Source organism: Artibeus jamaicensis, unplaced genomic scaffold (genome assembly GCF_021234435.1).
Source record: "Artibeus jamaicensis isolate MK-2021 breed Jamaican fruit bat unplaced genomic scaffold, CSHL_Jam_final scaffold_833, whole genome shotgun sequence".
NCBI lineage: Eukaryota > Metazoa > Chordata > Mammalia > Chiroptera > Phyllostomidae > Artibeus > Artibeus jamaicensis.
In genome coordinates this window covers 16,584,262-16,656,350 of record NW_026522056.1, presented here as the reverse complement: position 1 = coordinate 16,656,350, position 72,089 = coordinate 16,584,262, and the positions used below count along the sequence as shown (strand labels likewise).

General features: G+C 36.5%; 1 pseudogene; it reads right to left on the bottom strand.

Annotated features, from left to right (window-relative positions):
- Positions 1-43,608: 43,608 nt before the first annotated feature.
- Positions 43,609-47,310, bottom strand: LOC119036905 (tigger transposable element-derived protein 1-like; annotated as a pseudogene).
- Positions 47,311-72,089: the final 24,779 nt, after the last annotated feature.

The following is a 72,089-nucleotide window of genomic DNA, read 5'->3' as shown; positions in this document are numbered from 1 at the left end:
TCCCCAGGAAGCATGGCCTTTAGTTACAGCAGAGGTTCTGATGCTTGACTAAATTCAGTGCATCTGGTTTCAACTCAGTGATGGTGCCTAGTCTCCTGAATTATACAATAATGGGGTTAAATACAAAATATTTTGAAATCCATCAGGGTTACCTTGTTCTTTTAAAATTTTAGTGTTTAATTCTATTGTATATAGAATTTACTTTTCCTCTAATGTAGAAGTATAACATATAGAGCAATGTACTGAAATGAAGAAATCAGGAATAAAGGTGGAAAGTCACAGTCCATTATGAAATTAAAAACACATAATGGAATTATCTGAGTTATGTAATTCTCTGAGCTCTGGATAACAGTTTAGCTTGATGTCTGCTGGTAAATGAAGTAACATGGGGTTAACCATATATTGTTAATTCTGTACTGAATTAAGACACTTTATATTACTTTTTAAATTATTATCTCAACTCTCTTTTGGATCAAATGTAATTAGTTCCTGTTTTATAAATAAGAAAGCTGTGTTTGGAAAGCTTCAGTAAATCAACTTACTATGCCTTTTTTATTAGACTTTAATGAATTCATTTGCTCCTTTATTTAATAAATGGTAGCGAGCATCGCTGTACATCAGCTACTATTCCACTATTCTAGTCACTCTTAGCAAACTGTGTTCAGCCAATTGGAGGCTCTGACTCTCGGGAGCTTCTGGGCTGGCTGGGGAGTGCAGACCAGTCATAATGTAAAAATAAGTAAATTAGATAATGTAGTGTGAAAAGTTCTCTGACGAAAACAAAAAATGAGATAGTGACAGAGTGAGTTTTCCTTGTGACAAACACTTTAGAAAGAAAGTCTTATAATTTCAAGTCACAAAGTCTTTGTCCAGTATATTTTCTGGCTTTGCACAGTAGGATGTGCAAAAAACATACACATTTCTTCTGAGAATTAACATATAAGTGTTACTCGAGAATTCATTTTGAGCTAAAGTCTTTTGTTAAGTGACCCAGGGTAATTACCTGTTCATATTCTGATCATAATCACAAGGTTGAAAGATTTCCATTCCTGAGCATCAGGAAGTAAAAATAAAACTATTTCAACTGTGTTCCCCACTTTATCTTTCTCTATTTTTGTTATTTATATTCAAAATGTTACTTCTCATTAAGCAAAGACATGGTTGTATACATGGTATATGGTTGTATTCTACTTTTCATGCTCCTGAGAGTTGAAGTGAATTTGAAATCTAACTGGATCAATATAATTGTGTGATAATGGCAAAAACTGTTAAAAGTTTTTCCCAGTATAAAGTAGTTATTGGAATAAACTATACAAGATGATATACAGGTGAGGAGGGATGTTTTTTTCTTTTCCCCTTTGTTAATAATAAAATATTTAAAAAAAAAAAAGATGATATACAGGTAAATGAGAGCAGTATTTGAATGTGGTGGCTACTATGTCTAAAATCTGTGCTTCTTCTTATATAGTTTAGCCACCTATTTTTCAAATATAAGAAGCTGCAATAAAAATATAAAGAAAATTGGCATTTTAATCTGCAAAATTATATTCAATTGTTCTGCTAGGGTGGGAAAATATACTTAATTCACTCTCTGCAATGGCAAAGACTTGATCTGAGTTATAGCTTTCGTTTATGCCTTTCGTCCTACTATGCCTTTAAGTTCTGTAATTGTGCGCAAATGGATAGTCAGAGGGAGTTCAAATGACTACTTACCTCAGAACAGTGATCAGTCATTGTAAAACACAATTGGTGTTCAAAGATGGGAATACATTATAGGAACTACATTATATTTTGGACATTAAAGGGAAACAAATTACCAAAAAAATGTCAAGGATTAAAAGCAATTATTTTCACTAAAATGCATAATTTGCTTTTAACTCAAAGCCATTATTTGCAAATATGCCTTCTATGATGCTCTCAACAAATTGAATAATATCTAAGAGGCAGATGAAATGCTTCTAAGTAATACCATTTCCACAGGCTTACCTTCTCATTCCACAGTGTCCAAATTAGTCTGGTTGTTCATGACCTCAGAAAAGAATCATCTCAAAAAACAGCAAACAGAAAACTAATGGGCCAAGAGTTTAGTCATCCACTGTTGGAACGAGTTGGCATTTCTGAATCTGAAGATGTATTTAAACTAACAATAATCTGGTACCTAAAAGTGTTCATTCAGTTCTCTGTATTTTTCCTCAAATACAATTATCAAATTAATTAAGTTAAAATTGGGATGTTTTTGTTTACCCAGGGAATCCAACAACATGGTCTTAACCCACAGTTACTCTTTGCAAATACTAACAACCACAACAAAACAAAGCTGCTCTCAAAAAGGAAATACTGGATGTTCCTGAATAGTTTTGGTATAAATTTTAAGTAGAATGTCCTCAGTAATTGTTTAAGTATAGAAAATTCAATTAGTTATATCTTATTTCTATCTTGCACTAATAAAGAGATGCTCTATTTTCACTTGAAAATTGGACCACTCATATGAACTCATATGGTTTTTCACAGAAATTACTTTGTGAGTATTCAAAAATATATAGGAAACTCTTTAGAATATAATTATGCTTATCCAAAGTTTACATGAGCTACCACACACCCTTAGATTCCTTTGGGAAATTTAGGAGCAGTGTGTTAACTCTTCACAAAGGTCAATGAAAGTCTATGAATTTCATGATTACAAGCCTGGTTTGCAGAAAAACACTTTGCCTATATTAAATGTGTACTGGAATCACACCATATGTTTTTTCTTGGTTAGTGTTTTTGTTTTCTCTTTAACCTCCTACTTAAAAACCTTACATATTTTTTAAGCATGATGCATTGTAAATTTACCAACATACTGAGTACCTTTAACAAACTGGAATTTTTATATCTAAATAAAATCTTAATAGTTGTCATATATTTTGGATGATAAAAAAATAAATTTTGACCACACAACTCCACTTTCTGAGACAATATAGTTTTTATCTGTTTAGTTAATGTCCCTATATAATTTTAAGGTGTATAAGCATATCTTCCAAAAATGTATAGTATGATTTTAAATGTTGCTGTAGTTCAGTTATTGTTACAATAAAACGTACATTCTATTTACATTTATAAATAGTGTATTCCTTTTAGTAATATGTTTTATTGGGCTTATTAGAGAAATATATACTGTAATATATTGTAAAATTTTAAAATGTACATTACACTGAAATTTTTTAAGTAAATGTAAATAAAACTGTTTAGTACAAATTATAGTCAAATGTGAAACTTTGTCTCTCACATTAGGTAGAAGGCTTTTGCCATTGTAATAATACCATTTGTTTTAGGAAGAAAAATATTCCCTGGGAAACTAGTGGTAAAAAATCATATTTTAAAGCATCAAAACATCTACCAAAGTGAATGCCAAATTGAAGTAGCCACTCAGATGGTGAACTGGCCCTTTATTTCTTCTATGATAGTATACCTTTTCTTTTTCATAAGCGGGAATGATCTGCAAATACACATTTTCTTCCATTAATTTTTCTGTGAGGAACCAGCCTGCAAAAGAAGATAATATTTATTCACTTCTAACCAGACTGGGGTATCTCTTAATGCAAATATATAGTACATTGAACCAGTGTTTCCAAATGTATGTTACATTGAACACTGTTTCCACAAAATATAACCAAGAGTGTGAAAAAACATCATATGGACAAAAAACAAAATTGGATAATAACAAAAAGAAAACCAGACAAGACTGTATAAGGAGAGTCATACAAATTTCTTCACTTGTTATAAAGCTTTTAACATCTATTGAACAACTTCAAGGTGGAGATAGATTTTCCAGCGCCTCCCAGTTATTTAACCAGAGAAACGTTTCCTTGCAGAAAACATGGTACTGAAGACTCTGAGCAGCTGCGGCCGCAGATTGTCAGCAGAGTATAATACTGTGTAGACGTTGCTTGCATAAATCACTCACACTGTGCAAAAAAAGGAATGCTCTTAAGCTACCGGTCTAGAGCATACTCACGTAACTTCATATTTTTTAAATAAAAGACTTCCTTATTTACCCTAAGAATTCTTTTATTTCTTTCACTTACCCTGCCAGTTTAAATTCTGATTCTCTCATCATACTGCCTTTCTGATAGTCACAGAGCCTTCTATGTCTGCTTGTAAATGTTTGACAGATGTTATGTATGACAAGTATATAAAATTATGTGTCACCTAAAAATTGTTTTAAAATTGGATCATCATTTCCCTACTGCAAGAGCTCAGCCTGCAACTGGGCTAAGGCTGTAGAACTGGAGACTCAGAAGTGTGACTTTTTTCATGTTTAGTAATAACATATAGAACAAGCAGTGCTATCTTCCCATTGTTATTATTTTTTTTTTAATCTTTAGAGGGGAAGCGAAGGAGAGAGGGAGAGAAGTATCAATGTATGGTTGCCTCTCGTGCGTCCCCTGCTGGGAACTGGCCTGAAACCTGGGCATGTGCCCTGACTGGGAATAGAACCACAGTTGTTTGGTTCGAAGGCTCGTACTCAATCCACTGAGCTACACCAGCCAGGGTCCCATTTGTTATTGCATACTATACTTTCTTTATACATTTAAAATATTTTTCCAGAGCATCTTTTATTTTATTTTTCTTTAATTTAAATCTTGAAAGACTTTTGTTACAGATATGTAAGAATAAAAATGCAGTCTTTGATAAAAATATTCTGTTAAAATGTAAATTAAGATAAACCCAACTTTGAAGATAAGGAGGGCCAGTAGTCAGATAATCTGTTATCCACTGATTCAAATCTCTATGCCTCTTTTTTTCATTATTTGTAAACATTAAAAACATGATCTTATTACTTCTAGACCATACCTGGTCTGATGAATCGGTGTCTGATGCCCTTGCAGAAGGGTACATATATGTTTTGTTTTAAAACAAGTTCCTATATTTTTATTTTATATTTTTAAATATTTTTATTTACTTTAATTTGAGAGAGAGGCGAAAGGAGGGAGAGAAAAACATCAGTGTGTGGTTGCCTCTCTTGTGCCCCCTCCTGGGGACCTGGCCTGCAACCCAGGGATGTGCCCTGACTGGGAATCGAATGGGTGAGCCTTTGGTTCGCAGGCCAGCATTCAATCCACTGGACCACACCAGTCAGGACCAATTTCCTGTATTTTTAAAAACCAGTCACTTACCTTATGATGACATCCAAGAAGCACTACTTCAAGCACAAGATACATAACAGCCACAATTTCAAATACTATGAAAAACCCAACACACTCATAAAATATTAAATAAATTTTTAATCTTCATTTTGGTGATTGTATATACTCCCTCAGATTACATTTAGGAGGGAGGAAAATTCAATAATACACGCAGAAAAATTACTGATGAAGGATTTAAAAGGACCAGCCTTCTGCATCAAATTGAAATAGCTCCAAATGGCCTTTCCAGTTTCAGGGCTCTCCAAAGAATCTGCTGAGACCTTTGCTGTGACCACACGACAGCCATACTACTCACTGTCCCACGCCCTGCCTCCTTTATCATGCACGCTGAAAGCAATGCTAATATTTCATGCATGCTCATCTTTCTATCAAAGCCTGCTTCCCAGGGAATTCAACTGGCAAGAATCAACAGCCCTTTCCTGAAAACCAATCAAAGAGTAGACTAAGTAATTGGGACAGGGGACAGAGGTAGGGTACTTGCAGGAATATCTGAAGTGTGAACAGTACTGCAGTGTGTCTGTTTTCTCTCCACAGAAGAAGGGAGAAGCATTGTTTTTTTCTAATATCCTTAAACCAAGCAAGAAGAACCCAAGATAAAGAACACATATAAAAAGATAAAATATAAAACTGGTTGGCAGCATTATTTGCAATTGCCAAGATATGGAAGCAGCCCAAGTGTCCATCAGTAGATGAGTGGATAAAAATAAACTATGGGGCATTTACACCATGGAATACTACTAGGCCATAAAAAATAAACTTTTACCTTTTGTGGCATCATGAATGGACCTGGAGAACATTATGCTAAGTGAAGTAAGCCAGTCAGAGAAAGACAACTACTATATGATTTCACTCGTATGTGGAAGCTAATGAACAAAATAAAGCAAAATAAAGACAGACTCGTAGGTGGAGAGCAGGATGACAGTTAAGGGGTGAGGGATTAGGGGGTGAAGGGATTGGGCAAGAAGGAAAAAAGACTCATGGACATGGACAACCGTGTTGTGATTGTGGGGGTGGGGGGTGTAAGGGAGTTAACTGATAATGCAAAAATTATAATAAAAAAATTTTAAAGACTTGGAAAATTGTGTAAGCCTGCAAGAACAGCATAAGGATAAAGCTCTCTTCCTGGTCCATGCCTGTCTGGAGGTTTTCTGAACAGCAGAATGAGAAAAGAGAGTAAGAGTGATAGCCAGCTGTCACTTGCCCTCTGGTGGGTCAAGGGTGGGTGAATTCCCATGGGCCACAAGGTCGATGTCAGATGTGGCTAAGTCAGTCATCTGGAAAAAGAACTCACCACAAAGGGCTTCCCGCTGGTGCAAGTAGGTGCTGGAAAAGGAAATGTTAGAACATTAAAGAAAGAAATGTAAAATCATAACTCACAAAATACATTTATCAAAGATTTTAGCTCATTTGCTAATGAGGGAATCACACTTTTATTAACAAGTATCCAAAGAACAAATGTGTAAGCTCATCAGGCATTTTAAAATTAATTTGCTTAATAGATGCAAAACTGGCAACAATCCAAGGACAATAATCAGTCGTGTTGTGCTGGACACAGTTGGCATTTCTATGAACACAAATCATTTGCATTGCCATCAGCTTTCTATAACTTACAGTTGTAAAGTAGGTGAGTGATGTCTGTAGAAAGCCATCACTCAACAATGATGAGTGATGTCTGTAGAAAGCCACTGATATCCTGACATCACCAAAAGACAAAAGCTGAGGGACATCTTCAAATAGCAACAAAAGAGCACACAGTGCATGTAAATGGAAACAGTTCCTGACATGAAGGTCCCCAACCATTCCACAAATAACCCTAAATGAGCCATCATTTTGGATGTTTTGCCATGACAGAGAGCATTTGTCGGTGAAGCAAAGGCATGAAACAAACTGATTTTTTTTAAGTTTGTGTCTTCTTTACTTCCATTCATATCCCTCAGGACCTTCTCCAACCCCCAATGAAACAGAGGTAACGAAATGGATAAGGAAGAGCAAAGAAAAGGCCGGTACAATCCGATGGAAAATAAACTGATTCTGCTGCTGGGATCATACCCTAAAAATCCTGAAATACCAATTCAAAACAACCTATGCACCCCAATGTTCATAGCAGCACAATTTACAATAGCCAAGTGCTGGAAACAACCTAAGTGCCCATCAGTAAATGAGTGGGTCAAAAAACTATGGTATATTTACAGGATGGAATACTACGAGGAGAAAGAAAGAAGGAGCTCCTACCCTTTGTGACAGTATGGATGGATTATGCTAAGTGAAATAAGCCAGGTGGTGAAAGACAAATACCATATGATCTCACCTATAAGTGGAACCTAATCAAAACAAACAAGCAAGCAAAGTATAACCAGAGACATTGTAATTAAAACAAACTGACAGTAACCAAAGAGGAGGTGGGAGGGGATAATCATGGGGAGGGAGAACAGTTTTCAGGAACATGTATACAGGACACATGGACGAAACCAAAGTGGGGTAGAGTCAAGTGTGGGAAGTGGGGATGGCTACGGTCGGGGTGGGGGAGTAGTGGGAGGAAAATGGAGACAACTGTACCTCAACAACAATTAAAAAGATATTTAAAAAAGAAACAAATTCACATACAGGAAACAAACTGGTGGCTGGCTACCATAGATGGGAGGGGTTAGGGGGTTGGTGAAATAGATGAAGGAGATTAAGATTCCAATATGCAAAGTTTTAAAAATATCCCTTCTATCTGGATTTCCACACAGATTGCTCAAGAAAGGACATTTATCTTCTCTTATAGCTAATTCCTACTTATTGTTGAAAGCTCAGTTCATATGGTACTTTTTCTGAGAAACCTTCCTCGATCATAAAATTAGTGATCCTCTTTTAGGTCCCATATACCAACATACATATTTTTATAATGCATATCATTTCTCCAGTTACTGAATTTTCTTGTTTCAATTCACAAAAGCTAAGATGTCTTACTCATTTCTATATCTTGATAGTGCCTGGCAGAATTTCTAATACATAGTGGCCATTCAATAAATACCCTTGGAATAAATAAATGTATGGAGAAAAGTGACATTAGATCCATTCCCTTCATGAAATTTATACTAGTCTTATTTTGAAAATAATTACGTTTAATCTAAGTCTGCTAATACTTGCAGTTACTGTTTTATATTTTTAAGAGTAAATGTGTGGGTTAAAGGTGGTAGCTGAGATATTAAATTAGTATAACTTGGTTTTGCTCAATTGTGGCATGCTATATTATAAAAAAAAGTTCACATAAAGGCAAGAGCACTTATCCATGAATATACATTATTTTATTTATAAAGTCTTACAACATCTGAAAATTAAACATATCTTAACATCACATGTCTTCCATATTCACATAAGAAAACATAAAAAGCAAAGCTGAACAGGATAGTGATCAAATAGATGAAAATATAAGGACCAAGACACGAAAACCAAAGTTCAATATATTGTAAACACACCGCAGTTAACATTATAACTATTGTACTTTATTCTTTTCAAATATTGAAATCTTAGTATAATTTATATTTATCAAATGCCAGTACCCAAGAATAAATTCTGTCAGGAAATACATTGTTTTTTTAATTCAGATACAAGACATATTTATGGATACAGAAAATCAGGAGTACAAGCTTGCTAAACAGAAATCATTAATGAGGTGTGCCAATAATCCTGTTGTTTGCCTTTGGAATAGTCATAAAAAGCAGCTACTCATGTAAAGAAAATACAGCCATCATAAAATACATCAGCCATGTCTTCAACCTTTTTTCCATTAAAAAGGTACAGTATCTTTTGATGGAATGCCAATGTGAAATATTTCAGGTAATTTATGCTACTTGGTGCACTTTATTTCCCCTAGAAAAAAATTTGTCGCTCATTTACAAATGTAAACCTTTCTCCAATAGGTGTGACTGCTGAGACAGTTCCTAGTTGCTGACGAATGAGATGATCAACACAATTATAATTTAACCTATTCGATTTTGCCAGTGTTTTACGTTAGTTTTATTCTGTGACCAGCATGCCTTGCTTTGAAAGCCTTCCTCAGGGCTGCAGAACACGCAATGTGACGCAGAGAGAAAGCACTGGTTCATCCTCCTTCTTGCCATTGTGAAGGGAGAGAAAAGAGGCCCAATTCCAGCAGTTAGGACAGCTCAGCTTGGTGCCTCCCACACCAGGCATCAGCACTGGGTTGCTTTCTGGCAATCCTCAAACGGACGGAAGCCTTCTTTGGACACAAAAGTGGCCTTTGGCAGTTTGGAAAAGAGTCCTCACAAGGTACTTGTATGTGATGTTGGTGCTAGTTCTTAGCACAAGGCCTACTGACTTAAAGATCAGACTGGGTAACTTTCCTTTTTCACGAAAATTGAAAAATCAATAGGAGATAAGCCCAAAGTGCAGGTAAGTGGGTTCTCAGTCATGTTGCTTGAAAGCTAGTGGGTGGATTCTAGCAGGAACTAAGATCCATTCCAACTGGGCAACTGGAATGTGGACCCTGTTCTAGTGGGCAAACTCACCTGCAACTTCCTAGATGTGAGGGGGTGAAGAGAGTGAGCTTCTAGAACAAGTAAGTGCCTTGAACCAGATGCAAAAGCTCTGGGGTCCCTTCCAAAAGCCTCTAGGTTCTCAGCTATGAAAACTTGCAACTTACCACAGATTGTAATTGAACATAGTGAGGTCACTCACTATATTCTACCCAAGCCCTGGCCATTACCAAAAACAATCAAATAAACAAAAAACTCTGAAGAGGGAAGAGTCACTCTCCAAACTCTTCCTTGAAATATTTGGAATTATGATGGTGCATTTTGCTTGGGTATTTATGAGGATCTTGAGGGTTGCGAAGAATTGATTTTCTGTATAAACCAGATTGAGCACCTGAGTATTCATTTGCAACAATAGACAATTCTTTAGATCCTTCTATGAGCCTGGCAACATCATTTTTCTAGGGGCCTTATGAAATAGGTAATGACCTTATCATTATTATTAACCACAGTGTAATGTCATGGTAAATCATGCTTACATATACTTTAACTGAAGTTCAGTGAGAGCAAATGATTCATTTAGGCTCATAGATTCAGTAAACGGCAGTTCATGGACTTAGTTAAGCCCTATTTGAGTATAAAGATGATGTTCTTAACCACTTTGCAAACTTTCCTTTTCCATCTTTGTAGATATTCAAATGTAGATATGGGCATAACATTTCTGTAAAGGGCTAGAGAGTAAATAATTTAAGCTTGAGACCAACAGGCAAAATAGTCTTCTTTAAAATGCATTTCTGGAAAGCATTATGCTGAGTGAAATAAGCCAGGTGTTGAAAGACAAATACCATATGATCTCACCTTTAACAGGAAACTAAACAACAAAACAAACAAGAAGCAAAATAAAAACAAAGACACTGAAATAGAGAACTGGGGACAGCAACCAGAGGGGAGAGGGGAGGGAATTTCAGGGGATAAAGGGGAGGAATTTAGAGGAACAAGTATAAAGGACACATGGACAACAACTAAGGGGGGTGGAAATGGGAGGGAGGTGGGGAGCATGGGGGTGGTGGGCTGGGAAGGGAGTAAAAGACAGAAAACTGTACTTGAAAAATAATTAAATAAAAATAATTTTTTTAAAAAGCAGGGTGGAATCGGGAGGGGGTGGGGATGGCTAGTGGGGGACAATGGTGGGGGTAAAGGCAGACAACTATAGTTGAACAGCAATAAAATAATTTTAAAATATAAAAAATAAAATGCATTTCTTATATGAAAAATGTAATGCTCAAGTTTCAGGTTCATTGTTCTTAATTTAAGCTGATTGTTTTAAAAGAGCACTATGATGTCAATGATGCAATTAGAGATTCTTAAGAAGCCTTTTAACACTATTTTCTTAACCCCAGGACCTGAGTTTGATTTGCTTCTCATGTAGTAGCATGCTGATAGGGGTGTTTGTTTTAAGAATGCATAATAATTTTTAGTTTCAGTCACAATTAACAAGACAAAAATTAACACATTGAAAAACTGGATGAATAAACACCCCTGTCAAACTGCTCTTTGTTGAATAATAGGGGTTTGCCTAAGATCTCAAGTGCACTTATAATCTTCCAACAAAGTGTTAGAGCAGATGATATGGTCGAGTTGAGCACCTCTTCTCCACTCTTTCATTAGCATCTGGATTATAATCTCAGTCTTAAGTCTGGCTGTCAACTCTGTAAGAGTTTATTGAGAAATCCAAGGCTCAGGTACTGAGTGAATGGTACCAATGTTGCTTTCAAGTAAGAGATAAAATAGAAAACTGATGAGGTACCTAACTTTGTTTTTAAGACAACCATGAAATGAAGTTCTTGCCATAACGACTAGGCTCAGAAAGCCAGAGCTAAGGAAAATAAGTTAGTGGCCTAATAAAGCACCGCAGATGATCAGTGACTGGTTTACAGCAGGTCAGGGGTATGAAAACCTTTCCAAAGAGCTCCCAGGGAAACCAGTGATGCTGAAGATGGACTTACGAACAGCTCAGAAAAGGCTATGATTACTCTGTTACAGATCACTTTCTTCCGAAGTAAAAACTGTCAAAAATCTCTTTCCCCTTGGAAAAAGCATATGTTACCATATATCACTCAAAAAGTGTTAAGAGAATTTAGTGGGACAGCTGAAAGTCCCTTTTGCTTAGTGAAATAGATCTTCTGGAAAGACTGCATCAGGATCAATTACTCCAGGTTTCTCTTGAATGGTGGCAAGGCAACCGAGTAGGAGAATGATTTATAGGACTGTTTAACAGGTGTCATGTTGGGTGGGTACTATCTATGGAATGTGTCCATAGAGGAGAAAATAAAATCAATTCTTATAATGAAATATTTGGCTGTAGTTGGCAAAAGATGAATTTAAGGCAAGGAGTCGTCCTGAGGAAATCCAGTAGGAAATGAGGGATGTTGTGCATTCTGGATAATAAGGAAAAAGCCACAAACCACACTATTATCCTAGATAGGTGGCTAAAGAAACAACTATTAAAATTTACTAATTATCAATCATTCAAAAGCCAAACAAAAGAAACATAGAAAACCTAAACCAGACCTTAGCTAGTAATAGTGCTTCTCAGCCTTATTCCCAACCCCGAGTTGCCTTATTTTTCCTGTTTGGGACACAAAATTTACTTTAAATTCTCCAGATCAGTTCACCAATCAGATCCCAAGGCAAGAAGGGTTATCACTGGCCATGTAACCACACCACAATTATTGGACCAATAAAGTATGGTAATCTTTTAAATGCATTAATCCTGTCAACAAAAAATAGAAATAAACTCTACGGGTTATTCGAACCCAGGGCTTATTTCTAAGTGTGGAGGTTTTGGACAGGCCCAGATTTCAAGGGCCGTGTAGTATGGACCAAAGTTCCACGTGGGTGTCCACGTGGACAAGACCACATGTCCACTAATCATTTTATTTATCCCGTTCTTACTCATTTTAAAGAATCTTTATACAACAAATATTAGCCTTATTTCTATTATATGCATTAAAAATGTTTCCAAATCTAATTTGTCTCTAGATTTTGTTTTTAACATCTGCTAGCTGTTTATTGCCCTTCCCTGCACACCAAGCTTCCATGTCTCTGAATCTTCAGAATGATTTCCTCAAGGCACTTAATTGTTTCTGAAAAACTTTTCACAAACTCCATGTTGATTCTCTTCTGATTACTGATGTTTACATGACAGAAAATAATTTCCTTCCTACTATTTATTTAAAGAAGAGCATTTTCATCCTTGACCCTGTTCTCTAAGCACTTAAGTTCTGATGTGTGATTACTCTTCACAGTGGTCTTTTGCTAGGATGGAATTCTAAGACCCACACGGCTCTGCTGGACTCAAACATGAAATCTGGATCATCATCATTTTTATGACTTAGTATTCTTTTGCTTTGTTTGTTAGACCAGAGCTTCTCTGCTCTCCCTTCCAGCTAACAGTGGATAATGCTTTATCTCCAAGGACGTTCTAGGATAAGACTTGACATCTTCCTACACACACAAACATTACACACACTTCTGTGTCCCCCCTTGTCACCCAGTCTCCTTCGCTCTCTTTCTGCTTATCCTTACACTTTGACAAAATGACTTTGGGGATAGAGACAGTAAAACATTACTGTGGGTGACACAAAAATCAGTAGTCACATAGTGTTCATCTTTGGAAAAGATGGTATTGCTGAAGCAAAGGTCAAACAGCAAGCAATCAGGCAGAGATGGGTCACCTTTGTACCTGCATGTACTTTCAAGTGGACACACTCATGCCCTTTTGGGGAAGAGCAGGGAGTTCACAAATCACTCACTCCACTCTCTGCGTCGGCTCCATCAGCCCTGAAGAGAGTGGTTGCTCTCCCTCTGGGTGATTCCTGGCCCAGTTCCCAGTGTTGCTGTGAGTTTTCTTTTTCCTTTCAATGATCTGCAATTATTTCAGTAGCAAGCAGTACTAGGCCACATTTGGACCTTCTAGGCCCACCCCTTTTTAAAAATTGATAAAGGACTATATATCCACAGAACTCTAAAGTGCATTATCCCACACTGATCATTTAGTTTCATTCATAAAACATAACACATTTTCCTCTACTATGGCTGCTCTCATGTGAAACCTAAGGCAGGAGAAGTCACCTCTATTATGAGTAAGTGAGAAGGTTTTATTCTGCAAACACACTGGGTAAGGAAAAATGTTAAGGGCAGAAGGAAGTGTAAAGGAGCAGTGTATGAAGTCAGTGCTCTCTGAAACCCAGCAGGTACTCATACGCCAGAATTCAGAGGGTCATCTAAGAAAGTGCATGCTCGGAAGAAAGGAACACTCACTGCTCATATTACCGGGGTAGGCAAACTTCTGAATGGGTCCCTAAGACTTGCACCCCTGGGTCTATGCTCCCTCCACAACCTCTTCCCCTAGAGCATGGGCAGAATTTGTAGAAATAATAGGATTTTACTCCAACGATTAGATTATGCTCTAGGACACAGATGGAATTAAAGTCCCTAATTAGTTCACTTTTAAGTAGGCCTCACCTGATCTCATCATGAGGCTTTTATTTCTGGGTCAGAGGCAGTTAAAGTCAGAGACTTGGAGTGAGAGAAACAAGCGTGCAGTCCTGCTGACCTAGAAGATAGCCAACAGGCCCACTGTGAACTGCTAGGGATGGAGGCAAGAGGCTGGACCTGCCAGGCTGGGAGTGGTCCCTCTAGATTGTGACTGACAGCCAGCAAAAAACAGAACAAAACAAACAACACAAGGGTATCAGTTTAATAACTGCAGAAAATTGCATTCTACCAACAACATGAATGAGCTTTGAGACCCTGAGCAGAAGATCCAGCTCAGCCAAGCCCACACTCCTGACTCAGGGAAACTGTGAGATAAAAAAATGCATGTTGTTGTAAGTCACTAAGCTGTAGTAACTTGTCATGCAACTGTAGAAAACAAATACAGGTACTAATGCTGACACTTTTCAGTTAAATGAACTAAAATATGAAAGACGGAAAGTCCCTTAAACACAGACTGGTGGTGCAGAGTCACTATCAATACTTAGCAAATAATTACTGTTATACCCATGTATATTACCACCTTTTTCAGGCGGATTTCAATAAACACAATAAAAATATTATGCTTCAGTACTGGCATGAAAATAAATATACACGATCAATTCTGAAGAGCTTTCTGTTGAATGTCCCCAACACTGTATCCCATAGGCTTTGTAATGTAGACTGCGGTCTACATTATAAAAGATTTTTTAAAAAACCCTCATTTTCCTAGTCTAATTACAAGGAAGAAGGGATACACCTATCAACTGAGTGGGTAGGTTTTAAGGTGGTGACTAGTGATGGGTATAAATGAACAAAGTGTTTTGTCTGTTTGTTTTTCTATTTTACTAATTTTCAGGTCATTGGTTTTGATATTTCTTTCTACACTGTACCACTTCCCTAGAAGTTCCATAACACATCACCACAAACTGGATTACTTCTAGCAACAGAAATTTATTGTCTCACAGTTCAGGAGGCTGGATGCTGGAAGTCCAAGGTGGCAGCAGGTGAGTTCCTTCTGGAGTTTCCGAGGAAGAAGAAGCTCATGTCTCTTCAAGCTTCTGGTGGTTGCTGGCAACCCTTGGCATTCCTAGGCTTGTAGTTTCATCACTCACACTCTGCCCTATGCTATCACATTGCCTTCTTTGGGTCCCTGTGTGTCTTTGTTCTCTGTTATAAGAATATTCTTAGTGGATTCATGACTCACACTAGTTCATGTGATCTTATGTTTAGCTTTCCTTAATTACATTTTAAAGATCCTAGTTCCACATAAGGTTACATTCTGAGGTTCCAGGTGGACATGAATTTTTGCAACACAGTATTTAACTGACCGCATGCAGTAATAGCCATAGAACAAAGCACTCTACTGGACATACATTGGTGGCTTAATTAATATGCAAACAAATTCATAGCTAAGTAATGTAATTATGTAATCCAATAGTGATTTGTTATATCATTAAAGAGCAAGGGCAGTATTAGAGACATTAGTGACACACTGTGATGAATGGCAGGAGCACCAGGCTGATCTTTGTAATAAAGTGATCTTTATTTAAGTTCATTGGCAGATGTAAGATTATTAGCAATTTTCTTAACTCTTTGTGTCTCAGTTTTATTTTTCATGAAATAAGTGAAATATACTTGATGATCTCAATGATGCTTTCCAGTTTCAACATTCTAGGATTCTGTTATTCATATCTGTCAAGCAGTTAATTTGTGATAGTAAAGTGGCATATATGCCCATTGGAAGATATTAATTTTTGCACTATTTTTTCTGTTTCTATTTATTTATTTATTTTTAATTCTATTTAAGTTTTTATTCCAAAGAAAACCCCCTTATTGTATCTGATTATGAAATCATTCACTGTAAACAATTAAAATAATGCAGAAATATAGACAACAATCATTATTCTTTCTTTTTACCTTTCCTTTTTTTTGTCGATTATGCTATTACAGTTGTCCCATTTTCCCCCTTTATTCCCCTTCATTCTGCACACCCCTTTCCACCTAAATCCCCTCTCCTCCTTTAGTTCATGTTATGGGTCATAGATGTAAGTTGTTTGGCTTCTATATTTCCTATGTTATTCTTAACCTCCAGCTGTCTATTTCCTACCTATCAGTTATGCTGTTTATTCCCTGTACCTTTTCCCCCTTTCTTCTCCTGCCCCTCCCTTGCTGATAATCTTCCATGTGATGTTCATTTCTCTGATTCTGTTCCTGTTCTACTTGTTTGCTTAATTTGCTTTTGTTTGTTTCTTTAGGTTCATTTGTTGATAGTTGTGTGTTTGTTGTTATTTTACTGTTCATGTTTTTTATCTTCTTTTTCTTAGATAAGGGCCTTGAACATTTCATATAATAAGGGCTTGGTGATGATGAACTCCTTTAATTTGACCATATCTGAGAAGCACTTTATCTGCCCTTCCATTCTAAATGAAAGCTTTGCTGGACAGAGTAATCTTGGATGTAGGTCCTTGCCTTTCATGACTGAATACTTCTTTCCAGCCCCTTTTAGCCTGCAAGGGTTTTTTTTGTTGTTGTTTTTTTTTTTTTGAGAAATCAGCTGATAGCCTTATGAGAACTCCTTTGTAAGTAACTGTCCCCTTTTGTCTTGCTGCTTTTAAGATTTTCTCCTTATCTTTAATCTTGTATAATGTAATTTCATGTGCTTTGGTGTGTGCTTCTTTGGGTCCCACTTCTTTGGGACTCTCTGAGTTTCCTGGACTTCCTGGAAGTCTATTTCCTTTGCCAGACTGGGGAAGTTCTCCATCATTACTTTTTCAATAAGTTTTCAATTTCTTGCTTTTCCACTTCTCCTTCTGGCACCCCTATGATTCAGATGTTGGAATGTTTAAAGTTGTCCTGGAGGTTCCTGAGCATCTCCTCATTTTTTTGAATTCTTGTTTCTTCATTCTGTTCTGGTTGAAGGCTTATTTCTTCCTTCTTCTCCAGGTCGTTGATATGAGTCCCAGTTTCCTTCCCATCACTGTTGGTTCCCTGTACATTCTCCTTTATTTCACTGTTCATAGCCTTCATTTTTTCTTCTATTTAGCCACCATAGCCAATGAATTCTGTGAGGATTCTGATCTCCAGTGTTTTGAACTGTGCATCTAATAGGTTGGTTATCTCTTTGTCACTTAGCTGTATTTTTTCTGGAGCTTTGATCTGTTCTTTCCTTAGGGCCATTTTTTTTTTTTGTCTCAGCACACCTGTTACATATAAGGGGCTGAGCCTTTGGTGTTCACCAGGGTGGGGCAATTCTGTATGTGGGAGAGGGGTCCGAGAGGGAACAATGGCACTTGCTCTGCTCTCTGCCAGTTTTCGGTCACTTCCCGCTCTACCCACAATCAAATTGGACCCTTCTAGTGCAGATTCCCCAGTGGGTGGGCTTGTGTATGTTCTAGGACCCTGTGGGTCTCTCCAACAAACTCTCCTGTGAGGCTGGGAGTTTCTCCCACTGCTGCCTCAATGCCCACAGGTGTTTTCAATCAGAAGTTGGAGGCTTTATTTCCCTTCGCTGGGGCCCTGGGTTGTGTGGTCTGTCTCACTCCCCAGCCGTTCCCCCAGTTTATCCACTTGCAAATGTGGGACCACCCGATCCACCAGCTGCCGCCTTGCCAGGAGTCCTCTCTGCCCGTCTCTGCCCCTCCTACAGGTCCAGGTGAGTGTTTCTTCTTTAACTCCTTGCTTGTTGGACTTCCATATAGTTTGATTTTCTATCAGTTCTGGTAGTTTTTTGTTTGGTTTTGTTTTTTAATTTGTTGTTGTCCTTCTTTTGGTTGTATGAAGAGGAACAGTGTGTTCACCTACACCTCCATCTTGGCCAGAAGTCCTGTTTCTATATAAAGAAAGGGGAAAATAGCCCTGGCAGGTATGGCTCAGTGGTTTGAGTGCAGGCTGCCAGCCAAAGGGTCACCGGCTCAATTCCTAGTCGGGGCACATGCCTTGATTGCTAGTTAGGTCCCCAGTGGGGTCCATATGAGAGGCAACCACACACTAATGTTTCTCTCCCTGTCTTCACCTTCCCCTCCCTTCTCTCTAAAGAAAGAGAGAGAGAGAGGGAGAGGGGAAGGGAAAGAGGGGGAGGGGGAGAGAGGAGGAGAGGGGGAGGGAGAGAGAGAGAAAGAAAATCTCTAAAAAAAAAAAAAAACAGTAAGGGGAAAAATAGCTAGCTCTCCCCAATGGCCTATACTTGTAAGTTCATGCCAAGTGAGCTGAAGGAATCTTTCACTGATAACACATTCTATAAAGTATCATATAAAAAGAATAAGAATTTGGATCAGTACCTAAAAACTAATGAGAATTCACTAGAATTTCATTCATTTATATATATTTCATACCAATACAAGTTCAGAAACAAAAATTAATAGGTTTAAGTAGGTGAATGGTACACATAATTCTTTTAGGACACTTATGGAAAATATGCATCTTAACAAAAACCATGTGCCTATTTACCTGGAACTTTTAAAATATAACAAGTCATTTATTAAGAGAATGATAAAGGAATCAAATGAACTTGGCTAGAAATTTTTTCTTTCTCTCATTCCCATAGACCTATACAAAAAATAAAAATGAAAATTCTAGCTCTGGTAATTATTGCAGACAGTACCTGCCCAAAATTCCTACCCCAAAACATTTTCTAGTCCATTCACCCTTCCACTCTCCTCGCTCACTAGTTCTTCCTTTCACTCTCTGCTCAAATCTCTATCTACTTCTCATCTGTACCAACAAATCATGTTTTCCTGTTTCACTGAGAAAATAGCAATGATTAAAAGTAACGACCAGAAGAAATGAGTAAAGGTGGTGAAAGGAAACAAACTCCTATTTATAAACTAAATGAGGTCTGCGTATGTACTAATGTGCAGTATGATGACCTAGTTAACAACACCGTATTGCATATCTGAAAATTGTTGAGAAAGTAGATCTTAAAATTTCTCATTGCATGCAAAATTGCCATTATGTGAGTTGATCAATGTTAACTAAACCTACAGTGGTAATTAATATTCAGTATATACATGTATTAAATCATGTTATACACATTAGACTAATACGAAGTTGTATATCAATTCTATCTCAGTAAAACTTGGTAAACAAGAAGAAAGAAAAGAAACATCCCCATGTACTCAGCAACATCCATTAGTTGGGGCAGGGCCCTTGGCATTGCCTGGCTACCTTGTCTCCCTGCACAAGCCTTCTAAGCAGCTGCCCATCAGGAAGACACATGGGTTCTCTCATTTTAGGTCCTCAAACACATGACCCCAGTGATACTCCCCGCCCCCCTCTCTCTTGTATTATTTTGTTTTTTCTCTGTAGTATTCAAACACATTATCTCTTCTACTTGCATCTCAAAATTCCTGGTTAACAACTATCTTGACCCTACAACCTCCTCCAGGTATCATCCTGTTTTTCTGCTTCCATTTGCAGCAAAATTTCTTGAGTTATCCAATTCCTCTCCTCTCATTCAGCCTTGAACTAAGTTCAGTCGTACTTTCCCAGCCCTGAAAGGCAATTCTCTTTGAGGCCGTGGGGACTTGTGTGTTGATAGCAGTCAGTTTTTGGACCTGTGTTCCATTTACTCCTGGCATCATTCAGAACCATGTTTCACCCCCTCCTGAAATAAAACACATCCTTCACTCGGGCATCCAGGACACTTCTCCCCCTGTGTCTCCTGCCATCAACTCAGCCACTTACTCTCTTTCCATTCCTGAGTCCACCTTATATCTCTGACTTCTGAAGTGTTTACCCTCATCCTCACCTCTCTCTTCTCTCTACAGCTTCTCCCTAGCTCCATCTTCTCCTTCTCAGTATACACCCTCCTTCAGTCTCTCATCTTAAGTTTCTCAGTGTTTATCTCCTCTGAAGCCCTGACTGAAATATCCAGCTCCTTCTCTCTTAGATGACTAGTGACACCACAAACTTAAAATATCACAAAATTACCACTGATCTCCTCCGTCTCCAGTACGGCTATCCACAGCCAAGCTAGAGATCTCTGTTGCTCAGAATATTACCATACCCATCCAACTGGTCTTCTCCTGTCTCTCTTCTGCCTGACTTATCTACTCCACATGGTATCCCTGAAGAATGTTCCGAAGAGTGAGTTAGGTCATTCCAGCCCTCCAATAATGAGAGGAGAAGCAAAGTCCTGTTAGCCTTGTTACAGCCAAGCCCTAGGTGGCCTGACCCTGGCTACTTGTCCTATTTCATCCCCTGACATTTTCCCCATGCTCTACATTCTGGTCACACTGACCCTCTTACTGGACCTTGACCACGGCAATCTTCCTTCAGCTTCAGGGCCTTTGTAGTTTGAGTTTATTCCTCCTGAAATGTTCTCACTGAGTTCCTTCATATTTCTGTTCAAATGTATTTGATTATAAAAGTCCTTCCTGAAACCTCTAAATGAATATCGGAAGTCTCCCAACTGGGGGTCAGGAGCCTTTTTCTGATATTATTTTCCTTAAGTCTGATATGTTCTTTCCTACAGCCCTCTCCACTCTGATTCTATATATTTGTTTACTTTTTTGTTAATTGACTTTCTCCCATTAGAACATAAACTTCATGGGAACAGTTATATCATTTTCATCCTTGTTGTATCATTAGTTTCCAGCTCAGAATGTAGCACACTGTAGGTGCTCAACAAATGTTTCTTAAATGAAGGAGTCACATGTAATAACAAATAAACATACACTCTGCAATACGACTTCAAAATGCATTTAGTTTATAATCATTATTTTTCTAACTTGTATTTTACATTGTGTGGGTGGCCTCTTTTATGATGGAGAGATTGAAAGCTCTGAGAACACAGTTGAAGAGGGAAGAGGTTTTTATCGCTGAATGGAAACAATTTTTTCTTCTTTCCAGTGTATAGAGAGTCAAGTAAACAGCATTATTTAACTTCTGTTCAATTGGTTTTTAAAATGCACTCTACAGATTAAACAGCTGACACATTCTGCAGATAAATCCAATAGCTTTATCTAATCTTCTCAAAATAAACTTAGAAAAGCCCAATTAAAAAACAAGCCACCGTCTATGGCCCTGATGAAGCAGAGTGACCTGCCAGAAGGAGAATGAGCTTTGGGGATAGATCTGGATTCAAATCTCAGTGCTGCTACCTCCTAATGATGACCTCAACTGGATTCTTCAATCTTTTTAAGCACCCTTTGTCTGCAAATGGAGGAATTTTTCCTCATATGTAGAAGAGGTGCTTAATGCATGTTAGCTTGCCCGTATGTGTTTAATAATATGTAGCTTCAACATTTCACTTCAGGAGAAAATGTGTTTGACCTCCATCTGCCCTGGGTGTCTCCTTTTACTGTCTGACCAGAATAAAAGGTTCTAGCATAGAATTATCTTTTCCTTTCAACGAGCTCTTGAAAGTCTGTCTTTTTAAGTGTAGATAATACTGCCCTACTCTGTATAATTTATATAATGGTTATTGCACAAATACTTTGAAAGTTATACAAGAAAAGTACTAATTATTAAACTACTAAGAATAAGGGAATTTGAGGAATATCTAACCTATTTAATGGCTAATAAATATGCACCAATATGTATCGCTAAAAAATTGACATACCAAGAGATTTATTATAATGAAATACTTCTCTAATAACATACAAGATAATTAATATTACTATGACTAGTATGGAATCCCATTGAAATTGTGAATTTTATTTAAATTTTTCCTATGCAACACAGATAGTCCCCACTTTGCACACCGTTGTATTAATAGACACATGAGTATATCACAAAAAAACTTCTTACTTTGCAAGATTACCATATGCAGAAGAAAAGATACTATTCCGTAGCAAAACTCTCAATATCAATAATATCTTCATCATTACTTAGCTGTATGCCCTTAGAAAACTAATGCTTGTTTTCTCTTCATCCACTCATGTATAAAATGAAGATAATAATAATACCTTCTCATGTGTTGTGAGATTTAAATGAATTAACAAAACAAAGCTTTTAGAACAGAGCCTGGCGCTTTGCAGCAATCTTTAAAAATTAGTGATTTATTTTATTCTTTTTATTAGGGTCACCAATTCTCTGTTGAGATATCTGGTTGATGTAAAGATTGAATACCAAGAAATATTACAGCATTCTTTTTAAAAAGTTAACATCTGTTCTATATCAGTAGAAGGTTTGACTTAGGCAGAAAGTGAACTTCCTTAACTACAGCATTTTTAGTTTATCGCTTAACATTTACATAAAAGGCAGCTGTGAGTTGATTTCTTGCGTTCATCATTTACTAGCTTTGCAATCTTTAATCTCTCCCAACCAGATTCTTCATTCATAAAAGGGAGACAATAACAGAACCAACCTTCATGAGGTTATTGTGAGCACTGAAAATGTTGATATGTATTTAATAAATATTATCAGCTATTACTTATGAAATAGCAAATAATGTAGGAATTATCCAGTGAAAATGCTAATAAAAATCAGCTACAGAATTCTAAGAATTGAGTTATTAGACAATGTAGTCTCTTTAATCTTTTCCAGTGCTGTAAGCTACTACATTGCTTAATAGGTAGACAATCATCCTTATAATTGATGTTTTTTTTAAATTGCACTGCACTGAGTTATAACATGCTTTCAATAAAATACACCCACATTCCATTAGTGTGATCACTTGGAGGTTCAACTGAGAAATCTGAGCTACCTAGATCTATTCTTCTTATTAAAAATTACTCTCCCACTTCAGTAAAAATTATAGAGCATTAATAAACACATAGAATTTAAAAACTCTAATTTTAGCATATCTTAAAGTGCTTTTTTATATTTATAATCTCCTAGGAGAAAGCAGTGATTTTTGGTTTGTTCTTGGGTCCCCTTATTGCTTTACAGAGTTGAGATTTCATCATTTCTTACTCGTCCAAAGCTTTTGGGTTTCTTATGACTTGGATTCCTGCTTTCCTCCCTTTCTTCCCTCCTTTCCTTTTCTTTTATTCTTTTCTATTTAAATTTAAACCTAAATTTAAATTGAAAAATTTTTAATTTAGATTTTAGAAAGGTAATGCATTGTGTATGCTATATATCCCATTAGGTTTTTGAAGCAACACCTGTAACAATCCCACTAAAATTCCTGCCCCAGAATGTATAAATACTCATACAAAGTACAAATAAAGTTAATAAATAGGTAACTAAATAAATACATGTCAGTTTTTTAAGCTAAATTGTTTGATACTATGTATTATTACTTTATGACTTTTGGAAACACTTTTGATTTTCAGAGCTTCTAAGGGCTTCAGAATTTCATATAAGGAATTATGAAATTGTTGCCTTCTATGGTCAAAGTTTTCTTGTTGAAATAATTGCACAATGAGAAAATGAGAGAGCTGAGAGCTATTTTATAATTTTTCTCATCTTCCTAGGGTTCAGTGTGAAGCAGGTAATCACACATTCTCCATCTAATGCAAGAGCTTCCCTTATCCTCTCCCTACCCTTGTCTATCTTTTCATAGGAAATAATGATTTCCTATCAGTTTCATTGAATAGGCACTCTGTGCTCAGAACTATACTAGTGGAGTTGCAGCTTTGCACTTTCCTCTGAAGACACACTTTCTACCATTGTTGTGAGACCAACTGTAAATGTGTCAAATAATAGAAGACAGTATTGTATTATTAAATTTTGATACTTTGGAATATGAAGTAATGTAGTGTTTCAGGAAAGAGAGGAGTTGATGTGAATTATTCCACAGGATTTAGCTGAGGAAGTAAGGCTTCTGTAGTATTTTTGTGGGTATCCCAGATGAGAGGCAGGAAGAACACCAAATCAGTTAATGAAAATAAGCAAAGTAAGAAAAATAATATGTATTGAGCAACTACTCTGTGTCAGACAACACAATAGATTTTTTAATTGCATTATCATTTTAGAAACAATTTATGTATAACAGAAAGAAAAAGCTCAAATATGTGCTGGTGAAAAAAAATGTGTATAAGGATTGATAGACAACAAAGTAGTACACTGAATTTACTAACATTGTGGTCTGATAGACAAGAGTAATGCCTTCATATCATATAGATAAATAAAAACTGTACTAGCAGGATGCTTCTTTTACTTCTGTTTTTCATTAAGCTGTTTAGCAATTAATTGTTTAGAAATAAAGTTCTCTGGTTGGTCGAGTGGAGTACAGACCCTTTGTGCAAACTCAGACTCTTGGAAACTTCCCTTAAACATGTGTGCAATACAGAATCCTCTCCCACCAAAGAGGTCTTGATCCCTCAGACCTGTGAATGTTGTGTTACATGGGAAAAAGGACTTTACCCATGAAATTGAAGTTACAGACCTTAAAATAGAGGGATTATCCTGGCTTATTCCCGTGGCCCCAATCTTATCTCAACAGCCCTTAAAAAGTTGAGAACTTTCTCCTCTGAAATCAGAGACAATAGCAGAAGGAGGGTTGGGATGATGAAGTGGAAGGGCAGATCTGGGAGATTCAAAAGAGGGAGATAGCCAGATAGATCTGCTGGTGTTGCCTTTGAAGATGATGGAGACCATCAGCCAGGGACTGCAGGAAGCCTCTGGAAACTGAAGATGATCCTCAGCCAACAGCCAGTGAGGACACAAGACCTTCCATCATACAGTTCCACGGAACCGAACTCTGCCACAACCAGAAAGCAGATTCCCGTGGCTGAGTGCATACTTGATTTCAGTCTTGTGAACAAGGGCATAGAAACCAGCCAAGGCCAATGGAACTTCGGTAACAATCACAGAAACTGATAGAACTGCGATATAATAACTCTGTGCTGTTTTAAACATCTCAAAGTCTGACAATTTTTGTTAGGGCAGCAATAGAATACAAATACACCATAGGACTGAGTGGATGGGCGCATTAATAAGCATATGAATGCATTTTCTAAAAAGACAGATTTTTATAGTCTAAGGGTCTTGGTTTGGGGTTTTTTTTAATCCTTTTCCCAAATTCTCCACAAAGGCATCCTTCCTCTCCAGACGACATGGCTTATTAGAGTAGAGTGGTTTAAAAGCCTTGAGAAAAAAAGGCTTAAAATGCTGACACAAAGCCAATTAATTTTCCATTTCACAAGTTAAAAAAAATTAAGGGAAACGTACAAAGAAATTCATTTATTTTCAAAATCACGCTTTCTTTCTTTTCTCTGGGGCAAAACAGCCTCTACCTTAATTAGGGAACTCTTCCCCAGATTTGATGTTGGATAATAAATTCATATATCATAAGCTTACCCACTATTCCTAGAGATCATTTTTCACACAGAATGTAATAATCTGCACACATTCATTAACTCTGTTTAGCAGCACTAATTACAATGGATGCTAAATTCTCTCACACTTCATTTTTTTTCTCGATGTCATCTCATCAAACCTTTAGGACTCATGGGTTAAAATATCACCAATTACATTCAGAGCAGCAGGAGCCATAACTAATATACTGGCGTTCTCAGTGCCCGGTGATAGGTTCTCAGCATTAAATCTCAGGTTGGAGAACTTAACTATTTTTGTATTCAGAAGTGTCTATAAAAATGTCTGTTGTTTCTTTAATCATTCATAATATACAATATGAACTCAATGTCAAAGCTGTTGGTTTAATATCTTCTTAATGGTAATGAATAAATCCTGTATGGACCCTAGCAGACCAGTAAAATACATGGAAGCCTTTCTTTATCCCTTCTCTCAACAATGACTAAATGGCAGCATGCTAGCCTAAGGACATTCTAGTAGAAATTCAGAGATCAGAGGTTTATTCCTGACTAAACTAACAAAAAGGCAGTAAGAAAGCCGTAGGAAATTTACTATTTCTTAGGCTGAAAGTGTACTAGGAAATATATTTTTTCCAGTTGGCAATTTGTCCATCCCTGACAGTAAGAATTTAGGCCTCGTTCCTCTTGAGAGCCCATCTATATTTATGACTCTATCTGAATAAAGCATCCAGCTAAAGTAACTTTGGAAACCAGGGTTTTTGTCTGTTAAATGTGTGACCTAGATAAATTGCTACCTGACCTTGAAAAATGGCACTGTGCAAAAGCAAACCTTTATTCTACTCTAAATGTTGTCTTTTCATTCTCATTGTCTTTTCATTCTCATTATTATCATTTCAGCATTATGGCAAGGCTTAGAAAACTCTGGAGGTTATCAACCATGCAGCAAAAATTCTAATAAAAAATAAACAACTCAATGTTTATATTTTGGCTTTAGGTTGGGTGAATAGTTAAAATAGCTTTTTTGCCTTGATTTTCTTTGTGTTTGTAAGATTTATTGTGATCAAACTTTAATCTGCTGTTAATATTTTCAATTTATAAAAGTGAATGGATAATTATCCATTTCCTTGAGATCATCTCGAACAAGACAAGAAATGTGTTCGTTTTTATGACTTGATAATACATAGTTTGATAGAACTGCATTTTTTTATATAGTTTCAGTCAACATTTCAAAACTAATCTTGATTGTCTTGTCTATTTACTAGTTGGTAGTTGTAATAAATATTAATTTTTCATTTTGAACTAAAAATAGTAATTTTGAACTATAAGGTTTATTATCGTTGGGTCAATTTTTTAGACTCCCATTAAAAAGACCTTTGATAATAAACACAAGTAGAGAGAAAACAGGACAGAAGATGCAGGAAGGAAATACCACGCCCTCCAGGAAGTGAGCATTTTGTGCCGGCTGTCAATAAAGACTGTTTTCTATCTTCCTTTGTAATCGAGAGGCCATTTATTTACTTGATTAGCTATGTATCTATCCAACTACCCAGATGTCTATCATTACCTATTATTTATTTTACTTTTAGCCTTCAATTTAGAGAGAGGTACTGGGACTATGACAAGGGTATTCGGTTGTCTAAGAGAAGAGATGAATAGAAGGTATGTCTTGAAGTTTTTTGGTGGTTTTCTCTTTTTTAAGTTTTAAGACTCTGTGGTTGCTGATAAATATATAGAGTACCAACCAGTGCACATTTTGTGGGTTACTAATTTATTTTTGACTATTGCACTAGTCACAATACTCATCTCACTATTTCGTAAAAGTGATGAGAATTGACATCCTTGCCATGATCCTGATCATGGGGGAAAATGCTTAATCTTTTACCAGCACGACAGTTGCTGTAAATTATTTTGTATATCTTTATCAATTTGAGAACGTTTAATAGTAATCCTAGTTTTCTGTGAGTTCTTTTATGTTAAGTTAGTGTTGAAAATTGTCAGATGTATCTGTAGTTATAGAGATAAGAATTTTTTAAATTTTTAATGTTTTAATTTGTTAATGTGGTAAATTCCATGGATTGGTTTAAAAATGGTAAACTGATTTTGTATTCCTAGGGTAATTAACATTTGATCATGATGCAATGGTTTTATATATACTGTTCAATTTGACAAAACTCATGGAGTGAGTTGGGATGTACTTCCTACTCTTCTGAAAGAGATTATGTAGAAGCAGTTATACTTTTTTTTCCCTAAAATTTTTATGGAACTCTACTAGTAAATAACTAGTATTGGAGTTTTCTTTGTGGAAAGAAATTTAAAACAAATTATAGTAAATAGATATGGGGTTATATTTCTTCCTGGGTAAGACTTGGTAGTTTGTATATTTCAAAAAATTGTCCTTTGCTTCTATGCGGTCAAATTTATTAGCTTAATGTTGTTCATAATGTTACTCCATTATCCTTTAAATATTTTGTTGGATCTCTTAATGAAATTTGTTGTATTTATAAGTATACTTTCTGGATCTTGAACTCCACTACTGTAAATAACAGCAGCAAAATATTCACTCATATGTAACACTTTTCATTCCTCTGAAATATTATTGGATCAAAAATAAACATTACACCTACTTACTCTATTATTACAGGGTTAATGCTAAACTGACTTTTAGCTACTTGGCAAATCTAGTATATGAATTGCAGATCAGAAATCTTTCAGCTCTCTCTTAAATGAATTCCAGACACTGAGTAAGCATTAATGTTTTAAAACATATATTTAGTATGATTTAGAGCTATGATTTGGCCTTCTCAAGTCAATATCAGTTATAAACAAACACACATTGACATATTTGTGGACTTTCTGGTTAGGAAGATGCCATGACCCCACAACACATATCCCCTCAGTATTACTGTTTTAGTGTGTGTCTTCCATGCTTCCAGCTATTGTCTCCTGTATTTCTCTGCCTGAGGATTTTTTGGTTTTGGTACTGAAGTTCCTGGCAGGGCAGTGAGTGAGAAAAGAAAGGTCCGTCAGCATCAGGGCTTAAATCAGTGTGAACAAGCCAGTCCGCACATGCTCTTAAGTGAAACGACTGAAGGAACTGCGCACTTTTCCTGCAGTCTCCACGTGGGACTGACTCTCCGTTCCTGTTTCCATTCATTGTATATCGCTAGCATGTCGTTTTGTAGTCTATTTATAATTCTGTCCTTTTATATCTACATCTTTTTGTGTGTATCTATATAGTGTTTTTATTATGGAAAAAGGAAAGAGTAAATGCCAACAAAGATTCACACAGCTACTAAGGGCTTTGTGACTTAAATCCAGTCATTTGAGAAAGTACTAAAATGAAATCTAGGCTTTTCTCATTTTGAAGAATTTCCTTAAGAGTTTTAGTTTTTAACACAAAATACTCATGAAAATAAACCTAGAAAATATCTCAATTAAAACTATTTGAATGATTTGCTCTGTTCCTATAAAAGTGAGTTATTTAATGGGTTAGAGTATTGCTCTGGAACATTACTCATTTATAATTATGTCTTGTTTATAGAATTAAGGAATGAAAAGTTGTTTTCTTTAATGAGCCAATGATGCAGTAATCCTTTCTTTTTCAATTAAAAATTAATTTGCCTGCTAATGAAGACAAATAAAACATCAAATCTAATTAAGATAGTGTGAAAGGTTGTGTTAGCCTCAGTTAAGAAGCCTAACAGACAACTAACTACATAAATACCAAAACTTATCTTGTCCCTTTCTCTAGAAGGTCCTAGGGGTAAAGACAGCTACAGAACATTATTTCTCTTTCTGTTTTAATTGCCTTTAATAGGGGAACCAGGAAAAACATTATAAATAATGCATTATATTATTTTGCACAAAGGTAAACAGAACAAATGTGCCAGATGACAGGTTTATAACGATATATTTTAACAGCCATGCTGCTCCTGAATTATATTTCACCTCCCTGTGTCACTCAGCTAAGACACAGTGTATTGAGAAAGGAACAAGGAAAAAAATGAATAATAGAGTAGCTAAAAAGAAGCATTAATAATAATTTGAAAACAAGAAAATCCAGGTATATCCATTTGAAGTATCTTAAAAATTATGTAAGTTTGAGAGTGTAAGAAAAGAGAATAGCAATAACAATGTACTTAGAAGGCTTTATTTCCACACATTTTCATTGAAATATTCACTTAATTTTAGGGACTAGATTAGCTTCTGGGGTTGTGTTTAATAGACAAAGTCCTTAAAAATTCACAGTTTGGCAAAGAAAGTAGAAATATAAAATAATTATTTTATGATCTTTAACATATCAAGACAAAACTTTGTTCATTATGTTTGCAGAACCCAGAAGATAAGTGATGTATTTATATCTTGGGAAACCAGAAATATTCGGTAAAAAAAAAATAGAAATAGGTTCTTAAGGAATAACAATTCCAAGCAAGTATTAGGCAGTGGACACATACACAAAAATGTCATGATATTTCCCTGGAAATAGGAGCAATATTTGCAAGGAGAGAATGGGACGTGGTCATTCTTGAGAGTCATTTCTCCTACCGGTTTGCAAAGGGAAAGAAATGCAACACAGCAGAGGTTGCAACGATACGACAATGCCTTGCTCTCGGCGTTGTCAAAGCTGTAGTGTTAGATTAAACAATTTGTGTACTATCATAAAAATATCAAAATGTAGCCACATTTTTTTTGGAAAAACATATTTTTAGGGTTTTTTTTCCATGAAAATTTTCTGAAATTTTACCTTTTGTACCCTTGCTGTTGGTCCAGGTTCTTAGGGTAAAAAACCACTGTTGGTCCCCCTCACATAGGAGCAGACAAAGAGTGTTGCCCAGCTGGTGTCTTGCACAGAAACAAGGTTCCAATAATTATAAAAGCTTTAGTGAATTTCATTTGACTCACATTTTTTAAAATATATAAATTTTTGTATGATGAGTGTTTAAAAAGCTGTGGTGCATTTATACAGTGGAATATTACTTGGCCATAAAAGAGAGAAAACTCTTACCTTTTTTAATAGCATGGATGGATCTGGAGAGTATTATGTGAAGTGAAATAAGCCAGCCAAAGAAAGACAAATGTAATGTGATTTCACTCATATGTGAAATCTAATGAACAAACTGAACTAACAGGCAAAATAGAAACAGGTCATAGATATAGAAACAAATTAACAGTTATCAGAGGAGGAGAGGCTAGGTGAAAAAGGTGAAGGGACTGAGCAAAAAAACCCCCAAAAACTCATAGATATGAGTATGTTGATTACCAAAGGGAAAAGGTGGGGTGAGAGGAGAGAAAGAGGATGAAGAGGGTGGGTGATTGGTGATGGATGGAGACTTGACTTGGGGTGGGGAAGTGAACACACAATACATATACAGATGATTTTTTATATAATTGTATACCTGAAACCTCTATAATTTTATTAACTAAAGTCACTCCAATAAATTCAATAAAAAGGAAAGTTTAAGCACAGAGCAAAGCAACATAATAAAATATGGAAAATAGAAAATATATTTAAGTCATCTGTTTTTCTAAAAAAGGAAGTTGTTCACATATCCAAATGATATATTTACTGAAATGAAAATCACCATTTTGGTGAAAAATTAGTATTGTTTCAGTAATAAGTTATAAAAGTGAATCTGAATTAAAATGAATTTGATTCTTGCACTTTGGATATGACCTGAGATAAAAATTACATGATTAAATCTGTTTAAATTCCAAAGAGCTATGAAGGGGGAAATTATCATGTAGCCCTACTTTATCCACCTCTTCATGCTGATATTGAATTAGTGTACCAGTGGCTCTAGTGTTTGTTAAATATGGAAACAATTCCATACTGACTTTTAAATACCTACCCCCTTGAGTCCCACATATTCCCATATTCATGTTACTCTAGTTGTACTGGCCAATTTCCAAGACTTCTCAAATTTCCTCACCATTCATCAGCCAGATGGTCAGTGCCTGGCATAGTAGGAAAGCTCTATTACCCGACTTGGTTTATAGGTCCGTGTTCTAGACCAGTGGTTAAAAGTTCACACCTACAGTTATTCAACAATGAAATATATTTCAAGTCAGTGAAATATGCCATATTCTGTACTGGGCACCAGATTTACATTGCATTAGGAAACATTAACAAAGAAGCAAAAATTCTTCTAGCTTTCATGAAACTCCAGTGAAAGAACAAACACTAAGTAAATCTCCACAAACGAGGGGCATAAAATAATAACTATTAAAGAATTAAAAAACAATATAGTATAAAAGAATTAATGGTTGATCAAATTTATATTTAGGGCCAAGATAAGCCATCACTAGCAATTTAGCTAAGTCCTAAAAATGTGAAGATATTATCAAAGCAAAACATGTTTGGGCAGTGCTAGTGATATTTTTTTTTTTTGGCTGCTGAGTCAAGAATGTATAAGTAGACAAAAAGCAAAAAAATAAAAATAAAAAGAAATACAGTTTTTATTTTCAAGAATTGAAACATGTAATAAATACTGTTTCCTTCCCCACATATCTTAAATGTATTTTCAAAGACAATGCCTTAATTAAATCATCAAAAATGTGAAGTAAGAATAAGTCATGAACTTGGTATCCCAACTAAATTTACCAAAAAAATGATAATATATACAAATACTATTTTAAAGCATGAAGGCATTGGATATCACTTAGCGGAGGACTAGAAAACATGAGCAATTCCTGACATTGCATAAAAAGATGTAATTACATTGAAGAAGAAATGAGAGGAAAGCACTATTGAAAAGGAGAGTGTCCAGGAGCAATGCCAAGGCTGAATCACCAGTAAACTGAAAAGTGGCCATTAGGTCTCTGTACTTAATCCCTAGCTTAGGTCTGGCAGCAGGTGCAGTGAATGTGAGAAAATGGACCATGGGAGCAGAAAGAGTTCATTGGGCTCCATGTTTCGGTCTCATCATTTTCCTTTAGTAGGATGATATCCCAAGTTTTTACTCGGTACATGGTTGCCCAGTCAAGGATTAGGTTTCCTGACTTTTGCTAAAGGTCAATATAGATTTGGACCTCGGATATTTTTCACATTTCTCAAACATCATCATCCATCTGAAGTGCTACTGGTCTGTTTCTCTAACTCAGCTAGGCCAGATCCAATCTAAGCTATGATAACAAAGAGACTCCACAAAAACAGTAAATTATATTCGTCTCTTATGAAATCATCCAGAGTAGTAGTCTAAGGCTTGTAGTTGGCTGTGCTCCAAAAGATCAGAGTTCATCCATGACCCAGATCGTTCCTTTCTCTCCTCATCTTTCACTCTATCTCTCTGACACGATCATCATCACTGTCATCATCGTCTCGAGCTCACCACAATTTGTAACCACAGGTCCGTAATTGATGGTGATTTACCTGGTGTATCTCTCTTGCTCCTGTTGCTAGAAGTCTGTGAAGACTGGACGTTGGTTCACTTCAGGACATGCTTTCCAGTCCATAAAATGAAGACAGAAATCAGGCAACACATGCACAAATAAAGTTAATGCCACATGTAGCAATTTATATCAGTGAAGATTTCTTATATTCAAAAAAGATATGACAGTAGCATGCATACAACAAAATTATTTGGAAATAATGGACTTTTAAAATGTTATCACTGAGGAAAAATACCAAACATGGGGAAATTAACAATATAGACATGGTTAATAGTGGATCAGTGAGTTGGAGAATAAGTCAAGAAATCTCCTGAGGTCTCAACACATCAGATCTTGGAAGCATGACAGAAACATTTATAATTTTAGAAGAGGTGGAGTTTTGAAAAGCAGCTAACAGGAGTTCTAGAAGGTGGATAAAAAAGGATGATGGAAAGGTAATGTTTGGATAAATAATTAAGGTAGAAGCAAAGAAAACCAAGTGTTTTGGATAGAATGTGGCTTGAAACATTAAGCACAGCACTTGTCACAGCAGGTGATCAACAAACAGGGGACTTTGCTGTTAAGATCATCATTAAACTGAGAAAAGTCACCATAAAGCGGAAGAAGCAGCACTTTGCATAAGGTATGTGCAGGATAACTCAAAATAATTATTTTCTTCTATTTATGATTAGAAAAAAGTACTATCAAATCATATAACTCAAATTTGATTATGATTAATTAATTGGGTTGCAATCATGATTAATTTTTGTTTATAACTACATTTAATAATAAAACATTTTTCTTAAGACATGATTTTTGGTCTTCTGTTGGTGAAATTATATGTTGACATTGCTAAGTAAAAATACACATAACATATGTTTCAACTATTAAAAGAAGTTGTTATTGCTGAGATAGCAGACTTTTGAGGCAAAATTATGAATAAGTTAAATGAGCTTTTTGACAGAGCAAGAACTGTAGAATTAAAACCTTTGTACTTAAAATGTACAAAAATTGTCGATGCATAAGAGACTGCTCTGCTTTCTCACAATTTTCAGAATGCTGATCTTCTATAGTTATAAAATGGAAGGAAAGTTTAATATTGATACTATTATTCTTCTTTATGTCATTAAAACAAATTAATTTACATAGAAGCTATTTCCAACTAGCATTGTTTTTAGTCTAAAAGAAAATTAGGATCTCTGTAGTTGGGTGTTGGGAACCATCCTGCCTGGTTTCAGAAGCTGTAACCCTGCTGACAGGTGAAAAGGCCCCATAGCTAGGGGACCTTGGGACTATAAGCCACTAAGGAGACAAAACTTATCTTCCCAGCAGGGGTGCAGCCTCTGTTCCCTTTATTTTACCCTGCTTGGCCCCTGGAGGATGACTGGATAGTCAGTGATGGGTAAGATTCCTCAAGGATGGAACAACCTAAGACAGACACAGTTATGAAGGGGCCATTAAGGGAGGGTTTAGAGGATAATGGAGGAGGGACAAAAGACCCTCACCCCTCAGCTTTACCATAGCCCGAGTCCTCATTCTATCTATAAAAAGTCTCCTAATCTCTTGGCTGCCTTGCTCCCCCCACCTGATTCAGGCCTGTTACAATGCCGAAGAGGGGTACAGCCCTATGCCAGAATCAGCAGTTCCCAGTGAGGGGCAATCAGGCCTGAGAAAAAATGAACAAAATCCTGTGAAACATGCTTTGCTAAGAATGCCTTCAATTTAAATGTTAAGGGTCCAAGCACAAACACAAAATAAATTTGTTTCCCCAGGTTTTATGGCCAATCGGTGTCATCCAGTCTATCAGACCCTGACTCAAAATGACCCTCATGATTCCAGAAATGTTGTCTGTAAACCACACCTCCTTTCTTTGATATGCATCCTTATGCAAGTAAAAGTCAATAAAAGCCCATTGAGAGAGACGCCTAAGACCCTTCTCCTCTGAGAAATTGGTCAGCCTTTTCTCCCCAAGCAGATCATGTCTTAGTAGACTTATTTTCATCTGAGGCACCTGGGAGAGCTCTGCTGGACAAAGCTGCCCCACAGCTGGGCACTGTGAAATCATACTATGTAAAAAGGCTAAGAAGAAGATAATTTGGGTTTTATCTCAGGTCTGGGCTTCATCATGTCATATATGATCTCTGGGCTTCACATTCCTTCCCTGTACATAGATTATGGATCATAAATACCCACATAATGTGTGTGTACAAAATTATATATGTATAATATAATTGTATATTATATATATAAATTATATATAACTATATATGTGTGTGTATACATAGATATATGTACAGTTATGTGTTACTTTTATTCTGTTTACTTCTGTGTCTATAAAAATGTTTTACAAAAAAAACAGAAACAGACCAGTCCAAAAAAGTTTTTAGATATGACTTTATGCCATATAGATTTTATTTTTCCTACATAAGTACATGGTACACAGAATGTTATTATTTATTGTTAGTTCATTTCCTTGCCTTTTTCTGATTCTAGGGGCTGCCTCCCTTTCTTCTTTTGTGGCCTCTTGCTCCATTTTTAAAGTCAGCAGCGTGGCTTCTTCACATCTCTCTCTAGCCCTGACTCGCCTGCCATCCTCCTGCCCTCCTTTGTTAGTACAGTGAACCCACCAGACAGTCCAGGATAATCTGTCCATCTCAAAACCCTTAACTTAGTCATACATGAAAAACTCCTGCCATGCCCAATAACATATTCAAAGTTTGAGGGATTAGGACATGGACATTATTCTTCCTGCTGCAGTGAGTACAACTTATGTAAATCACCTTTATTTTATTAACAGGTATGATTTAGCAAAAAGGCTAAAACCCTTCTTGTATATAAGATTCTTGTCAAATGCCCTAATGGCCACAGAAATAAATGAATAAAACAATATCTGTTCATCATAAAGTATACCTGATAATAAATTGCTTTTAAGTACAAGCTTGTTTTGAAAAAGATGTTGTTTTTCCAACATTTTGGATTTACTGTTATGTAAACTTGAACTATTATTCTACAAGGTTAGATAGACATAGCCCCAGATTTCTAAAGAGAACTTGGCGAAGCTGTGAGCTCTGGATATTTTGCTGACTTAATGTATAGAACAACAGCAAAATAACATGGAAAAAGCAATTATCCAGAACTTCTGACATTTATTTTACTATGATGAAGTAAATCATGGGATAATTGGTTACAATGCCACAATCAGAATACAAAGGGTGAAACAATAATGACATCTTTGAATATATTCATTGGTTTTCCATATCTGTATAAGGTGGCACTAAAAAATTGCTTGAAATCTTAAAATATATTTTATCTACTAGCAGGAAAATTCATCTGATTGACCTTGGAACTCTCACCACTTTGAGAGGTTTTCTCAGGAAACAGGTACTCAATGCAATGTTCTTCCCTCTTACACAAAATGTACCAAATTTTCAGAGAACAATCTTTGAGACATTTACTGTTAAATTCAAAAACAAATTTTTATTACTCATTTTAAATAAAATATATGATTTTGAGAAAAATTGTCCAGGGGAAGTTTCACTAATGATTCTCCAAAATTGATGGGCATGTGTAGCTTCATAAGTGAGAGAAATCTTTTGCTTCAAGGTCACATAAATAGCATCAATCATGCTGCCAAAAAACTCATGAGTTTATCTGGTTAATCTGCCATTTGGAAGAGGAGACTGAAGGAGACAACACTGAGGCACAATGCATTCTCACCTGGGCTGCAGACAGAAATCTGCGATACTTGGACACAGAGCATAGTGCTTTCTGCAGTCTCAGAGGCTACTTTATCTCAGCTAACCCCAGCACTGAAACATGGATTCATACTCTGTTTCTTGCTGACAAAGCTGCTGATGGCAGAGACCTTGCCAAATCGAACCTCACTCACTTCAGGAGAAAGAAAATGCTAGGGCATAAATTCAATGCGGGACATATTGGAGAATCCCGGTTTCCTTGGACAGAAGCTTGTCACTATTTGAGCTGCGTCAGCAGTGGGAGACCACATTCCATTTTCAGCTACAGGCCTGTGTGAGTCAGCGATTTCCGCACCATAGTGCCATTACAGCTAAGAGTCAAGTCAAAATTCAATGGATTTTACAAAAACAAAATAGAAAACAAAAAACTTACTCATTGTTATATCAGAGATCTTGTTAGAATTTCAATACTGTATCCATGCCAAATAGTAGTCCTATTATTTAAATTTACTTTAGGTTGGAATTAAAATGTACTTTCCCATTTAATTTATTTAATTAAATCTATTTTTAGGAGGAAGAATTATGTGACATGAAAAAAAAAGAATCAGAAAAATATTTCAAAATACCTTTGTATAGAAGACACTATACATAAGGCATACATTTCCACTTCAATCAAGTAAATTTCACAGATGAAATGTTGTGTGTATGTCATCATATGTCATTTTATGTAAAAGCTCATATTTTCAGCAGATTATCATAAGGGTCCATGACCCCAACATATCTAAAAGCTAGTTTAAGACAGGATCTTTATACCATGTACCAATGCACTTATGAATATATAAATACTTACTGAAAATAAATATATTATTTAAAATGTGTCCCCAAATGTTGTGTACATTAAAAAGGTAAAATACAATTAAAACAAACCTATATACAGGTGGGGCAAAAGTAGATTTACAGTTGTTTGTATGGAAAATAATACAAGAATAAACTCGGTGTTTTCCATTCTTACAACTAACTCACTGTTAACCTTCTTTTGCCCCATCCTGTATGTTAGAGACAAGAGCTATTAATCTGCTCTCAATCTGTCACAAATCCCTATACCTCACTCTAGTCCCTTTCCTCTATTGGGGAATTTAGTTGTTAAAAAACTTGTTTGAGTCTTTTGTGACAAAGAAAATGGAAAATGTCTAAAAAGAGTAAAAATGAGAAATGATAAAAAAAATAAAGAGGCTAAGCCAGGCTATTTAAAAGTTATAATATGATAGAGTCTTGAAAAAGAACAGTAGACAGGGGGAAGGAAGAGAGGCAGAATTAGAACTTTATTGGGCTAAAAAATAAAATAGGTTAACACATGTAAAGCACTTAGAACAATATATGGTACAGAATAAACACCAAATACGTGTTACTTCACTATATCCATCCTCATTGTTTTCATTGTTATCATCATCATAATGATCATCACCACTGAATGTTAAGGGACTGAAATATGAGAATCTTCAAGGAAAATGCAAGATGCAGAGCATACGAGATGAGCATAGAGATAGCAACTTTTAAAAACTATTTTCTGTACCTTACATTTGGGATCCCCCTCCATGTTCTTTGAGATGTTAAAACAAAAAGTAAATTTATCTTAAATCACTGTTGACTGTAGTTTTAGGATTATTTAGATGTACATCTGAGCAGGCACCAGGGCCTGGAAAAACCCTAGTTCTTGGGTAGATCATATTTTGAAAACTGGGTTTGAGACCTGCCCTTCAATATACAGCTGCAATTCGAATTAACACTGCAAACCCAAACTGAAGCCAGAACCACGTTAGAGCTCTGAAGTTAAGTAGAGAATTAGGTTTTCCCGACCTTAGGAACGTTCACCAAAATCCCCTTATGAATTGATAAAGTGGAATTCATATTTTTTTCTTTTACCCTCCCTGGAAATCCATTTTCTTATAAAATCAGTTTTCCTCCTCCAAGTCCAGAACTTTGGAAACTCCTCGGAACAGGGCTGCTAGAGTAGACTTTCAATTAAAAAGCTCTCTGACTGTTGGCCGCAGTTATTTCTTTTCGGAAACTAAACCTCCATGTGAGTGACAAGAATAGAAGACTTTGAATTGTGGTGACTCGAATGATTCAAGGATGGAAAGGTTCAGAACCTAGAAAAATGCTAGACGTCATAAAATAATACTGAAACTACTTATATTTAATTTTTGTGGAATATTTCTCTTTGGTCTAGAGCCACAGAAAACTGAGTGCACTGTGCTTGGGATGTTTATGTTAAGCTTATAACCGCACGTCAGCCAGTTTCCCAGATATGTTGGCACCAAAGGAATTACCCAGGCAGGTTACGTGTGAAGGCTGGAACAGAACAGTTGGAGAGATATGTTTTGTATAGGGTAACGTAAAATAAAGTTTGAGTGCATTCTAGAAGAATGATACCCTCCTAGAACATGCACAGATGATAGAGCTATTTACCTTAAACGTATACTGCAAAAACTGTGGGCATGGGCAGTTTGGACGGGGGCTAATATTACCTTTCTTCCTGGAATTTGACCTGTTGGATGAGGTATTTGTGTGTGTGAACAAGCGTGTTATCCACCATGAACATCTCCCCCAAGACCACCCAGGATTGGGGTTGAAGACTATTAACAACCGACCTACCTTCCTTTTCTGTGCTGAGTTCACTTACAAATGGAATCAGCGAAGCAGGTGCCTACTGTCCCCATAATTTATAGACTTCAGATAGAATGGGACAAGTCAAGTTCACTCCCAGTCAGAAGAAAACTTTGGTGTCTGTGTGTGTTATTTTAGCAAGAAGAGCTCAATGATTTAATTACCCTCAGAATCCAGGACATATATACTCTAAAAAATATACTGATTCCCTATCCAAGTTCTAAGTCAATTTAGAGAGAAGACAAAAGTGCAAATGGATAAGAGCTGATATATCACTTAATTTAAGATAAAGCCGATATGAGAGAATAGAGCTTATATTTGCAGAGACCTGGACTTCCTAATGCGTGTTCCTCAGCCCAGGCAGCCAGCACTGTAAGTGCCAAGGTCAGATACTAAACCCTTCCTCCTTCCAGATACAAAGCCTGCCCTTGGAGAAGCCCCGTGCAGTGAATGTTCTCTCTGTGGACAGCACACCCTCAGAAACCAGGCAGGAGAAAGGGCTGGCCGTGTGTAATTGGCTTTTCTTTCAAAGCCACTGATTGAAATATGCAAATCTTCTTTTATAAGAAAGCAGATAAAAAGAGGCTAGCAGAGTTAAACCATGAAAAAGAAAAAGCCACAGTGTTAGGGCACTGCCCCCACCTGCTCCTTGGTAACCGTTACCTACTAGAGACAGAAATCTTAGAAAGGGAGTGGACTAAAATTCAAAACAGGATTTTTGCCCAGGAAATAGCCCATTTAAAATATTCAAAGTGTTTTCCAGAAATCCCCTTGACAGGCATGACTGAGTTGTGATCAGCCGCAAAGATCCCTTAGTTGTATCTCTTTGCAGAGATGTGCATAACCGTGGGGGAAAATGTGGCGGAATCACTATTTATTAACTTGAGAGTGTGTCCTGCCTTCTGATGAGGAATGAGGTGCAGACAGTCAACTTATTGCCAGCTGTCTACATCTCGGAACACAGCAAAGCAAACACTGACGATACGTGTAGCTCCCAATTGCTTGTAATTAATTTTTTTCATTAAAACCATAGCTTTATCTATTCGGTTTAATTGTTTTCTCTGCTTGCCAAATCATTCTGAGATCGCCAGTGTCATAACACAAGACATCTAGATCCATTGTCACTTATTACTGATTGGAGAATTGATTTGCATATAGGAAATGAGGAGCAAATTAAACAGACTTTGCAGCGACTTTTTGCCAGAGTGCAAGGAAAGCGAGCCCTTTGTATTGAAATGAGTGCTCTGGGGTCCGTATTAATAAGAAGTAGAAATAAGTCTGTCAAAACCTGGGATATATTGTGTGTGCCTCTATTGGAGGATAAGATGGTCTCAGCTGGGTGGTGCCGATTCGACATACCATCTGTCGGAGGCACGTAACCACCCCAATATTTTTATTAAAAGATAATGATCATGCCTCTACTCATTTAATATTCACCATCCACCTAAGCTAGGACAATTTTTCTTATGTTTATGTGGGAAAATTCTGACAAAGGCCACTCCATTTCTTCCTTCATTATTGCACTTGAAAGTCTAATTTCCCTTGATGAAAATCAGTTTTTCCAGTGACAGAGAAAAGTGATTAAATATGTTCAGTTCATAGCTAACTTATCTCATTGCCTGCCATCTCAATAGCTGAGTAATTGGGAGAGGAGCATAGCAATAACAGTGATACGAGTTACAGGAAATTAGGAGCCCATGATTTGCCTTCCTGGACACAGCCTGGTATTGACCTTTCTATGACCAAAATGGGTATGATAGCGCATACTTATTGCCCCAGGTGTTGTGCTTCTCTGTCACACACTGATTGGAGTGCAGCTGGAATAATCAGAAGTGACGGGGGTGACAGCGCTGCCTCCATCTGTTTGAACTTGAAATCCAGAGACCACAGTGTTTGGCAAATAAGGCTTCGAACGTGCCTTTTGCATTTTGCTTTAGCTTTTAAGCTAAAAGACAGCTTACATATTAACTATTTTTTTCTTTGATATAATCTTTATTGTATTTTTTCCATTACCATCTAGTCCCCTTATGTCTCCCTGCCCCCAGGAAACACCCCACTGTTGTCCATGACCATGAGTCCTTTTTCTAAGCTTTATTTTTAAATGAAGATTTCCCCTTAAATGTTTTGTTTAAAAGAAGACCAGTCCTTGTGCAATCTAGTGGAAAACTAAAAAAGAAAATGAGGATTCTCATAATTTGTGACTATTGAACAGAAAGTGTCTAATTATCATAGGAAGTCTTTCAATGCTTTAGTGTCATAATTGGACAAAGAACACTCACCATTCACAAGTAACAAACCTGTTTTGAAGGAGATAGCCTCTGAAAGTGACTCACACAGAGACTAGCATGGCAATGCAGTTCACCAGCAGCCAGCAATGACCTTGAAGTCAGTGAGTGCACTTATATCCACTTATCCCTTCCTTATTTAGGTCGTCATCTCTTGAAGTACCAGAATAAAACTACATATTTTCTCTCCTCAAATAATCTAAGACTTACACAATAAAGAAATATCATTTACATAAAACAATATGTTGTTTACCATATCCTAAGTCCAAAATAAAAATATGAATCTTAACTACTAATAGAAAACGTGAATTTTCAGTCAGTAAGATGGCTTTTTAGGGTAATTATTCAGAGATTTTTTTTTCTTTAAACACCCATACAGGCAACCCTGGCGGGCTATAATATTCAGGTGTGTCCTTACCTGGATGCCTGCGTAGCAGTTAGGCAGGCCCTTCCTATTCTGGGAAGCATGCCAGAGTACAGGTAAGTAAGGGTAGCATTGTTTTAAATATAAAAATGCGTGCAATTTATTTTTAAGCAAGAGCTTTGAAAATGTTAGCACATGAAATATTATCAAACAAATTCCTTGCAGAACTTCGCTGATCTCATAAAACCCAATGATGTTGGTGTGAGGCCATCAAGGGTACAATTTATATTCCATTTTGGCAAGTGCTAAGTATACTCTCTTCTGTTAATTCTGCTTCAATAAACGTAAAAACTAAAAAGCTGGCTCTATTCAATTTATACCAGATCGTCCCTATTCTACATTTGGAAACTAATAACAGTAATGAAAATCCAAAAATATACATCTCCTAATCCTTTCTTAAATTCCCTTACAGTTTTGCTGGCTGCCCTTTACTTCAAGCCTAACCTAGGTGCAAAAGATGACCATACAGGTAATGTGGGTAAGATACAGATACTGAGCTATGAGTGGGGAGAAACTATTCCAAACCAGGTCACGTTGGAGAGTAAATGGGACACTATTCTAATTACAGGGGACAAGTGGCAAAATCTGGGGCTTAGACTCACCCTGTGACTTAGGTCTTAGTGTTATCAAATCCGCTTGTCTTTGGAGTTAATCTTGTGTGAATTTCTTTACTATGGGTCTCTTTCTCACTCTTGGTTCTGCTTTCTCGGGGCTGGATTTCTTCCCCACCTGGGTTCATGGACTCACAGCGTGTCAGGTCTCTAGCTCTCATTCTGATACGCATTTCTATCTGCTGCCTGGCTCTGTCCCTCAGAGACAAAATTGCTACCACCATGTAATCCTTCTAACTTATGAAGAAAGGACATTTCTCTCCTCAAAGCCTATACCACCTCCAGGAAGAACTATTGGTTCCACTTTGGTCACATGCACCACCCTGAACCAGTGAGGTTCAGCATCATCATTGTAGTGTGCAAGTAAATTACTAATTGATTACCACATCTGGGCCATAAAGGCCATCCTGGGAAAGTGTGCAATGACAAGTAATCACTTTGTTAGTCTCACACTAGTATGTTATATAGATGGAATTTGAACCTAATTTCTGACAATAAAAATCCTTGCTTTTTTAAAATACATCATGTTGTCTGTTCTACACAGACAAGAAAGATAATAAATGATGACAAATTTTAGGCAACTCATTTTTTAAAAAGATTTCAACCTGTTCTGATTCAAGTGGCCTTATCAATGTGGTTCTCCATATGCTCTTTGACAGTGATGTACTGATTTATTAAGACACAGATTTTTATTAGTTTCTTTCTTTGTGTGTTAATTATGGGCTGTAGTCAAATCACCTAATGCGATAGCTCGAGATGGCAACAAACTCTTCAAATTGAGTGTACATACTTCCTTTTATTGTGCTTTATTTTATTGTGTTACACAGATATTGCATTTTTTAAAAAATTGAAGATTTGTGGCAACCCTTCATTGAACAAGTCTATCGGCACCATTTTTCCAATAGCATTTGCTCACTTTCATTTCAGACCACTGCAATAAACTGAATATTACCATTAGTGAGTCACATGACTTTTTTGGTTTTCCAGTGTATATTAAAAGTTATGTTTATACTATACTATAGTTTATTAACTCTGCAAGGCATTATGTCTAAAAAAGTTATATATATATGTGTGTGTGTATATATATATATGTGTGTATATATATATGTATATATGTGTATATATGTATCTTGATTAAAAAAAAACACTTTCTTGCCAAAAAATGCTAACCATCACCTGAGCCTTCAGCGAATCTATGCCTTTGCTGGCGGAGCATCTTGCCTTGATGCTCATGGTCACTGACTGCTCAGGGTGGTGGCTGCTGAAGGGTGGTGGGGTGGCTGGGACAATTTCCTAAAATAAGACAAAATTAAGTTTGCTGTAGCAATTGACTCTTTCTTTCATAACCAGTTCCCTGTAGTATGTGATGCTTTTTGACAACATTTTATTCACAGAACTTCTTTCAAAACTGGAATCAATCCTTTCAAACCTTGCTTTTGCTTTATTGTCTAAATCTATGTAATACTCTAAATCCTTTGTTGTCATTTCAAGAGTCTTTGTAGCATCTTCACCAGGAGTACATTCCATCTCAAGAAACCGCACTCTTTGCTCACCCATTGGAAAAAAGAAAAAAACCCTCCTCATTCCTTTAAGTTTCATCCTGAAATTGCAGCCATTCAACCAAACCTTCAGGCTCTGCTTCTAATTCCAGTTCTCTTGCTATTTCCATCACATCTACAGTTACTTCCTTTACCGAAGGCTTAAAACCCTCTAAGGCATACATGAACATTAGAATCAAACTTCTTTCAAACCCCTGTTAATGTTGATATTTCGACCTCTTCCCATGAATCATGAATGTTTTTAATAGCAACTCAAATGGTGAATCCTTTCAAAAAGATGTTCAACTTCCCCAGATTCATCAGAGGAATCACAATCTGTGACAGCCATAGGTTTACAAAATGTATTTCCTAAATAAGACATAAAAGTCAAAATGACTTCTCAGTCCATAGGCTGCAGAATAGATGCTGTGTTGTGTTGTGTTATATTGTGTTAGCAGACAGGCAAACAATGTTAATCTCACTGTATATCTCCATCGGAGCTCTTGGGGGGCCATATGTCTTGTCAACAAGCAGTCATATTTTGAAAGGAATTTTTTTTGAGCAGCTGTCCCATCAGTGGACTTAAAATATTTAGTAAATCATGCTGTAAAAAGATGCGCTTCCATCTAGGCTTTTACATTCCATTAATAAAACACAGAGTAGATTTTACATAATTTTTAAGGGCATGAGACTTTTGGAACAGTAAATGAGCATGGCCTTACCAGAAAGTCCTCAGCTGCATTAGCCACTAAGAGTCAGCCTACCATTGACTTTTCCTCTAGAACCATGAACATCCTAAATGCTGTCTTCTGCCGATAGAAGACTGTTTTGTCTACCCTTGAAAATCTATGGTTTAGTGTAGCCCCCTTCCTAGCTAGACCTGGATAAATTGCTGCAGCTTCTACATCAGCACTTGCTACTTCATCTTTCATGTTTAATGTTTATGGAGGCGGCTGCTTTTCTTAAACCTCATGAGCCAACCTTTGCTAGCTTCATACTTTTCCTCTACAGCTTCCTCTCTCAGCCTTCAAAGAATTGAGAGACTTAGGGCCCGACTTCACATTAGGCTTTAACTTAAGGGGATGTTGTGACTGTTTTAATCTTCTTCCCAGACCACTTCAACTTTGTCCACATCAGCCCCAAGGCTATTTTGCTTTGCTATTATTCCTCTGTACACTGGAGGAGCACTTTTCATTGGCCTCAAAAACTTTTCCTTTGCTTTTACAACTTGGTTTAACTGGTGCAAGAGGTGTAACTTCCAGCCTTTCTCAGCTTTCACCATGCCCTTCTCGTGAAGCTTAATGATTTCTAGGTTTTAATGTAAAGTGAGAGATGTACAACTCACGTCACTTAAACAATTAGAGGCTATTGTACCCTATTGTACAATATGTACCATATTGCCCAATGGTAATTCACACAGCTAGAACACTTTAAACATTCTGGGAGAACAATGCTGAAAAGGTTTCTTGTCTATTTCTAAGTGAGTGCATTATCAGTGGTAAATCTTATACAAACAGGAAAATATAATACTAATATGAAATATTATTTATCTATGAAGTAATTTGAAATATTTGAGTGATTTCTTCTGATATCATAATATAAAGATAGACATGATATCTGCTAATATAAAGGTAGACATCAGTTTCAAATATGTTAAAATTCAACACATATTTAAAGTTCTTGGGTAATTATTAATTTGTCTATGTGACATAATATGCTGGACATGTCCCACTCTTCCATATTTAATTACTATAATTACGTCCTTTAAGTTTAACTATGAATACTCAAATTCTGAACACTGTAATAAAAACTTCCGCTTCCACCATGATTTAAAAATTCTTCATTTTTATTTTTTATGTAGGCTTAAGAGGAAAACATCAGCACTTGTTTTTGTTTTGTTTTTTAAGGAGATTGTAGATGTCACCCACTCTTTCTTTCTTTGAAATGATCACAATGTAATTAAAATATGTGCTAGCAGGAAGTCATGGACTTGAAAGAAACATTACAAATCAGTTTCTGCCCTGGCTGAATGGTTCAGTGGGTTGGAGCACCATCCCATATACAAAAAGTTTGCAGATTCTGTCCCTGCCTGGTCCCGGGTGCACACAGAGGCAACTGGTCGTAGTTTCTCTCTCTCTCTCTCTCTCTCTCTCTCTCTCTCTCAAATCAACAAGCAGGTTTGCAAGTAAGGATTTTTTTAAAAAGTCAATTTCTATCTAATTGCAGTAATAGTTAGATTATAATTTTCCTGAAATCATTGAGGACATTTGTGTTCCCCAGGCCTCCCTCTAGATTTTATTATGTTAACTTTGTTCCTAGAAGCATCAAACCATTGGCTACACTCTAGAAAGCGTGTTTCCTTGGTTTTGCTCCCTGAAAATTGGGGCAGCAAAGTTTCATTATGAAAATATCTCTAGCATTGAACCAAAAATCATCCTCAGGTTGTTAACAAAACTGATTTTGAATGATTTAGAATATGATGGTATGTAAACTGTAAAGCATATGATAAATGCTGTTAATTACTAGAATTCATAAAGTCTCCTTTGGAACTGGAAAACATTGACCCTTAGATGTTATTTATAACTTAAGTGGATGCCAAAATGTATGTTTTTCTTGTTCAAAATGGGACATTGGATAATATTGAGTTTGTCTAACTGCATCATATAAAGATGAGAAACAAGACAATTGAAAAAACACCTAAAATATTATAATTATTCCATTATATTATAATTACTTTCAATATATTTTAAATCCTCATTAAAATAGCACTATATTTACTTATCTAAATACCCAATATCCTGCCAGGCACTGTGGAAGAGGGAAATGGATTAGATGACATGCTTTCCTCATGAAAGAACACTCTTCTTTGGAAGACGGGACAAGCAGAAATAGCTTGCCAATGATACATGGGAACTTATACCAGATTGTATTACTTACCTTCACCTTGGTTAAGGCTGTGCCGTAAAGAACTCAGCAGACCGCTGTAGTATCTGCAAGAGAAGAGGGTATTTCCATATGAAGGATGTTTGATCAGGGAAAGAGGATCCATCAAGAGCCCTGTTTCCCGTGCCAGGAAGACTACTGCCTGAAAAAAAACCTGTCAGTCAATTGAAATTTAGTAAAATTTCCTACTACCTCACAATCTTTATAAAGAGAGAGACGAGCAATGAATATTTTACTTGCTACTGTGTTTCTTGAAGTTCCTAGAATATAGTAAATGCTAGATTAATAATTGCTAATTGACTGATTACCAAAGTCCTCTAATCTGCCTTTCAAACTTCACTACATCAAGGCTGGAGGAGGACTATGTGTGGACATGCCTCCTTCTAACTGAGACTTGCCAATATCTGCCGTCATCTTTCATTCCTTTCACCCAGGGAAACAGATATCTCCCTTTCCTCTTCAAATTTAGTTCCTTCACCAGCACTTTTAATCTCAACTCCTACTACCTCCAGGGCCAGACTGAACTACCCAGCCCTGCCCCTCTCACTCCTTCCTCTATTCCTTTAACCAATAATATCCCCTCCCTTTGACCCAGGGTTTATACTTGTATAGTATTGCCTTCTGTACAAGCCCCCACTTCTCCCTTCCCATTCAATCTTCCATAGAGTCGTCTCCTTTGTGGTAGGGCATTTCCTTCGATTCACAGGCCAGCGTGCAGTCCACTGAGCCACACCAGCCAGGGCAGGCAGTGCATTTCCTTACTTCTCTTTCCTTATCTGAATAGTCAGGACTCTGCCCTCACCGCACATTGGAAGATGTTCTTCCATGGGAAGATGTCATTCCAAAAATTGGTAAGTTTCAAAATAAATGGGTACCTTGGGGTGGTAATACGCATATTGATTGCCCTCTTAAAACTCTGGTTTTTAACTCTACCACATTTTCTACTTTTCTGGCAAGTTCTTCTCTCTTTAAGGGCTTTTGCTATTCATTTGTAAGTTATTTGAGTGCTCTTCTTACACCTCCTTCTTCTCTCTTATACATTTTGGTGCAGCTCAAACTTCTGTTCTTAAACCAGCACCATGTTCACCCTATAAACTCTCCCTGGGTGGTCTCATCCACACATACTTTGAACCTCTCCTTCTATGCCAGTAAAACCCATTTTCTCCTCTGTTAGTTTTTCCATTAACACCGAGATGGTTGTTGAATATCCTAGCCACATACTCACTATTCCAGACACACAGTAGAAGAAACAAGGCAAGTATATATAGAACTACATCACATAGTCACACTTACAGTCAAAGGGAATCCAGATGCGTAGTCTGTGACTGCAAAATCACGGCTCGGTGACAGCCATACCCAAATGAAGGGTCGCCACATTTTTGGCAATAACATTTCTGCCATAATTATATTGCCCTCATTAAAGCTTCAGTGCCTGAATGCCTGAAATTTTACTGTAGTAGGACAAAAACTATGTTAGTCTATGGGTTAACTAAGGATCTATAAAACATCTTTAATAAAAATTTCCTAGAATGAATTTAGCCTACAGACTATTATATTTTTAAGTATGACTTGTCATACTTTCTTGCAATTTCTTTTTCTTTTGCCCTCAAAAATATAAAAACTAAAGTTGTTCTCTTTATTTCAAAAGTGGTTTATCTATTCTGTGGGATTGCTCTAGTCCTTATTCTATATCTGTTACGCCTGTCACACTTTAAGGACATCTTAAGGAAGCTAAAAAAAAAAAAAGGTCTGTTGTGCTGTTTTGGCTTAATGCTGAGAATACTGTTGACTTGCTTCTCAGGCATTAGCCGTGCTCATCACGTTTGACCCAACGAACTTGAAAGGTGTTTTCCACAGCTTGACAGAAACAAAGAAATTCAGCATCATTTTAAGTGTGCCTCGGCAGGCTTAAGGGTCCTGATGAAACAAATATTTGAGAACTGTGACAATAGTGCTGAAATTAAGCTTGATATTAGAACTGAAATTACAATTCAGCTGTAACTCCTTTCTGAACACACATGTAGGTGACACAGGAGAATTCTAAAAAGCTGGAAACCTTCTAATGCTCTCTTTACTGCTCTTTCAAATGCAGGGACCCTTTCTCTAAAATTGCTTTTTCTTTTAAGCAAATATATTTGTATATATTGTGGGTGCTTATTTTTTTTTTAAATATAAGATATATATGTGTTTTTTTTAAATTTATCTTTAGAGGGGAAGGGGAGGAAGGAGAGAGGGAGAGATTTTATAGGGAGGCAATACTGAGCTACAAGCAGGGCTTTTTTTAAAAATCTCTAGTCTTCCCTTTGAGACTTTCAGTGGGAAAATATTTACTTACCCATTGGACAAGTTCTGTCCCCCTCTCATCTTTCCTACCTACTCCCTCATGTGAATTCACAAAAGGCTTTTCATGACACTTTATTTCCAGATGTGACCTCTTATCAAAACTCTAGCCACAAAATTATTCCTGAGAGTTGGAAATAATACACAGGAAATCTCCTCCTGTGTGTATATTGCCATTGTAGATGGCTACCTTTTTGTATCCAAATGTATGATATTCCCCCAAATCCAATCTTTCTCACCTACTCATTTTCTCCAGTGGCCCTTCTTTCTTTCAGCATCCAACTTTGATGACCATGGATATGGCACTTTGCCCCTGAATATAACCTTGGGACAACTCTTCTTCCAATGGTGCAGTAGTTGGAGGTTAGTGTCATGTCAAACATTTAGGGTGCAGTAGTACAGAAGGACCTTCTAAGCTGAATCTAAATATTCTGTTTTCATGAGAATGGAAGGTGTAGGTATTCAAGTTCTCATTCCAGCACATGCTTTCACAGGTGTTATTAATATATAATGTCCACTCACCTGCATACTCTTATTTCTGTTCTTTTCTTTTCTATGTGGAAACTTGTTGGGTGTTGTGGCACCTTCAGTACATGTGTCAATGTCTAGTCATAGACATAGCAAGCATTTTCCTAAATCCAAGAACTATCCCCCCCGATTGTGAGTTTCCATCCCAAACATACATATTCCACCATTGGAATGTTCTACTCCAAAGGAAATGTTCAGTAACTGTAGTGATTTTAGCTCACAAAGGCACAAATCTCCATGTGAACAGTCTAAGAAGATCTTAGCCCTAGTGGAGGTAGGGTATGACCCATTCCCAGGTCCACATTCTATGACACTTAGTGTCAGCTGCAAACATTTTATTATATTGTGTGTCTAGTTTGGGGTGCAAACATGGTCATGCAAGATCGAGGTTATCTGTATGCAGTGCTTGCTTCTCTAGCCAAATAGTAATATTTGTCTCACAAAAGGCCTTCAAGGCCCTAAATACACAAGAAAAATTATAATAAATATTTATCGATAGATTTGTAAACTATAGTTAAGATTCGATAAATTTATGAACCAGACTTAAGATACAGGTTGCTGATATTAAATAGAAAGGGGCACATTTGATTTAGTACAAAATCTTTACTAACAAAATGTCTAATGGTCACTTTAGTATATTAAACATCAAACAGGAATAGAGTCTGAATTTTCTGTCATCATGAAACCAACCTTTACATTTCTCCAAAACCATGAACAAGGTATTTCCTCTCCCCATCTTTGTCTCACCAACATTTCACTGTTCCACATTTTTCTTTCACGTACTTACTGTGATTTGTAATATTTGTCAGTGCTTTTGGACTCCTTCTAAACAACTCAAAAGCAGTACAGAGTTTATACTCAGCATCAAGTTATCAATTCTGTGCAGTTTGTCCAAAATCATGATCATAGTTCAGTTTGAAAAAGTGAAGAGAAATTTTGCCGTTTTAGGAGACTAATGATACTATGCTGGACAGCCCGATTCCAGTCAAGTTCACCTCAAGATTGTGGCAGCCAAATAATACATTTAAGATAACACTGCTCCCTTGAAACACATCTCTAGGGGAAACAATTGTGCAATAACACTAATAATGCACATTTGTAAGTGTCAGAGCGAGAGGCTAGACTTGCAGTTTTCTTTCCAATTTTCTCCAAAGTACTAAAAAATTCCGGTTTTTCCAGGCATTCAGAGGAAGTTCTCTGCCTGTCTCCCTCCCTCTCTGAGAAACTAAGTGGAGCCTCAAAGTCCTGCTCTCCATGTTGTGCCATTTCATCACTACCTTGACTTTTTACCTTGATCATTTTTTTTAATTTTGATTTTTGGTTATTTTATATTCAGGAGTTAATATATAACCTGTCAAAATTATTATCTTATCATCATTATTTTTATGAGCATTCTTATAAAAATTATGTGTAGTTTTACATATTAATTTTTTTTATATTTTCACATTTGTTATCTGACCCAGGCTTGGAGGGGGGCGGGGGCCTGTGCCAGGGAAGTAAAGCACGGATCACAGTGCTCCTGGTAGAGCTGAGGGAAATGTTGAAATGCTAAATGCATTGCATAGGGTCACACAGCTAAGTAGCAAGAAAAGTCAGGTTCCCTACGCTTTTATAAATTTTTACCACCTCAATTTATATATTTTCAAAACTAGCTTTTTAAGCCTATTTAGTTTCTAAAGTCATTTCTTTTCATTTTTAATAAAACTTCTCCAAATGTCTGTACCTTCCCACTTTTTTTTGTCTGCAAAATGCCTCCTTTCTGGATCACACATGACAACCTTTTATTTTGAGTTTACTACCCTCTGCATGCCCCTGAATGTTGTTGGCACGTCTGTCCATTCTCTGAATTTCTCTTCCTCTTTTCCATTTCACTTCCTCACTGTCATCTCATGCATCTCAGTCACCTTGTATGGGGAAGGTATTGAAGGGCTAGGAGCAAAAGTACATTGTGATTTACTTTATTTTTGTTCAACACACACTTACTGAGAACTAGCCACATGTCAGGCACTATTCTAAAGCTGTGGGGAGAAAAATCTCACCTAAATGTAGTTTGTATTCTAGTGGGGGAGGACAGACAAAATACAGACAGAGATAAAACAGAGGAGGGGGATAAAGTGCTCCAGTGGTGTGTGGTGTAAATGTGAATTAATATTCTGCAGAGAAGCAGAAGCAACAGGTGGTATTCACGGGGACAGAGAGAGCTTTGTTTTGGGGAATCGCCTGGCACAACTGCAGCAGCTGGCAAGTCAGAAGTTTGCAGGGCAGGGGGGAGGCTGGAAATTCCAAGAATCCTCATGGTCACACATGGCAGTAGTTCATCGTTTTGTATGGCTGAGTCGTATTTCATGGTGTGTATGCCCCACATCTTCTTTATCCAATCAGCTATCGCGGGACACTTTGGTTGTTTCTATGGCTTGGAAACCATGAATAGTGCTGCAATGAATGTAGAGGTGCATATACCTTATCTTAGTGAATAAATGGTTTTCAGTGTTTCAGGTAAATGCCCAGAGGAGGGATGGCTGGGCCATTTGGTAGCCCTATTCCTAATATCTTGAGGAACTGCCATACTGTTTTCCACAGTGTCTGTACCATCCTGTAGACCCATGTCTCCCCAGTAAATTTTTTAAAAAGAGTTGATGTTGATGTCTTGAGTCCCAGGGCAGTCTAGAGGGGGAACTGCTTCCTCTTCAAGGAACTCCAGCCTTTTCTCCTTTGACTGATAAGATGAGACTCACCCTTATTGTGAACAGGAATTCTCCTTCCTCAGTGTCTAATGATTTCAACATTAATTGCATCTAAATGATATTATCACAGCCACATTTAATGGATGTTTGATCAGACAACTGAGCACCATAGCTTGGCCAGGTCAACACACGAAACTAACCATTGCAAACTGTCAGTAGTGAGACAGAAGTATCTGGATCAATAGATGGTGTTTGGGGGTAAAAGCAATCAAAATAAAAAGCGTAAAGAGTACATTTCATGTTTGGGAACAGTGGAGATAAGTTCGGAGAGGGGCTGATCCTGTGTGCCTTTGCACAGGAGTAAACAACTGGCTTTCCTCCTAGGGGTAAGGGAAGACAGCACATAATCTTAGTCATAAAATAACCCCCTGGCTGCTGTAGTAACTACAGACTGGAGGGAAACAGAGGCAGGCGCAGGGAGCTCTGTCAGAAGCTATAGAAATCATCCAGGCTGGTGTCCATGGCAACTTGAAATCAGGTGTTAAGTCTGTGTTGGTGAGAAGAGATAGAAAACATGGGGAAGAGGGTATCTGAGGGTACGGTTGAGCTATTAAAACAAGACCTACCCTGTCCACATTAGAATTCTTACTGCCTGAGGGTTTCTATAACTTCCAGTTGCATGCATTTCCAGATGGCAAAGAGCTGAGTGACTCAGCTTTTCAGCTGATGTTACTGCAGAGCTTCCCAGCTGATGGGCCACGGCACACTGGTGTCTCAGGGAACGCTTAGCCTTCAGCCTCAGAGCATCCACAGAAGGCTGGGGGTGGCTGCACCGCTGGGACCGTTGTCGAAGTCTGCCAGCCACCTTGCCTGGGGCTCTGGGTTTCCTCCAGTTTACTATAGGGAGCCATATAAGTAGTACCATTTGTGTGTGTGTGCACTCCGATGTAAGAATGAGGAAGAAGCACTGTACTCTTGTATAGAGTGAAGCTCCCTTCCCCAGAATTTTGAACCGTATTTCCTACTGTGCCTTTATCATTTTTGTGCTTAATAGTAGATTATATTTATAGACTGCTTTTCCTATACCACGAAATGTTCCAGGCATATGACATGTATTATTATGTATAATTTAAACAACAACTAGATTCAATATTAAGCACAGTAAAGAAAGGTAACTTCCCCAAGATGTTTAATGGTAGAGTGTTGATGTGAATGTAATTCATTACTTCTCAGAGGCCAAAACTGATCTTGAAGGTACGGCTCTTTCATGACTCTTTTCACAGTGGGTTCAGTCTGCTCTCCATTTTGCCATCCTCTTTTTATATTCAATTTGTGTGTCTGCCAACCTATCTTTTATCTTTCCTCCCTTCTTTCATTTCTGTCTTATATCCTATGTGCAATTCTTCTCTGCTTTCATAGAAAGCTTGTCATGAAAATAAGCAGGTTAAACAGGGAAGAAGGAATCTAAGGGCCTGAAGTCATTATAGTCAGTCAGAACCCCATCTGGGCAGGAGGCTGGTCAATCAGCTTGCACCCAGCATCCTGTCTCCAATTCTGCCACTCCTGGCCATATTATTCCCTGCTGAGCACTAAACAGAAATAGCTGCAGCTCTTTCTTAGTGCAGAGTTATTTTGAAGACCTAAGGCACCGGAAGAATAGATATATTTAGCAGGCATTTCTCATTATTCTGTTTGCCTAAATTGTCTTAACACTTTAAGATTCTAATTTACATTTTCTTATCTATAGTTTTTAAAATTCAAATATAAGCCATCCATGTCACATGCTATTAGTCAAACATCACCATCAGGAATTGGAAATGTAATAGACACAAGCACTGCCAATCAAGCAGTGCAATTATAGGAGTGCAACAGCATTTTTATTGGATAAAACATGCCAACCACGGCTGTGTGTGCAATATTTTGTTATAACTGCTCTATAAGAATGAGTTTCAGTCACCTAGAAACCTTTGAACTAAGATATGTAAAATCATGCAGAAAGGCTTCTCATTTTAGTTGGGTTTCAAAATATAGTATATGAAGCAATATAAGTATTGTAGGCATGTTTTGCAGTATAGCTGGGAGATCACAGCATGTGCTAGAAGCATATAGATTTGTAGAAAAAATCAATGAAGGATCCCTTTAGTTGGGCCTTAGACTACAGATAAAAGTGGGGTACACTTTGATTTTTCTCCAAAGTGCATATTATTTCCTATTCAAGTACGTAACAATGTGTATGTATGCAATGAACTGCCTACTTAATATAAAATAATTAATGAACAAAAGGAGAGAAGTAAATAAGTTGCAGAACTAAATAAAATTAAAAGCAAAACCACAAGGATAAGAATAAATTCATTTTATACTGTCAAAACTTAAGCAAAAATGCAGAAATGAAATAGTAGACCAATACATATAAATTTTAAAAAGCAACTTCATACTGAAAGAAATACGTGCTTAGAGAATGGCAGATTTAAAATGTATGTAGTTATAAGTGAGGAATTTGCAGCAGTCCCTTCCTTCAGAAGGGACTTACCCTATCTCTCAGGTAAGAATTCTCTAAAAGGAGCACATCTAGCTGATGGCCTTTAGCCACAGTGCCTTGGGGATCTATCATTGCTGTTCATTCAGGTCAAGGACAGCTTCTTTGGCAGCTTCTGGCCAATGACCAAGTACAGTGGAGTGGCTGGGGCCCGGCCAGTTCTGCCCAATCTTCATGCTGAATTTTGCATTGGGCTGCCCTAGACATTCTCAGAGGTGCACCCCAGAGTCGGACTCTTTCTACTCAATACTCCTTCTTCCCCCTTCTTGAACAAGTGTCAGGCCTTCATCAATGTCAAGGTTCTTGACTACTCCTGTTCTCCCCTTTATTTTTCACAGGCATGGTCCCCAATAAACATCTTCTACTTCTAACTCCTTGGCATCTGATTCCTGGAGGACTCAAACTAACAGTCCTTCTTCCCACCATAAAATATCTCCTCTGGCAAACCAGAACTTTCTCCCAAGCCTTAACAATTTCTAATAGTATAAACATATGTCTTGAAGAGATGTAGTAGTCATTCCTTTATCAGGAAAATGAATAGGACAATTAGAGTGGTATATAATATAAATCACTTGAGTAGAACTTAGGAGCAGTTAATTTGGCTGGTGACTAGCAGAGACTGGTGTGGATAAGTAAGACCCAATGCATGTCAATCATAACAATGGATTGAACTAAGTAGATTTATTGGTTGATAGTTGACATAAAGAGACAGTCGGGTGCATTTCAGAGGAGCAGATCTGTCACATAGAAGTAAATAGAAAAGTTCTGAGGATTCCTCTACAACATCACGATTTTGCATGAAGCTCTTCTGGGAAGTGATTGATTGCTAGAAATAGGTACCTAAAGTAATGTCCTGGTGTAGAAACCCATAGTAAAAACTCTGGTTCTGGTCTCAACTACAATGGCGAGGGACTGCTATGTTGAGAATATTTTAGTAGTATCTACTGAGTTTGTAGTGAAAAAAAGATATATGGAAAATTTTGAGGTTGGTACACTAGCATGAATATTAGCGATTGTTTTCCTTGGCTCATTTATTTAGTCTTCTGTTTTTATTTAAAATTAATCTCTTCTCTCTAATATGCCAAAGGAAGTCCACTGTTTGCTTTTTCATATCTGTATATTCATGCCATCAGGATTATATTCAATATTTAAGTCATATTCAGATCAGTTGAGAATTTTGGAGGGCCCTTGAAAAAGAAATGGCATCATATTCTAACTCCAAGGCAAAATGTCATATCAATTTTATCAGTCAAAATAATTTTATTTAAAAATGTATCTATACTTCTGATCATTAACATGAATTAAAGTTGTATTAATTGAACTAATTTTAAGTTCTTATATGACAATAAAAGTTATTTATTGCTCAAGATGAAAAGCATTACATAAGTTACAAATAACAATGACAAAGCCGTGACAGGAGCACCATTCTTAAATGAAAATATCAAGTGGCCTCAGAAAATTATTGACTAAATTTACACATAGGGATTATTTTTTCATTCTTTTTCTCTTGACAGTCATAAATAGAATTAAACTGACAGTCTTTAAAGCAGCAAATTAAATAAAATGTAGACTTATGCTACCTGAGACGTTTAGGATAAATTTTCATGCTAAGAAAGAATGATGGATACTACAATAATCATGAACGTTGAGAGAGTAAAGATAGCACTTGAAGTAAGAATTATTATGTCTTTGTTTATGATGTACATGGCTGTTTGCTCTTGGTCATATTAATAACTGCTGGGCATCTTCCAGTCTCCAGAGGACACTGAGTGCTGTTGAATTTTTTAGTAGATCCTGTGCTCGCAATGCAATTCCTGGCAGCTTGCTTCATTGTTTTTTCCAGTTGTGTTTTGTTTTGCTTTTTGCTTTTTTAAAAAATTAAATTTATTGAGGTGACATTAGTTAAAAAAATTATATAGGTTTCCGTGTACAATTCTACAATACATAATTTGTACATTGCGTTGTCTGTCCACCACCCAAAGTCAAATCTTTTTCCATCATCATACAGTTGACCCCATTTACTCTTTACCACCACTGAACCCCCTCCCCTCTAGTAACCACCATGATGTTGTCTGTGTCTATGAGTTGTTGTTTGTTTATTTATCTTGTTGGTTCATTTGTTGCTTTCAGTTCTGTGTTCCACATATCAGTGAATCCTCATATTCTCATATACGGTTGACTTTTTCTGACTTCTTTTGCTTAGCATGAAATTCTCAAGATCCATCCATGTTGTAACAAATGGTAGTATTTCATCTTTTCTTACAGCTGAATAGTATTTAGTAGTATGTATGAACCACATCTTCTCTATCCAGTCATCCATCGAAGGATACTTTGGCTGTTTTCATGTCTTGGCCACTGTGAATAATGCTGCAGTGAACATAGGGATGCATGTATCTTTGCTAATCTGTGTTTCTAATTTTTCAGGTAGACACTCAGAAAAGGGGTCACTGGGTCATATGGTAACTCTACTCTTAATTTTTTGAGGAGCCTCCATACTGTCTTCCATAGTGGGGGTGCCAGTTTACATTCCCACCAACAGTAAATGAGGATTCTTTGTCTCCACAATCTCTCCAGGACTTATTACTCGTCTTTTTGATAATAGCCATTCTGACAGGTGAGAGTTGGTATCTCATTGGAGTCTTGATTTGCATTTCTCTAATAGCTAGTGAAGTTGAGCACCTTTTCAGATATCTGTTGGCCATTTGTATATCTTCTTGGGAGAAGTATCCATCCAGGTGCTTTGCCCATTTTTTAATTGATATTGTGTTATAACAATAAAAGTTGTAAGTGCTGCTTATTTCACAATGAAAAAAAGAAATAAATTAGTAGATCTAAGAAGAGAAAAAATATGTACGTAGGCTATCTTTTTAGTCTCTTTCTCTGCATAGATGTACATGTCTGTGCATTTATATTTTTGTTGACATTTTAAATCCAGCTTGATTGCTTAGAGATTTAAATTGTTACATTTGCATTATATATCTTCCACATCAAGAAAAATTTGTCTTCTTTTCACCTTCAGTTTTGGTTTTTGCTTTTTATATATTTTTTATTTTAATACTGTCTAGGAAAACTTCATTAAGATACTAAGTTTTCAACAGTTATAGTGAATTATAGTCCTACCAAAAAATGATCTTGTGCTAATTGAAAAATATTTTCTGTGCTTTAGTTCATTTGTGCTTATTTCCTTTCACATGATGTGTACTTATAATTTTATGTCACTTTATCATGAGATAAAGAAATATCATGAGATTAAAGAACTATCATGAGAATATTTCTTTAATCAACTGCCCACTGCAACTAACATATAGAATTATTACATCCCCACAAATATCTCCTTCATACTATTCTTTTTAGTTAAATTCATCCCTCTCCCTACAACTTTCTCTAATTCTTGACAACTGATCATTTGTTCTCTATTTCTATTTTGTTGTCCCTTTGGGAATGATATATAAAAGAAATAATGCAATTAATGATTCTTATTTTTTTATTTATTTATATTTTTTTATTGTTGTTTAGTCCCCATTATCCCCACATTGATCTCCTCTGCCCTATCCAACCCCACCTCCCATATTCCATCCTGTCTCCCTTTGGCTTTGTCCATGGGTCCTTTATACATGTTCCATGTCAACCCTTCCACTTCTTTCCCCCATTATCTTCCTCTCCCCTCCCCTCTGGTCACTGTCAGCCTGTTCTTTACTTCCATGTCTCTGGTTCTATTTTGCTTGCTTGTTTGTTTTGTGATTAGGTTCCACTTACAGGTGAGGTCATGTGGTATTTGTCTTTCACTGCCTGGCTTACTTCACTTAGCGTAATGTTCTCCAGTTCCATCCATGCCGTGACGAAGGGTAGGACTCCATCTTTCTGCTGCATGGAATTCCATGGTGTAAATGTACCAGTTTTTTGATTCATTCATTTACTGATGGGCACTTAGGCTTTTTCCAGCACTTGGCTTTGGAAATAGTTACAAATATTGGGGTGCATAGGATCTTCTGAATTGGTGTTTCAGAATTCTTAGGGTACAATCCCAGCAGTGGAGTTGCTGGGTCAAAAGGCAGTTCCATTTTTAGTTTTTTGAGGAAATTCCATACTGTTTTCCACAGTGGCTATACTAGTCTGTATTCCCACCAAGAATGCACTAGGGTTCCTTTTTCTTCACAACTTCACCAGCACTTGTTGCTTGTTGATTTGTTTATGATGGCCATTCTGGCTGGTGTGCAGTGGTATCTCACTGTGGTTTTAATATTCATCTCCCTGATGGCTAGTGCTACTGAGCGTTTTTGAGATTTTTTTAAAACTCAGCCTAATGTCCTTGAGAACTGTATTCTTTGTAGATCTTGAAAACAAATAATTAGAATTTAAATTGTTTGAGTCAATAAATAATAGCCATGGACATTCAATGTGAATATATACATGTAGAAGTGGCAGGTAAAACTTCCGAGGATATACATTTGACTGTCTCTTTATATGTTAGCAGTTGAGAGATGTATGATGATTATGTATTCTTTAAGTATGGTACTTATTTGTAAATTTAATAGAATGAAATGTTTACAGATATTTATCTGCTTGCTATATTTGATTTTTAATTCAGAATCTCATTTTAGTATTCTAAAATTAATGATGTAATATTACACATTATCTTTTAAATCAGTTATCTAACTGATTTAACTAAAATATTACAAATATTAAACAATGAAATAGTTTCAAAATTGGTATTGAATTAAACAACAGCTATAAATGGCATAATAGCTAAATGTAATCACAAAATCTAGGTACAAAATTTCCAATAACAAAAGACCACTAATAAAGAGTCACCTACTTAGAGAAAATATATGACTCTAAAATTAGGACAGCTACTGTCCTTGTGATTTCAAAACAATGCTTAAAGGGATTTGTCTACTTAAATAAACAAGAAAAGTTAAACATCAAGCACTGAAGTCTTCTAATGTTACTGATTTCTGAGCTCTTCTGGGATTATAAACCGTGATAGAAAACTCACTGCATGTTTGTCTGCCCATGTAAAAGTCATGAATAAATTGTTTCAAAACCCTGAAAATAAGGAATAATTATAGGAATGCTCCAAGGTGTGGGGCACATTGGAACAGAAATAAGCCTCTGAGCAACTACAGTGCTGACCTATCCAGTTACACTATTGTTAAATCTGAATATAGCAGATAGTCTGCCTAAACAAATTAGAGACATGGCATATAAGGATTGTAGAATTAATAGGATTTAACAATATGCATATTCTAAAGTACATTTAAAATAAACCTTCAAATGTTAGACTTCACTAATCCTAATTGTCTCCCCCATGTTCCCCAGTGACTGATAACAGAATTTCTCTCTAGGATGTATATACTATCTACTCATGAATTTAAGAATGATGGTATATTCCCAGGTTAATTTCTGCATCTTTTTTATGTGTATTTCTTTTTAAGGACCAAAGTTTTTTTCCTGAAGGATCTTAGAGGTCAAAGACAATCCTGTAATTGGTGAGTAACAGGTTCTTGAAGGAATTGACTTTCATGATATCATTCTTTCCTGATTTTTCCTTCATAATTTTCTAAAGACTTTTTAATATTCTTAAATGAACTTTTCTTCCACCAACCATTTAAACACAAATATTCCGGGTCCGGGGGGGGAGGAAGCAAAACTTAGGGCGATAGTGGCAGAGGGAGGATAGAGGGAGGGGAGGGAGGAGGGGGAGTTTACGGGGGGTTTTTTGGTGGGGGGGGGGGCGGGGGGGGGGCGGGGGTTGTTCCTGCCGGGGGGGTGGGTCCCCTCTTTTTGCCGGCTTTTCGGGGGTGTCTATCCGCTCTGCTACCCGCCCCACAATTTCTTCATTTTTCTTTTCCTGAACTTTTATTCTTATTCTGTACTTACAATCTGTATCTGAGAGCTATGTATTGATAACTTCATTTTTTTCCTACCTAAAGTGTGTTTTTCTTAAGCTTCATAGTACAAGCTGACTATGGACATTCTCACACTTTACCACAAAATATCAAAAAGTTAAATTGTTTTCATTGTACCCTAAAACCTACATTTATTCTTCAGTCTTAATTATAATTAACAGAAACACCATCTTCACAATCATCCAACCCTCCAAAGCAAAAAAAAAAAAAATTAGAAGTTCAAATTTAAGAAAAAAATTGCCCCTCATAACTGGCATCAAGTTACTCATGAAGATTCAATACCTCCCTCAATATATATGAAATTATTTAACATTTTTCCCATATACTTGTCAGGGTCTTATTTGGTGATTTCATTATTTGCACTGGAATTTCTACAGTGGCATGTCTATCGCTTTTCCCAATGCTAAGCATGGTCCCTTGATGCCATTTTTTGAATGGTAACCCAAATGGACTTCCTGGGCCTTAAACCACTTTTCTAGTTGAAGGACTTAATTGCTTATGGGATGAAGTTCAGGTATATAAAGACACTGTCTAATATCCTTCATGACCTGATTCAAACTTTTCTTCTAAGCATCACCACCCAATGGACCTTTTTTTTCCTCCCTCTTTTCCTATTAGCAATTGAACTATACTTGCTTTATTTATATAGAAATACATGTTCTCCTTTGGGTCTTTCTTGGATATTCTCCTTTATAAACCCAAATATGACAGTTTCTGCATATTGCTATTGTATGCTTAGTATACTATATTGAAAGTATAAATTTTCATATTCGTATTACTAAGACCAAGAGCATCTTGAGAAAGGGAATGTTGATCTCTGAATGCCTAGCTCCTATAGCAATGCTTGACATAATGCAGGTTCTCAATGAGTGTCTGTGAAGTTACAAAATGGGTGGACAAATCCCCTCGAAGAACAACAAAAAAAAAAGGAGAAAAAAAAAAAAAAAAAAAAAAAAAAAGGGAGAAGGGGGGGATGGGGAGGGGGGGGGGAAAAGGGAGGATTGGGGGGGGGGGGTGTCTTAATAACTAAATAAAATTTAAAAAAAAAAAAAAAGAAAATTAAAATATATTATACAATTATTTAAGCACTTTAAAAAAAGTTCTTTAATGAGAGGTGTGCAATTGCTACTCTTTTGGAGATCTGATAATAAAATAATATTTCACCTGAAATTAACTGTCTCATTGCTATTTTCCCTTTGACTCCTTGGTATTTTACAGACACTTCAATGAAAATAGATACCTCTAACCAAGCTAATAGATCTTTGAGCTCGAAAATTTTAGTAGTAAAAATAAGCGAAAGGTTTTTAGAAAAGCAATAAAATATTTTAATTTTACAAAGTGCCTACAAGGCCTGGACCACCCCCCCTGCCCCCCACCCCGCTCGCTGCCACTGATGAGAATAAGTCTACCAAGACATGATCTGTTTGAGGAGGAAAGGTAGCAGATCTCTAAAAGGAGAAGGACCCGGAGCCTTTTCCTCAATGGGCTTTTATTGAGTTCATCTGCATAGGGATACCGGACATATGGTAGTAAAGTTCATCAGTCATTGTCAGTCATTAATGATCAAACAATAGATAACATTCAAAAAAACTCTGGGGGCTTGTTCTGAGTCAGGGTCGGATAGCTAAAGGGCCATAAAACTTTGAGGAACAAACTCATTTCATGCTCAAACCCTTATCATTTATATTGAGGGAGTTAGCAAAGCAGGTTTCATAGGAGTTTATATATTCTTTCTTAGGCCTGATCACCCAGGGGAACCCACACTTTCCAGCACAGGGCTGCACCCACCTCCGGCATTGTTTCAGGCTTAAGTCAGGTAGAAGAAGTAAGGCAGCCAAGAGATTAGGAGACTTCTTGCAGACAGAATGGGGACTCAGTCAAAAATGAGGGGTGAGGGCCCATCACCTCCTTTTTCTATAGGCCCCCAAGTCCTTCCCTGAGGTCCCCCTCATGACCATGCCTATCTTAGGTCATTCCTCCTTTGAGGAATCTTACCCATCATTGGCTAACCAGTCATCCACTGGGGTCAGGCAGGGTGAAGTAAAGCAGGCAGAGGCAGTGCCCCTGCCAGAGAGATAAGCTTTGTCTCCTTAGTGGCTTATGGTCCCAAGGTCGCTCACTCAGCCTTAGCCATGGAGGTGGTTACAGCTTCTGAAACCAGACAGGGTGATCCCCAACATGAAGGCAGTCACAATTTATAAAATTAGAAAGATACAGATTAACATTATCAACTAAAATTTGCTCAGGTTTTAGCTAGCATGACTAGAGAACTGAATTTAGAGTGTTTTGTGGATTTCATTTAATTTTCCCCAGACAAGTGGCCTAATAAATGCCTTAGTCTTTTCCCACTTCTGTGCAAGTGAACTTATTCATATATTTCTTACAAATCCTATCTTCTGACTACTGATTCCATTGGAATAGCCTTCATTATCTTTTAGCTTCCTGGGATAGGCTTGTTATGGGAAAATATGTAGCCTACAATTACAGCTATTAAAAAAATTAAAATATTACTCACAGAAATTCAGTTGCCAATTTTGGTGCTTGAGTAGCTCAGGTCTATAACTTCTAAAATGTTTGACTCCAATTTACAGCACGAAATATTATCACAAGCCAGAAGACACACAAGCATACACATATATAAAAGTAAGATTCACTGGAGTATAGTTAATCATTTTATGTGAGTATTTTTAAAATCCTGATGATTATTCATGAAATTGCTTTAATGAGTCAATCCTGGCATGAACTTCATAGCATATAAAAAATAGCCTTATATAGTCTGATTATTAGTAGTAAATACCAAATATTTATTCTCACCATTTTTCATGTGAAAAATGAGTAAAATTATAAAGTTCTACTATATATAGCACCTTACCACCAGTTGTAGATAATCAAAATATTTTATTCCGATAACTAAGCTTCACAGATGCTTTTGACTACAAGTGGGTCTCTGTCTTGACAAGAGGGTTGGACAACCCCATGGGCTAAATAGATTCACACCCATTGCCAATTGTACCAAGTAGGCCTATCTGACTCTTGTCTAAAGAAAATTGGCCATTAGCTATAACCACAATTATAAGTATTTCTGAGGAGAGGCTTTTGATTGGAGGAGGGGGAAATAGACTATATATACATATATGTGTACACTTGTGTGTGTGTGTATTTTTTTTCTGACGCCACCCTTAGTAACTTTTGCCTCAGTGGTTATTCTTTCTTTGGGGTTAAGTTAGAGAACTGTGGTGGCCTAAAGAGTTAGTAATAAGCTTAAATGCATCCTGTAACCGTTAGACGAGAACACACACATTAGCACGCATTGTTATCATCAAGTGATTCATTTTACAAGCCCGTGGCTCTTAATTTCCATTGTAATAATGTTTTGCTTACATTTGCCAGAATTTATTTACCAGAGTCTTCATTCTCTTCTGTAGGTTGTCTTGATAACCCTTGTCTTTCTCCCAGAAGCATAAATCAGTTGCTTTCAAACTGCTTTGACTGGCATCCACAATATGAAGTATACAATCTCTCTACTGTATACTCTCTACTGTAATCTCTCTCTCTGTACTCCCAGTTGCTTCTATTAAAGGTGCCTGTAGGATTGTGGAAGTTCACCCCTAGAGTGGGGATCCGGGAATCCATGTAGAAACAATAAGACTTTGGTCCGTCCTAAGTTCATCTTCCCCCAAATGATGGAAGTCATTTTCCATTTTGGGCTGTCTCTTATTTTAGTAAGGGGACAAAAAATGGTAGGTCAGTCATAAAATGAGATAGTATGTTATTCTTTTTATGCTTATATTGGGGAACATAGTAGAGGAATTCCCAGGGACACAAGGATAATTACACTAAATATATACTACTTTCTAAGGTGAGCAAGTATACATGTAGCCAGATGGTTTTAGTATCAATATTTTGGCTGGATTTGTCTTTTTTTTAAAGACAATTTTTGCTTCACAGCAAAATTAAAAGGAAGGTACAGAGGTTTTCCCATACACCCCCTTCCTCACACATGCATAGTGCTCCCCATTATTAGTGTCTGCTGCCAGAGCAATGCATTTGTTACAATTGTGGAACCTCCATTAACACAGTATAATCAACTACTGTCCACAGTTTATATTATGGTTTGTTCTTGGTGTGGTACATTCTACTGTCTGGACAAATCTATAATGTATTCATCACTGCAGTTTTATGCAGAGTATTTTCACTGCCCTAAAAATCCTCTGTGTTTTGCCTATTCATTCCTCCTCCTGCCAAATGATGGCAACCACTGGTCATTTCACTGTCTAGTTTTGACTTTTTTAGAATGTAATGTGTTTGGAATCGTACACTTCATAGCTTTTTTCAGATTGGCTTATTTCACTTAGTTAATATGCATTTACACTTCATCCACCATCTCTTCATGGTTCGAGAGACCATTTTTTTGAGCACTTAATATTCTGCTGTCTAGATGGACCACATTTAATTTATCCTTCACCTTCTGAAGAACATTTTGAATGCTTCCAAGGTTTGGGCAATTATAACTAAAACTGCTATAAACATCTAGGTGCAGGTGTGTGTATGTGAAGATATGTTTTCAGCTCCTTGGGGTAATTAGCAAGAAACATGATTGCTGGCTCGCATGGTACGAGTGTGTTTAGTTTTGCAGGCAATAGCCAAACTCAAAGAGGCTGAACCATTTTGAACTCCCACTGACAATGGCTAAGAGTCCCTGTAGTTCCAGTACCCTGGCCAGCACAGGGTATTCTCACGGTTCTAGAATTTGGCTGTTCTGATAGGCATATAGTGCTTTATTCAGTCAGATTCAGGTGTTAATCTTAGGGAGAAACTCCTTCATGGACACACCCAGAAAAGTTATGTTGCAAACAAAAGCTTGATCTAGGTTTGATTCCTATTCTTGTGAGCTGTCTTATTTCCTATTATTATCTTTTCTCACATCCCCAGGCCACAATCAAATATAGGCCTGTTTTTAGGTTTCCTGCCAGGAAATCAGTAGGAGATATCTTGGCTGTTAATAAGTCCTATGTCTACACAGGAAAATTAACTTCCTTGATGTTTTCCTCTGCTCTCTCCTCTAATTTCTGATTTCAGAGATCCAATGAGAGGGTTTTCCAGAATCTATCTCCATGTCCTTGAACTTTGTGCTCATTAATGTCTTCTTAGTTGTTTTATTACAGGTCCTGAGAGTTCCGTCCCACTTATTGTTTAGTCTATTTTTTTTTAATTCATTTATTTTTGGAGAGAGGGGAAGGGAGGGAGAAAGAGAGGAAGAGAAACATCAATGTGTGGTTGCCTCTCACATGCCTACTATGTGGGACCTGGCCTGCAACCCAGGCATGTGCCCTGACTAGGAATCGAACCAGTGTCCCTTCGGTTCTCAGGCTGGGTGCTCAATCCACTGAGCCACTCCAGCCATGGCTGTTTAGCCTATTTTTACATTCCTTCTGTTATTCAATCTTTCCATTTCATTCTGTTTTTGTTTATTTCCAGGTCTTCATCTTAAGTCATTTGCTTCTCTTTCTTAAGCACATACGTGTTTTAAGTTTGTGGGGTTTTTTTTTCATGTCTCTGAGGAAGCTATTTATTTTTATGTCAAAGTCCGAATTTTTCAGTCTAGTGATTTTCTTTCATGCTGTTGGTTTTATTCAAATAGCCAGTGATTTTATGTTGCCTGCTTACCTTTCGTGAAACAAATGCTGATCTTGTAAATTATTTATAGCTGAAGTGTTTCCTAAGCACTCTCTGCTTTCTGACAATAAAAATAAAACTCCATGCAAGGTAGCGGCTGTGCTGACCAATCTGACGTGGGAAGCCAGGGGTCAGGGGTCAGCACTTAGATTAGTGAGCAAGCTGTGAACACTTCGACAAATGGAAAATGTATTTTCTAGAGATGCATTTTTTGTGCCCTTTGAAGTAACCAAATGGAACCAGGTCCTGTTTTACACTTTTTTTTGCCTGACACTAATGCCCGCTTTATGCATCCCTGTAGCAAACCTTAAGCATATTTTAAAAGTTATCGTTGTGCATGTATCTTGAAGGCAAGTGTCAAACCTAACAGCTATGATACACAGATAATAACACAACTTTCCCCTAGTCAAAAACTAATGGATTTGAGGACGCTGCTGTCTCTGGCTGTGTGACTTGTCCAAGGTTTTGGTGGGAAACCTCACTTCCAGGGATACCTTGCTTTTTGTCTGTGGTGTGTTATTGTTCTACTACCATTTTGCTTTCTCCTCCAGCCTCAGTTTGTGTAATTCCTGCCTTCATCTGTTTGGTCCAAGGTACCGTGAGCTTCCTACAATGCCCGTGACCTGATCAATCTGTTTCAATGTTTTAAGCTCTCTAGGCTTCAGGGAACTCTTTTTATTTGTATATTACTCTATCCTATCAATTATACTGGAGGTTTAAAAAACAACTAAATATTTTCATGAAGATAGACATCTTCGTCAGTAGGACTTTCTGAAGTTTTTTGTTGACCTCAGACGTAGACGTTGGAGGTGATTATATTCTTCACCTTAGGACATGTGATTCCAACAGCCATTGAAAGCTTCCTTCGAGTTTATTTTATCCCTCATTTTTCAGCCTAGTACCTGTCCCTCCTGCTCTTACTCCAGTGTTCTGATGTCAACGCCAGGGTTTTCGTAGCTCTTAATTGCTGTAGGATATTTTACATATGCATCCAACAGATTTTATTATTACATTATGTTTAGTCATTTATTTTTGCTGATATGAATGTCTTTATATCAACTCTGTGTCCTGGCTACAGTTATATATTTTTTGGCAAATGTACCCAGCAGTGAGGATTTTGGGTGATATGACGTATGGGTTTTCAATTTTACCAACTATGGCAGAAATGTTCTCTAAACAGCTGCAACAAATTTTACTTAAAACAACAGCATGTTAAAATGGATTTCTTATTATGCCATTGTTAATACATAACTTTATTTTTGTCAAAATAATAGCTATAAAGTAGTAGCTTACCATTGTTTAAATTTGTTTTTTTCTAATTACGGGTAAGGTTGAGCATCTTTTCATGGGCCTAGTAAATGCCTAGTAAAATGTTTTTATTTACTACTTTAAACTGGACTGTTTTTGTTGATTTTTGAGTTGCTTCTAACCCCAACTTGAATTAATACACTAAATATTTATTCTTATAATTGCTAAATAGTTTTCACAAAAGCATATATGGAAAATAGTTCATTGAGATCTTTATTTTATAATTAATTTCCTTGTACATTAGATCCTATTTCTACAGTTTCTAAGTGAACATATTGATCTATTTCATCATGCGTCTTTCATATATTGTTTTAATTAACAAGGTTTTGTGGACTATTTTAATATTTAATATAGCTAGTATCTCATGTTGCTCTCTATTTCAGAGTTTTCTAAGATCTTTTCCTTTTTTAAATATATAATTCTGATTTTAAGAATCATTTTTTCTAGGATTAAAAAGAAAACTCAGTAGGTATATTTATTTTGAAGTCATATTTATTTTATAAATATCTTGAGGGCAAGTTAACATATTTTATGTTGGTTCTTCCCTTACAAGAATATGATATATTGTCTGTTAGGGTAAATATCCAGGATTATTTCAAAATGTTTCTTATATAGATTCTGCATATTTTTGTTAAATATGTTTGAAGATCATTTTACAATTACTATTGTTAGTGGAACCTTTACTTCCATTATAACTTCTAATATGATTGGCTTACATATATATGAAGGGTATGCATTTATATATTAATTTTATATCTTACTAGATTACTTTCTTGTAGTAGTTTTCAGTTCATCTCCTGGGTTTTCTAAATATGCAGACTAATCTCAAATAATCATTTTATATGATCTTCTCCAACACCTGTACTGCTAATTTATTTTACTAAGTGCAAAAATTAGTACATGTTGTTTAGAACTATACTGCTTAATTTCAAAAATTTGAAGATTTTTCAGTTATATTTCCCTTATTAGTTTCTTATTTAATTTCATAAGGAAGTCAGAGAACATACTTCATATTATTTCAAATTTTTAGTGAATTGGTATATGGACTAGAATAGGATGTCTTGGTACAATATTCCTGTATACTTATAAAACATGTGTTCTTTAATCAATAGATGGAATAATTATACATATTTTTATAATGATAAAATGTATTAAGTTGCAGCACTTTTTTTGCATGTATTGAAATAATCATGTTTTATTTTTCACTTTCCTCTATTATTATGGTGAATTATTGTTTGTAACTCTACCTAGTTGCCACACATAAACCAACATTAAAATTTTTTCTTTGAGATTAATTGAAAATAAGGAAAGTATTTATTTACCAACATTATAAATTCTAATTTAAAATGTGAATTTAATAGTGTAAACATTTGGTATATTTTTATTATATTTAATTATAAATTTTTATTTATTTTTAACTACAGATTTAAAAGCTTGGCAACTGATGAATAAACAAATTTGCAAATAATTTTTTGTGCACTTCAGGTTCAGAAAGAAAAATTTTCAGTTCATTTTCTGTTTCTGAAAAATGCTATTACTCTTTTCTAACTTTTAAACCTATTTGAAATTTATTTTGGATTATGTTTCCAGGTGTATATAACATTTTCTGAATTTTTGTGGGTACGTGTTTGTATGTGCTGAGAATGGGGTTATCCAGAAAAGCATAATTCATATGATCCTCTGGTTTTATAGAAGCAGAGTAATTAAGTGAACATACTTGTTGTCATCTGTGCTGCTACTACAGATGTGTTGCTATGTCAGGTACATAGAGAAGCACGTTCAAATGGTTGCTTCCAAGCAGCTAGCTTGCCCTTGCCACTTTTCATTAGGTTTGCTGCAGTTGAGGAGGTGCTCAGTTCAAATCTAGTAATTCAACTGAATGTCAGAGGTTTTTAGATCAAGGAGTTAGAAATGCAACCTGAGCTGAAATGACAAGCGTGGCTGTCAAATTATACTTTAACTTATTGTGACACTATTTTGCATGTTGTAAAAGTGTGTAGTGTAGGATGGAGTAAAGCGTATATATTTGAGACATGCATTTTCAAGTCTTACTTTACTACTGAATAGCGCTGTGACTTTGGATGAATTTCTATTTACTCTAGTCCCATGGGGCATGTGAAAGCAAGCCTTGTTAACTCTCAGAGCTAGGTGATTGGGGTTCATTTATCAGGTCACATCCATAATATTTAGGGTGCTAGATGTGTTAGTAAGCTCCTTCCAGAAAAATGCTGGTGGCATGGTTTTATTGTTGGAGATGGAGGGAGATGGGGGAGAAGTGTGCACTGCCTTTTGGGGGTTCCAATGAGGAGCACAGTCAGCACCAAGGAGCTCGGTATCTGGGCGGCCCATCACTCAGGTGGACATCTTAAAGGCAGGTCCTGGATGTATACTCTAAACCCATCGCTCTTCAGGGAGAAGATGGGAGTTGGAGGTTCCCTCCTGTTTGGGTAGCACTGTTAAGTTTATGGTGAGAATGTGTCTCAGCCTTTATTTGCCAGACATTTAGATATGGGTATTTTGCATTGGCTAGTTTCTGGATTTCTCAGAGCAAGTTGCCGTAAATGTAGCTGTACATTTGATGCCTCCATGGGAAGAGGGACCTGGAAGAGCCTCTTACATGGTCATGCTGGTCCCTCTCTCCAAGTGGCAGAACAGGCTCTGGTTCCAAGAAATGTTCTTAAGTAAAGACACTAGTATTTCCCACAGACACAATCCACAAAGTGAAGGGTTATAATTAGATGAAGGAAAATGTTAAACACAGCATTTACTTGAAAACTGAGAATTTCTTTTAGACACGTAACGAAAGATACAGTAGATTAATTAGGTCTTCTGGGTACATCATGACCTCTGTATGAGTTCTTGGTCTTCTGGATCCCTGGTCTTTATGCTGCCCTTTTGCCTTTTTTAAATCATCACCCACCGCAGAATCCTGAGACAAAATGTCATCCCTGTCCTTCTGAAAAGTGCTTCCATACTTTAATAACGCACTCTTCACTCAGCCCTTTGATACATGACTAGATTGGTGGGTGGGGTGAATCATGGCTTTATTTAAATAAAATATTTGCACATGGGAAGTCTAATTCTTTAACCCTAAAATGTGACTGATGAAACACATCAATGACTCTAGACATTAAAATAAATAGATGATAGGGATATTATGAAGATAAATCTTCATTCCTCCTGAAATCAAATTCTATGAGTATGGATGATGCCCGAATTCTGAGTGTATCTCTTTTATAAATGTGAAAGTTTTGAAACAGTACCTGATTATTTTAGATCAAATTAGTTACCTTAACTAATTAAAGTCATAATTTAGTTCATTAGATCCATATTTTCCTTAAAAATAATTATGTGATTTTTTGACACATAAAACATTTTTTTACCATATAGTTTAAACATGCCTCTTAATCATACCCATTTGTGGTTTCAAGCTCAAATGTGGCTCATGTCTTTGGAGCTATTTTCTTTGATCCTACTTGTATTTGGGTGTGCTAGAAATAGGATTTTTATATTAAGCACTTTTATGGACTTTATGAACTTTAAGTTCAGACAATCTTTTAAAAGTTTCTGTATAGTTAAATTAGTATTTTTATATATTTTAAAAAGTTAAAGCACCTTGTCATTAAGCAGTATACACAAAAAATAGTATCAATATTAATCCAGGCTACTGAGATTGTCTAATGCTGTAAATTAGTTTGAATAAATTAATTTCAAGATGCTAAATACTTACACAAATGCCTTCCATTTTTCCCTAATAAGTTTAGATCGCAGTCACTGTTCCTTTGCCCTTCAATCTTCCACATTCCATTTTTATTATTTAGTGTTCCACCATTTAATCCATGTGTCTGACTTAAGTATTGTTACCATGATTATGATCCAATCTTGCCGTTTGACAGCTTTTATAGGCTTTGCATCCAAATTATCCACAATCATCCATTAGTTTCTGAATTTTACTATTCTTGTTATTATTATGATACACACTTTCTTCCTTGGCATACTTTTGGAAGCATGTATTTATTTCCATGAGCAACATATTTTGCAATGATCTCCATCACCTTAAATGTAAGTGCACAAATTCAGAAAAGATATTATGAATTATTATTAAATGATAATTTATCATCACTTTTATCAGAGTAGATTGGGTATAAAATGCAATAACATAAAATTAGTTCATTTCTCCATAGTTTACTATAAAAAAAGCATGCATCCTAG